Source organism: Miscanthus floridulus, chromosome 8 (genome assembly GCF_019320115.1).
Source record: "Miscanthus floridulus cultivar M001 chromosome 8, ASM1932011v1, whole genome shotgun sequence".
Taxonomy (NCBI): domain Eukaryota; kingdom Viridiplantae; phylum Streptophyta; class Magnoliopsida; order Poales; family Poaceae; genus Miscanthus; species Miscanthus floridulus.
The window spans coordinates 214923833-214993123 of NC_089587.1; the positions used below are offsets into that span (position 1 = coordinate 214923833).

Consider the following 69291-nt stretch of genomic DNA (forward strand, 5'->3'; position numbering starts at 1 on the left):
TCTATCATAGGCTCCATGAAGACACCCATATTACTCCCCGGGTGTCCAGGGATTATCAATGATAGGAACATGGTATGCTGTTGAAAGGAGACGACGGGGGGGGGGGGGGAGATTCAGGGGGATGACAAACATGAGCCAACATGTGTATGGTGCAGCCATCATGCCATATGGATTGAACCCATCTATTGTCAGCGCGACACGTACATTACGAGCCTCCTCTGCTTTGAGAAGATGCCGCAAATTGAAGTACTTCCATGCATCAGCATCGGATGGATGTACCATCTTCTCAGGATTGTACCGTGTGCCGTTTTTGTGCCATGTCATCTGTTTCGCGGATTCCTCGATCATGAATAACCATTGGAGCCTCGATAGGAATGGAAGGTGTCGTAGGACTCTCATGGGGATCTTAAGCTGCCTCTTCTAGCCATCGCCTAAGTCTACCTCCATGTACCTGGAGGATTTACACTTTGGGCAGTACTTTGCATCCGCGTGTTCTTTCCTAAATAGGATGCACCCCTTCGAACACACATGTATCTTGTCATACGGCATCTTAAGTGCAAGAAGGAGCTTCTCTGACTCATACAAGTTCTTCAGCATAATGTGCGTCTTCGGTAGCATATCGCTCCACACGGCCACCATCTTGTCGAAGCCTTCTCGACTTAGGTTTAACTCGGCCTTCAACCCCATTACGCGACTAATGGCATCTAGCTGAGAAACATTAGCATGATCATGAAGGGGTCTCTATGCCGAGTCCAACATCAGGTAGAAGGCATCTGTGGTAGCCTCCATCTCCTCATCACGTCCTTCAGCGAACTGAGCTTGGTGCGTGTCATCCAGCATGTCTGCTACCTCGGCATCATCATCGAAAGTCTCGAGCTGTGGTCTCACCACCTCCTCCCTGATACGATCAGCTTCACCATGGTGGATCCACCGGTGGTAGCCCGGAGTAAATCCAAACTTCACAATATATTTACCCATGGTTAACCTATCTTTCCTTCTTCTATTGTCACAACCGCTGCACGGACAAACTACTAGAGAACGGCCTCTAGCACTCTCGCCAAATGCATGTTGTATGAATTCTTTGACCTTGACTATAAATAGCAAGTCATAATCGTGCTCGTCTCTCTGGAGCGTGTACATCCACTCATGGTCCTCCATCCTTTAACAGACGTATCAGCACATATGAGTCACCATCAATTGCATCTACGCGGTGTCCCTACTCTCTAATAGGTGAGGATAGGTCCTAATCTCACCCGCGGATCGGTAGATGAGGTTAGTTTCCATGCTCCGCTCCTATCCGAGACGGAATTTTGGCAGCACCTCCCCGTTGTTCTCCCGATACACGTCCTACAAGGGAGAGTGTGTATCCGAAAAACAACAGGGGGTGATGCCAAAACACCATCTCAGACCGGAGCGGACCATGGAAACTAACCCATCTACGCATCCGCGGGCTGTCCAAAAAACATGGACAATCCAAAACAGAAACGCTCGCAGATATACAAAGACCTGCATAACTCCAACCATATCTCTTTCGAACGGGAGACGCCTAACTAGGATCAGCGACCTAAGACCATGATATGGATAGAGGGGTTATACCTAGGGTGCCGGTGAGGTTAGGCTAGCGGGGCTATGGCGAGTCGGTGCAGTGGCGCCGCGACGCGGTGCAGGCAGACCCGCAACGCTGGCAAAGACAATCGGGGTCACCGAGGTCCCTCCGCCGGGGCCTCCTCCTGCATAAAAAGGCAATACATTAGTGACAATTGAAAATTTTGGCAGAACCTCCCCTGCACGGGGAGGTTTCAAAAACCTACAAAAAAGATCGGCACGAAGGCCAACATCCACAAACAACGGCTCGATGGCCGAAAACCACATACAACAACTATTACTACTAACAAGGGCTCGATGGCCGACATCCATTGCACGATTTGAATAGAAAGGGAAGGGCGAACCTAGTGTGCTCGTCGACGGTGGGCGGAGTCAGGAGCGGGGCACCGAGGGCACGGCACCGCCGTTAACGAGGCGTGGACAGCGGCCGGGGCTCCTCTTCCCTTCTCCTCTCCACCTCCCTTCTCCTTCTTCCTCCTCCCTTCTCCTCTCCTCCCTCCCTTCTTCCTTCTTCCTTCTTCCTTCTTCCTCCTCCCTTCTCCCTTCTTCCTCCTCTTCTCCGCTTCCCTTCTCTCCCTCCTCCCCTGCTCCTCCTACCTCCCCTGCTCCTACGGGCGGCGCGGCCAGGGAAGGGACGGCAGGGACACAGCCGCCACTGCCAGAAATGGCCGGCCGAGGCGAGGGGGGTCGGGCCACGGGGAGCTGCCGGGGCGGGGCGCGGCCGGCGGAGGGCGCGGGCGCGGCCGGCAGCAGGCGCACGTGGGCGTGAGGGCGGGGCTCGCCGGCGGCGGCGCGACAGCGGCTGGGGTGGGCGCGGCGGCGGCTGGGGTGGGCGCGGGGGAGCGGGCGGGTGGCTGGGGGCGTGAGTTAGGGTTGGGCCGCGCGGGGGTTGGGCCGGTGGGCATTTAGTGCCCAGTTTTTTTTTATTTTTTTATTTCAACTTTGCCGAGTGCCCCCTGGGCCGGCACTCGGCAAAGCCCCCATTGCCGAGTGCCCCCATGGCACTCGGCAAAATATATTTTTTTATTTTGGGCCCAAATTTTTTCTAGGGCCTTGTGATAGTATTTCAAACTCCATTTTAAAATTTAGGGCAATTTTTATTTTTTTGATATATTTCATTAGTTTATTTCGTTTCGTCGAATTTTTCGGGATATTTCAAATTTGAACTGCAGGTACATGGAATAATGGACTTTGGTCATTCAAAAATTGATACTCATGATATTTAGGGTATGTTTAGGCCGTATCCAGGTACTCACATGAAATCTTGAGCATCTCGTTGACGTAACATGTCGAGGTACTTGCCGGAAATGTGATTTTAAATTATATAAAATGCAAACGAAGTCCGAAAATCACGAAACTTGTCGAGGCGTCGTGTTATCGCATGTGGAGGCTATGGTAAAAAATTGAGAAGGTTTCGAGCAAGTTGTGACATCGGATGCCAAAAACCCAGACATCTCCACATGTGATCAAATGTTCTTACTGGCTTACACAGCCAAGCTAAGAAAATTGCGAGAGACCAAGTCACAAGTCATGGAGTACCAGCCAACACAATTAGTACGCCACTCAAAATTCAGCTAGAACCATCAAGCCCACTGTACCTTGACAACAGACCTGGAGCATTGACTAGGAGGTACACAATTTTCTTTGAACTGATATATATGACCAAGTTGATATTTGAATCAACATTTTTGTTTATCTTTACTTTTTTTTCTTCTTAACAGCCGAGCAAGAAAACTAGCAATGGAGGAAGCCGAGGTGCTTGGTACAGTGGCGCTGGAGCAACTCATGCAGCCCTGATGTGTGTGCTAGTAATTCGGAGGAAGGCTTTTGACATGTCAAATCAATGTAAATTTGCAACATGTTAAGTTGCTGGTCCCTGTTATGCTAATTAGGTTGCTGTGTGACATGCTCGTCACCCATGGAAGAATTTCGAGAGAATTCCTTATTTGACACCAGACAAATGACTCGTTCCTTTCTTGGCCCTCAAAAAATTTTCGTTCCCTATTTGACATCGAGTTCAACTTTCATTCCTTATACGACACTCCGTCGGGTTTGCCATCCGTGAACCGTTAACTGACATGTGGGCCCCACCACCCTTCTCCCCTTCTCCTCCCCTTCTCGGCCGGGGGACGCCCGCCTGCCCGAGGGCTGCGAGAGGATGGACATGCTCCGGTCTCAGGACGAGGTGCCTCGCTACTTCGTGGCCAACAGAGCGTTAAACGAGGCAGTGGCGCTGTACTGCCTCGGCGAGGCGCCACGCCGCCGTCCGAGCTGCATCATCACCGGGATGTGCCAGACGTGGGTGCTAGGCCTGGCGCGCGAACTCGGCGTGCCCTACTACGTCTTCCACGGCTTCGCCGCCTTCGCTTTGCTTTGCATCAAGTACCTGTACAAGCACAGGCCGCACGAGGCTGTCGCATCGGATGACGAGCTGTTCGACGTCCCGGCGTTGCCGCCTTTCCAGCTGAGGCTGTCGCGTAGGCAGCTCCCGCCGCATTTCATGCCAGTCACTTCCGTCGGTGGGAAGGCGCTGCAGGGGATCCGAGATTTCGACGTGGCCGCGGACGGCATCGTGGTGAACACCTTCAACGAGCTGGAGAGCGGCTCGGCGACGCTTCTCGCAGAGGCAATGGGCAAAAAGGTGGTCGCCGTCGGGTCCATCTCGCTGTGCCGCTCACCGAGTCTCGACCCTCAGTCCATGTCGAGTGACGCGAGGCGATGCATGGCGTGGCTGGACGCCAAGGAGGCCAAGTCCGTGGTGTACGTGAGCTTCGGCAGTGCCGGGCGCATGTCGCCCGCTCAGCTCATGCAGCTCGGCATGGCTCTTGTCTCATGCCCTTGCCAGTGCTCTGGCTCATCAAGGGCGCCGACTCCCTGCCCGACAACGTCAAGGATTGGCTACGCGAGAACACCGACGCAGACGGCGTCGCGGGCAGCAAGTGCCTGGTGGTGCGCGGGTGGGCGCCCCAGGTGGCCATCATGGCCCATCCAGCCATTGGCGGCTTCATGATGCACTGTGGATGGGACTCCACTCTAGAGGCCATTGCAGCCGGTGTGCCCATGGCAATATGGCCCTTTTTCGCCGAGCAATTTATCAACGAGCAGCTCATCGTCAGGAAGCGATATTCGTTCACGTCATAACCGGTATATGACTTCACCCTTAACTTGAAGCCGTTTGCAACCTGTCTCAACTCGTCACTCATGGACGCATTGGTTTACGCCTGCAAGCTCAAGCATGATACATCGTTATACTATTGGAACGTACGAGCTACTAAGGAATATCAACGAACGTATGACCTTTTGTTTGAACCAAGAAATGAAATCAGGCCTCCTAGCTCCCGCACCCTCTGAAAGAAGGGTATCATGTTCATGCGGGGTAGGATCCCTTGATTGATGCCAGTCTTGACGAACAAATTCCCTGTACCAAAGAGAATCAATGGGGTTCAATATAGAATAGTGACGTCGTATTGAAACAAGTTCGTTGAGAACTTACTTAATGAATGGCGTAACCTCGACAAGGTTGGTGAACACATATAGCATGATTCTATGCCACTCTTCTAGATCCAATCTCTTGGGGGTCGATCCACTTGCGCTGCCTAGTTGGCATTTGAAAAGGCTAAGGGTCGATTCAACTTCACCAGCATTGTAACGAGGGGGTGGATTATGCTTGCTAGGAAGGTTCGGCTTGTAGTAGGATGTCGTGAAGTTTGCAACCTCCTCCCAAATGCTTGCCTCTGCAATCGAAGCCTCAATTCTGGCTTTATTTGTACATTTCTTGTGAAGAGTCTTTAGACATCGCTCGATTGGATAGCACCAACGGGCCTATATGAGCCCCCCCAACCGTGCCTCGGTCGGGAGGTGCACAATCAGATGCTGCATCAACAAGAAGAAGCTGGGTGGAAAGATCTTCTTAAGCTCATAGACCAACTCAGGTGCCATAGTTTCCAATTCTTTAATGACGGTCGAAGATAGCTCCTTGGCACAAAGCTAGCAAAAGAAGTAGCTCAACTTTGGCAGCACTAGCTAGACATGCTCAGGGACATAGCCTCGAACCATCGACGGAAGTATCCGCTCAATCCATATGTGGTAGTCATGACTCTTCATCCTGTTGACTCGCAGAGTCTCTAAGTTCACTCCCTGCTCAGATTCGTTGCATACCCATTAGGGTACATTAAATTCTTGATCCATCAAAGTACTTCCCTTCTTTGATCAATTTTTCAAGACATAGGGGGGCCTAGGCCTTCTCCACTGCTTTCCTGTTGTAGGAGGCCGCATCTCTAGGTTTGGCCTATTGCACAACGTCGCTAGGTCCACTCTAGCCTTAGGGTTGTCCTTAGACTTGTTAGTGTCCATGAGCGTTGCCCAAAGTGCCTCGGCGATATTCTTTTTAGTGTGCATGACATCAATATTATGGGGCAGTAGGAGGTCATCGAAATAGGGGAGCCTCGTCAAGCCGGACTTATGAGTCCACATATGTTGCTCACCATATCCCACGAAATCACCATCTTCATTGGGCACGAGAGCATCTATCTGAGCACGAACCTTCGCCCTAGTCCTCAAGTGTGGTCTAGGGTCCATCACTTTGACACCTTTCGTAAAGCTCTTGACGTCTTCTCTGAATGGATGATCAAGAGGGAGGAATTGATGATGTTTGTCAAACGACAAATACTTTCCACCCTTCTTCAACCATATGAACCTCACAGCTTCCTTGCATATTGGGCATGGGAACTTCCCCTGAACACACCAGGCGCACATTAACCCGTACGCCAGGAAGTCGTGCATGGAGTAGTGGTACCAGACGTGCATTTTGAAGCTAGTCTTCGTAGCTCGGTCGTATGTCCACACCCCTTTGACCCAAGCATCGATCAACTCATCTATCATAGGCTCCATGAAGACACCCATATTACTCCCCGGGTGTCCAGGGATTATCAATGATAGGAACATGGTATGCTGTTGAAAGGAGACGACGGGGGGGGGGGGGGAGATTCAGGGGGATGACAAACATGAGCCAACATGTGTATGGTGCAGCCATCATGCCATATGGATTGAACCCATCTATTGTCAGCGCGACACGTACATTACGAGCCTCCTCTGCTTTGAGAAGATGCCGCAAATTGAAGTACTTCCATGCATCAGCATCGGATGGATGTACCATCTTCTCAGGATTGTACCGTGTGCCGTTTTTGTGCCATGTCATCTGTTTCGCGGATTCCTCGATCATGAATAACCATTGGAGCCTCGATAGGAATGGAAGGTGTCGTAGGACTCTCATGGGGATCTTAAGCTGCCTCTTCTAGCCATCGCCTAAGTCTACCTCCATGTACCTGGAGGATTTACACTTTGGGCAGTACTTTGCATCCGCGTGTTCTTTCCTAAATAGGATGCACCCCTTCGAACACACATGTATCTTGTCATACGGCATCTTAAGTGCAAGAAGGAGCTTCTCTGACTCATACAAGTTCTTCAGCATAATGTGCGTCTTCGGTAGCATATCGCTCCACACGGCCACCATCTTGTCGAAGCCTTCTCGACTTAGGTTTAACTCGGCCTTCAACCCCATTACGCGACTAATGGCATCTAGCTGAGAAACATTAGCATGATCATGAAGGGGTCTCTATGCCGAGTCCAACATCAGGTAGAAGGCATCTGTGGTAGCCTCCATCTCCTCATCACGTCCTTCAGCGAACTGAGCTTGGTGCGTGTCATCCAGCATGTCTGCTACCTCGGCATCATCATCGAAAGTCTCGAGCTGTGGTCTCACCACCTCCTCCCTGATACGATCAGCTTCACCATGGTGGATCCACCGGTGGTAGCCCGGAGTAAATCCAAACTTCACAATATATTTACCCATGGTTAACCTATCTTTCCTTCTTCTATTGTCACAACCGCTGCACGGACAAACTACTAGAGAACGGCCTCTAGCACTCTCGCCAAATGCATGTTGTATGAATTCTTTGACCTTGACTATAAATAGCAAGTCATAATCGTGCTCGTCTCTCTGGAGCGTGTACATCCACTCATGGTCCTCCATCCTTTAACAGACGTATCAGCACATATGAGTCACCATCAATTGCATCTACGCGGTGTCCCTACTCTCTAATAGGTGAGGATAGGTCCTAATCTCACCCGCGGATCGGTAGATGAGGTTAGTTTCCATGCTCCGCTCCTATCCGAGACGGAATTTTGGCAGCACCTCCCCGTTGTTCTCCCGATACACGTCCTACAAGGGAGAGTGTGTATCCGAAAAACAACAGGGGGTGATGCCAAAACACCATCTCAGACCGGAGCGGACCATGGAAACTAACCCATCTACGCATCCGCGGGCTGTCCAAAAAACATGGACAATCCAAAACAGAAACGCTCGCAGATATACAAAGACCTGCATAACTCCAACCATATCTCTTTCGAACGGGAGACGCCTAACTAGGATCAGCGACCTAAGACCATGATATGGATAGAGGGGTTATACCTAGGGTGCCGGTGAGGTTAGGCTAGCGGGGCTATGGCGAGTCGGTGCAGTGGCGCCGCGACGCGGTGCAGGCAGACCCGCAACGCTGGCAAAGACAATCGGGGTCACCGAGGTCCCTCCGCCGGGGCCTCCTCCTGCATAAAAAGGCAATACATTAGTGACAATTGAAAATTTTGGCAGAACCTCCCCTGCACGGGGAGGTTTCAAAAACCTACAAAAAAGATCGGCACGAAGGCCAACATCCACAAACAACGGCTCGATGGCCGAAAACCACATACAACAACTATTACTACTAACAAGGGCTCGATGGCCGACATCCATTGCACGATTTGAATAGAAAGGGAAGGGCGAACCTAGTGTGCTCGTCGACGGTGGGCGGAGTCAGGAGCGGGGCACCGAGGGCACGGCACCGCCGTTAACGAGGCGTGGACAGCGGCCGGGGCTCCTCTTCCCTTCTCCTCTCCACCTCCCTTCTCCTTCTTCCTCCTCCCTTCTCCTCTCCTCCCTCCCTTCTTCCTTCTTCCTTCTTCCTTCTTCCTCCTCCCTTCTCCCTTCTTCCTCCTCTTCTCCGCTTCCCTTCTCTCCCTCCTCCCCTGCTCCTCCTACCTCCCCTGCTCCTACGGGCGGCGCGGCCAGGGAAGGGACGGCAGGGACACAGCCGCCACTGCCAGAAATGGCCGGCCGAGGCGAGGGGGGTCGGGCCACGGGGAGCTGCCGGGGCGGGGCGCGGCCGGCGGAGGGCGCGGGCGCGGCCGGCAGCAGGCGCACGTGGGCGTGAGGGCGGGGCTCGCCGGCGGCGGCGCGACAGCGGCTGGGGTGGGCGCGGCGGCGGCTGGGGTGGGCGCGGGGGAGCGGGCGGGTGGCTGGGGGCGTGAGTTAGGGTTGGGCCGCGCGGGGGTTGGGCCGGTGGGCATTTAGTGCCCAGTTTTTTTTTATTTTTTTATTTCAACTTTGCCGAGTGCCCCCTGGGCCGGCACTCGGCAAAGCCCCCATTGCCGAGTGCCCCCATGGCACTCGGCAAAATATATTTTTTTATTTTGGGCCCAAATTTTTTCTAGGGCCTTGTGATAGTATTTCAAACTCCATTTTAAAATTTAGGGCAATTTTTATTTTTTTGATATATTTCATTAGTTTATTTCGTTTCGTCGAATTTTTCGGGATATTTCAAATTTGAACTGCAGGTACATGGAATAATGGACTTTGGTCATTCAAAAATTGATACTCATGATATTTAGGGTATGTTTAGGCCGTATCCAGGTACTCACATGAAATCTTGAGCATCTCGTTGACGTAACATGTCGAGGTACTTGCCGGAAATGTGATTTTAAATTATATAAAATGCAAACGAAGTCCGAAAATCACGAAACTTGTCGAGGCGTCGTGTTATCGCATGTGGAGGCTATGGTAAAAAATTGAGAAGGTTTCGAGCAAGTTGTGACATCGGATGCCAAAAACCCAGACATCTCCACATGTGATCAAATGTTCTTACTGGCTTACACAGCCAAGCTAAGAAAATTGCGAGAGACCAAGTCACAAGTCATGGAGTACCAGCCAACACAATTAGTACGCCACTCAAAATTCAGCTAGAACCATCAAGCCCACTGTACCTTGACAACAGACCTGGAGCATTGACTAGGAGGTACACAATTTTCTTTGAACTGATATATATGACCAAGTTGATATTTGAATCAACATTTTTGTTTATCTTTACTTTTTTTTCTTCTTAACAGCCGAGCAAGAAAACTAGCAATGGAGGAAGCCGAGGTGCTTGGTACAGTGGCGCTGGAGCAACTCATGCAGCCCTGATGTGTGTGCTAGTAATTCGGAGGAAGGCTTTTGACATGTCAAATCAATGTAAATTTGCAACATGTTAAGTTGCTGGTCCCTGTTATGCTAATTAGGTTGCTGTGTGACATGCTCGTCACCCATGGAAGAATTTCGAGAGAATTCCTTATTTGACACCAGACAAATGACTCGTTCCTTTCTTGGCCCTCAAAAAATTTTCGTTCCCTATTTGACATCGAGTTCAACTTTCATTCCTTATACGACACTCCGTCGGGTTTGCCATCCGTGAACCGTTAACTGACATGTGGGCCCCACCACCCTTCTCCCCTTCTCCTCCCCTTCTCGGCCGGGGGACGCCCGCCTGCCCGAGGGCTGCGAGAGGATGGACATGCTCCGGTCTCAGGACGAGGTGCCTCGCTACTTCGTGGCCAACAGAGCGTTAAACGAGGCAGTGGCGCTGTACTGCCTCGGCGAGGCGCCACGCCGCCGTCCGAGCTGCATCATCACCGGGATGTGCCAGACGTGGGTGCTAGGCCTGGCGCGCGAACTCGGCGTGCCCTACTACGTCTTCCACGGCTTCGCCGCCTTCGCTTTGCTTTGCATCAAGTACCTGTACAAGCACAGGCCGCACGAGGCTGTCGCATCGGATGACGAGCTGTTCGACGTCCCGGCGTTGCCGCCTTTCCAGCTGAGGCTGTCGCGTAGGCAGCTCCCGCCGCATTTCATGCCAGTCACTTCCGTCGGTGGGAAGGCGCTGCAGGGGATCCGAGATTTCGACGTGGCCGCGGACGGCATCGTGGTGAACACCTTCAACGAGCTGGAGAGCGGCTCGGCGACGCTTCTCGCAGAGGCAATGGGCAAAAAGGTGGTCGCCGTCGGGTCCATCTCGCTGTGCCGCTCACCGAGTCTCGACCCTCAGTCCATGTCGAGTGACGCGAGGCGATGCATGGCGTGGCTGGACGCCAAGGAGGCCAAGTCCGTGGTGTACGTGAGCTTCGGCAGTGCCGGGCGCATGTCGCCCGCTCAGCTCATGCAGCTCGGCATGGCTCTTGTCTCATGCCCTTGCCAGTGCTCTGGCTCATCAAGGGCGCCGACTCCCTGCCCGACAACGTCAAGGATTGGCTACGCGAGAACACCGACGCAGACGGCGTCGCGGGCAGCAAGTGCCTGGTGGTGCGCGGGTGGGCGCCCCAGGTGGCCATCATGGCCCATCCAGCCATTGGCGGCTTCATGATGCACTGTGGATGGGACTCCACTCTAGAGGCCATTGCAGCCGGTGTGCCCATGGCAATATGGCCCTTTTTCGCCGAGCAATTTATCAACGAGCAGCTCATCGTCATGAAGCCGCTCATCGGAGGAGATGGACGTTCGGTCGGTCAGTGCTCATGGCCGCGCGACGGGACGCGCCCCTGGCCGCGCGAGCATGCCTGCGCCGCCACCTCCACGCGCGGATGCGCCCTGTCCAAGCGCCACCGTCGCGGGGCCACTCCCCGGTCGAGAAGGGGAGGAGAAGGGGGGAAGGGTGGTGGGGCCCACATGTCAGTTAACGGTTCACGAATGGCAAACCCGACGGAGTGTCGTATAAGGAACGAAAGTTGAACTCGGTGTCAAATAGGGAACGGAAATTTTTTGAGGGCCAAGAAAGAAACGGGTCATTTGTCTGGTGTCGGGTCATTTATCTGGTGTCAAATAAGGAATTCTCTCAAAAACTTCTGTAAGCCCAAACCAATATTTTGTGCGCGAACAAACGCAGTATCCAAATATAGTTTGGAAAAAGTCTACTTAACCCCCCACCTATTAACCATGGTCTACTTCACACCCCAAACTATGAAACCGTCTATTTTACCCCCTGAACTTTTTAAAACCGTCTATTTTACCCCCTGGCGGTTTTCGACGGGGGTTTGCTACAGTAACAGTGGTTTTGCTATAGTGATGGTGGTTTTGTCTTTTTCTTTTTTATTTATTTCTGGTGAATCTTTAAAAAATCATAGTAAATCACAGAAAAATTATAAAATAGAAAATCTAATTTTGTTGGACTCCACATAAGTAGATCTACACAATGAACATATAATATGATATGCTTTAGTACAAAATTTTTGCTATAGTTTTAGATTAATTGGAAAATCCAATTTTGTCTGTAATTAATTGGAACAATTCATAGCTGCAGCTTCTGTGGTCCAATTATGGTGAAATTTTTATGGTAGACTAATTATTGTATGCTTGAACTATAGTAAAAATTTCGTACTCATTGGACCATGTATAACTTAGTTATAGATAAATTCCAATTAATTACAGACAAAATTAGATTTTTCAATTAATCTAAAGTTACAGCAAAACCTTTGTACTAAAGCATACCACATTATATGTTAACTATGTAGATCTACTCATGTGGAGTCCAATAAAATTGGATTTTTTATTTTATGATTTTTCTATGATTTACTATGATTTTTCAAAGATTCAGCGAAAATAAATAAAAAAAGAAAAAGGTGAAACCACAGGTAGCGTAGCAAACCACCGTTACTGTAGTAAAACCACCGTCGAAAACCGCCGGGGAGGTTAAAATAGACGGTTTTGAAAAGTTCAGGGGGTAAAATAGACGGTTTTATAGTTTGAGGGGTGAAGTAGACCATGGTTGATAGGTGGGGGTTAAGTAGACTTTTTCCAATATAGTTTAATTATGCCAGCGACTTGTTAATGTAAGCTGACAATTTATTAGTCTGCATATGCGTGCTGTGTGAGAAATGGCTTGATTCTAGTTGCAAGGGCATAATGGCCTGTTTACCCAGGCCTCACTCTCCTCCCAGGCTGCACAATCTTCTTTTATTTGATGCGGTGTGTGATACACTAAAACTCCGTCTTCATAATGTCCAACAGTAAAAAAATTATGAGTGCGGTGTGTGCTACACAAAACCAAACTTTCTGGATGTCCCTCAGACAAAAAGCCCATCCATGAATGATATAATATAAGCAATAACCTATATTACTTGCCTGCTGCAACAACTACTACTACTAGTAGAGTATTAGTCCGTACTAATACACAGTAAAAAGACTGACGCTTGGAGTGAGTAACAGCAGAGATCGGCTCCCAGGGAACATGGGCAATGGTGCTATCCATTTCCAGATGAGATGACAGAAGTACGCTGCACCCAAGAGACATACCAGACCTCTGAAAAGCATATATCGGATCGTGCTTCCTGCATTCAGCAATCTCAGAAGTAGCACTGCTATAGAACCATTGACTATGCCTGTAGAGCAAAGGAGCTGTGTTAGTTAGTTGGATAAAAAAAAACCCTGCAAGTTGAACATCTCTGCTGTACTAGTAACTAAAGAGATTGTTCGTTTGGCAGTAGTACTCCAGTAAGTACTAGTACCGTAATCTCTATAGCCAACACAATTACACCGGTGCCTGGGCAGCAGAGATGTTACAGAGCAAACATCAATGAAAACCCCAGCCTGGGCAGCAGCAGCACCTTTGTTGGCAGCACAAGAACCTTCTGTTTTGGCACTTGGCATCATCATCCAACCATCCCTCTCCCTCCCCTTCCCGGCGCAGACGGTCGGTCCCCAATCCCCATGCAACGGGATGGGGGTCGGTGCGAACGCAACGGACGCGGGTGTCGTGGTCAGGCAAGGACAGTGACAGTGGCGCACAGGGCCACAGGCACAGTGAAAGCGGCACAACAGATCGGCGTGGGCGGGTGAAAGCGGAGCGCATGGACGGGTCCTGACAGTTGTTCCGGCGGTTTGTTCTTTTCCGGACCTATCCTCTCCTCTCCCTCCCGTGCCGGATCGCTCTCTCGCTTGTACGTACGTACGTATGGCGCCATCCTATGACCGACAAACGCTGCTTGCCGTTTTCTGACGGTCCAAATTACTGACATCGATCGATCTCAACAGGCTCCAGATCTACTGAGCAGAGTGCAGAGGCTCAATCCATCGATGCATGGGAAGAACACAGGGACGAACTGCTGCCGTGCAGGCGAGGCGACAGGCGACAGCCCAGGTCCATGCACGCGTGCGTGCGACCCCTGTTACTCCCAGTCCCAGCTAGGGCACGTGGTAGTAAATTCTGGTCCTGTTACTTTCGGCTTCTTTTTTCAGCCGGAATAGTATTTTTCTCTCGCAACAATTCAGCCAGAACAGTGTTTTTCAGTCAGTTTCAGCCAAGTTTTAGACCAGCGAACGGAGCCTCTAATGCGGTTAGTTGTTAGTTACTGGGACCAGTCACCAGTGTAGGAGTATGAGTATGCGTATCTCCGTACTACGACCGTCGTTGTACGGCACCGCCATGAATTTGCGCGTGGGACGGAACGGAAGGCGTGATCCCGTTGCCGTCGCGCACGGGACGGCCGGGCCCCCCTCGTGATCTGTTTACGGCGACTATTTATGTGAGCCGGCGTGACCGTGGTTCATCACACGGACACGGAGACGGCGGAGGCAGGGCATGCATGCGAGCAATGCAAGCCGCCATGCCACTCCGGCATTCATGTCCATCATGAGCACGGGCGCTTTGGCCGGTGGCGGCGGTGGACGACGCGGCGTTGGGTTCCAAGCGTAAATGGCCTCACGAGCCGTGGAATCGTCGGACCGGGCCGTGCGCACCGATGATCGCCTTTGAGGCTTTGACGGCCGGGCGGCACCGAGGATCTTTTTTCCCAGGCTGAATTTGCGTCATCATTACGATACTAACAAAAGTTACTCCCGCTTTTACCGACCATCACGTTCCTCGTTTTTTTCCCTTTTAATTTTCGGCACGGCGTAGGCTAAAAAGGTCTGGCGATTTTGTGCAGACGGCTTTTCCATTAGTTGCGCTATCATACGCTACCTTGTCTCGACCATTTACAAAAAAAGTTTAGGTGACTAAAGTTTAGTTTAGTGTTGGTTAGATACATGGACTAAAAGCAAGTATGATACTTTCTTAGACGAAGACTCACATAGACCTTTTAGTTTATATTAATTCACATTTCTCGACTAATGAAATTAGTAGTTACATGAAAATAAAAAATAAATTACCTTTAGTTCACCTATATATTCAAATATTTTGAACAAAAGTTTAGGTGACTAAAGTTTAATTTATGGGTATCTGACCGGCCTGTTCGCTGTTTGGTTTCTGGGCTGGTTTGGGCTGGCTGGTGCTGGTTTGTTGTGAGAGAAAAACACTGTTGGTTGACTGGTTTGGGCTGATTGAAACCAACAAGCGAACAGGGTGAACATGTACATAGTGATAATATGCATGCATGGATGGATGGCGAGATGACTGCTAAGACCAGTAGCTACAGCTTTTGTGATGATGATGAGAGAGAGACGGGTAAAAAGGAGGAAAAGGTGCTCAAAGAGAGTTTGATTAGTGGGGAGATGATGGATCGCGCAAAAGTGCCATACCTTGATTTCCTCCATGATAGGGGTGGATGAGTAGAAACGAAATATTCCCTCCTTTTTCGCCCCGGTGATAAGAAAAAGCTACATGTGTCCGAAATAAAGATGAGTGACCGGCCGGATAAAAGCAACCACCTTTTCACAATTAGTGTAAAAGATGCTGTGAATAATAATTGACATTTGTTACTAGCAACTTCCCCTGTGCAAATTGTAACGGTAACACTTTCCCCTGTGCAAAGTGTGTGTGCAACAAAAAGAGAAAGTTCCTTGAGCAGAAGGGTACGAGGTAGCACGTGACGTGAAGCAATACGGTCTTGGATAATAATGGCAGGCAGGCTTGAGAGAAGGCTTTTCTGGAAGAAAACTAGACTGGGTCGCAATCTAGCCCATGAAGACCCATCAGCCCATCAGGGATTCAGGGCAAGCCGGAATCCAGCTCAATCTTGGCCCTCACAAATCGGTCCTAGTTGGGTGAAAAGCCCAAAGCCGGAGCCCACTTAACTGTTCGCGCCTTTCCCCAAACCGCCGCTCGGATCACCTCCCCTCTCCCTCCCGGCGGCGCCGCCACTTCGCCGCTGCCCGTATCTTCGAACCAGTCCGAAGCTCCCGTCTCAGTTCGACGTAGCACGACCAAGACCACCTCAGCATCCAGCCGCGTAGCACGACCAATCGCCTGCGCCGTAGCGCGCACATCTACGTGTCGAGCTATCTTCATCCCTCCGATCGGAAATCAACGGTGCGTTTGATTGTCTCCTCCGGAAGGTTCTCGCAGGCGCGGCGACCTCGGTTTCAACCCTACTCCATGGACGGCCCCGCCGCTGACGGCGCGAGGCCGCCGCCGCCTAGGGCGGGGAGTCGCCTCTGCGTGAGGTGCGGCGAGAGGAAGGCCGCGCTGAAGCGGCCCAAAACCCTAGAACAGGTGCGCCTGCCCTCGCCATCTTCACGCTTCCGTTGTAATTTGTTGTGATGTTATAGTGAATTTCAATTTACTCGGGGTAGCTTAATTGTAATAATTTAAGGTTAGGTCACCGGTTTCTGCTGTAGTTCTGCAAAGTGGGGGTGAAGAAATGGTGTCCTTTTGGTGTAATTGTTATGAGTTTTTTGTGAAGATTTTTGTTTATATGATGTTTTATTTACACAGCTTGTGTGATTACTGCATATTTGTGTTCCTTTGAACGTGTACATTCTATCCTTATGGTGACATCTCGTTTGTGGATGTTAGTGAATACAGTGACGAGCTTAGATTTCTTTAAAGGGGTGCTTATGTGGATGCCATGGATGTCCTTATGATTACATAATTATGTTTATTTAAAACATTGCTTAGATTCTTTCTTTTAGATCTGTAGGGAATGCTTCTATATCGTCTTTGAGGACGAAATTCATCAAACTATTGTCGAGAATTCTTTGTTTAAAGCTGGTGAGCGGGTGGCAATCGGAGCTTCTGGTGGAAAAGGTAAGTCCAGATTTGTACATGCCATCAGTTGGTAAAGAAGTAGCAGATAGTACTATTTATAGCAATGCACATCTTACTTTTCACTTCTGTACATTTTAAATTCTTAAATATATACATATGTTTCATAATACATGTCTAATCTCTTCTGGAAATAACTACTAAACTACATAGCAATATGGAAGGTGGTTACCGTCTTCTTTGGAGCCTTATGGGCTTATGGCTGTGTCTTTGATCTATTCAGTATAAGGTTTCATAGGTTAAGTGCCATTCTATCATGATTCATGAGCATTATTAAACCATCCATAGTAGTTATTACTGTGCCATTTGAGTTTAGCCACAGTACAAAGGAGAGTTTTTCTAATGCATTTTTAGTTAAATACCACATGTCCACATGCTTCTTGTTTAAATATGCTTGATCTCCCTGCAGATTCCAAAATTTCTTTTATTTCTGTAATGCAGATTCAACCGTGCTTGCATATGTGTTATCGGAGTTAAACCGTCATCACAACTATGGTCTTGATCTGTTTCTTTTATCCGTCGATGAAGGAATCACAGGATATAGAGACGACTCACTAGAAACTGTTAAAAGGAATGAAATACAGGTCCGCCGCTCACAGAAACACTCGCTCAGTTTTCTGGTACCTTTGACTGTCAATATTTTACTGTGTTCTATTTAAATTCAGTGAGTTCTACTATTACCTTGTTACAGTATGGCTTGCCACTGAAGATTGTTTCCTATAAAGATTTGTATGGCTGGACAATGGATGATATTGTGAAAGCAATTGGTCTAAAAAACAATTGTACTTTCTGTGGAGTTTTTCGACGTCAGGTAGTCTTTACCTGCAAACCTTTCGCATCTATCTTTAGTTCTTTACTCCATCTTCACAGACAATCCTTTTCTCTGTAGGCATTAGATCGAGGTGCTGCTCTCCTGAAAGCTGATAAGATTGTAACTGGGCATAATGCAGATGACATTGCAGAAACTGTCTTGCTGAACATTCTGCGTGGTGATATTGCAAGGTATATGTTGGTTGTAGGACATGCTGTTTCCTGAGTTTAGTTTTTGTACTTTTGGTTGATTTTGTGATGATGTGTTGCTTTTTTATAGGTTAAGTAGATGTACCTTTATAACTACTGGTGAAGATGGGCCAATACCAAGATGCAAGCCTTTCAAATACACCTATGAAAAGGAGATTGTCATATATCCTGTCTATGAAATATCTTATGTTTTCGTTTTTTTTACTACACTGACTTTATTCAAGTATATTTTAAATCCTTAACTGTATGACACGTATGCATACTTCAAAAAGCTGGATTACTTTTCCACAGAATGTAATGTCTGGTTCCTTTTCTGTTCAATTCTTTTATTTTTTTTCCACATTGAAGGAGATCACTTTATTCCAATATCAGAAGATGCTAGGATGGTAGTTAAATCAAAATATAGGTCAATCATCACTGTCTGCTCTAGCATCTATACGTTATGCTGTGTTTTTCTTACACGAATACCATACGCTTAAGTACACTTCTGCTCAACTTCATTCTCCAAACTTGATGTAACATATACCACAAATCTATTAATTTTATTGACCTGTGCCACGATTCTGTTAGAATTGAGAATGGGTTAATTTGGTTATATCATGATCCAGGCATCTATTCACCAAATGCATACCGTGGTTTTGCTCGTGAATTTATTAAAGATTTAGAAAGAATGAGGTAAATAAAGAAATTTCTCCATATATTCAATTGATGTCTGCATGTTCTTTCAGTAGCCTTGGCTCAGTAGACAATCAATGTTGCAGGCCTAGAGCTATACTAGACATCATAAAATCTGGCGAAAATTTCAGAATCTCCACAACAACAAGGATGCCCGAGCAAGGAACATGTGAACGATGTGGCTACATTTCTAGTCAGGTATTGTCATGAAATCAATAGAATTCTTTTTATGCATATGGAACATGAATAGCCAAACACTCTGCTTCTGCTAAGGTACTTCATAAGCAATTAGTATATTTGAAGAACAGCCCACACAGTGAAGACTAATTCCATTGAAATAGCTTACACATGCATTAATGCTTCAAGACGCCTTGTTTACTCCCTAACCTATTCGAAACACGACAATGTGCCATGGGTCCTTAGCTTTGTATGCACGGCATTTACTAATTGTTTACCCAATAATTCGAACTGCGTGATTTTGCCCTTGTTATATATCTTACAAATCCTTAACATTTTCTGTGGAAGTAACTGAATTTGATGAACTTCTGTTGGGTCAGAAATTATGCAAAGCATGCGTCTTGCTGGATGGATTGAATCGAGGCTTGCCGAAACTAGGCATTGGAAGGACCAAAGCAGGTGCTGGAGCTGATAGTGATGGTAAGCAGCGCATCAAACGTTCAGAGAGGAATGCATCGAGTCTACAAGGGAAACATGGGAACTTCGATTTCTAGATCTCTACTGCTATTCTGCTCCAAAATTGTAATAAATTTTGATAGTCATTGGTCATTAATCGGATTTTCTTCTAGTCATTGTTTTATCTGACTTCAATCTGCAGTCGTGAACCAAAAGAATTTGTCTGGCCACAATTTTGACGCCATCTTTAGTTTGCTTTAATCCCGAAAACTGCCATGCTTTGGGAAATACATAAGCTCGGTCACAAGACAACACTTCCATTTTGATGGCAGTGGGTTTTCTAAAGTTTTCCAGACGATGGCTACTAGAACAGATTATTGACCATTACTGGATGGCATTTAGATGTCTTTTGGGCGGTTCACAAATAGGAAGCACTTTTTAGATATTGGTTTCAATTCATAGAATCTAAACAGGCCTTTATTTGTTTCATTTCAAAGTTTTAATTTTGGAAGATTAGTAAGGAAAAAATGCTAAAGAAAGGCACCTTCAGCATTACACCAGCTTAGATGCAGTTTAGTTTCCTCGTATTTTGATCCATTTCAAAAAAAAAAAAAAAATCCAGAGTTAAAGGAGCAAATAAAAATGGAGTGTGGCCTCATCCCAGATGCGCATGCTGCAACAGTTAGCAACGGTATAACAATTAAAAATCCCTGAACAATTAATATTCCCAATCCCTGAACACCACGATTTGAAACCTGCGGATGTAAGTGGACAATAAAAAACAGAGATTCATGGTATAACAATTAGAAAAACATTTAGCATTCTATTTTGCTAGCAATAATAAACTGAGATATACAAAACAAAAGTTTGCTATAAACATTCCCCTATGATCTCATACAATACTACATTGCATTTTGGATTCTCTGTTAAAGAGTACATGAATCGGTGTTTAAACTTCAAGGGAGTACAACAACAAAAAAGGAAAACAAAATCTTTGGCCCATTGTGATCAAGCTTCAGAGTCCCTCTACCGCACTAGTCACTACAGTCCCAACCGGCATAGTGGGTTGCTCTTGATGAGGTTGAAATCAACCTGGAGAGAACAAAACATGGGTTAGGCTCATTAACAGGAAATATTTCGTCACAACAGTATAGCACAGGTACCTTTGGTCCAAACAGGTCCCTTATGTTGTCGATACCATAAAGGATCATCGTTGGCCTGGATTCAGAAATAGAATATTGTGAGTACATATTTGCAATAGAGTAAAATACATGAGCGGTTCTTGAACTTGTCAAGGGGTTTAGGTACAACTCTCAAAATGCATTTTTAGGTTCCTAAACTTGTTCTTAAGTGTCATCTAGGTCTCAAACTCTTAAAATGCAATCCAGATCCAAATGGGCCCTGACCTGCTCCGCACTATGACAGTTTTGGAACTGGATGACACCCGAGGACAAGTTTGGGGACCTAAAAATGCATTTTGAGAGTTCAGAGCCCTCGATGATACCCCAGGACAAGTTTAGGGACCATCCATACATTTTACTCTTTGCAATAATTATATAATTTACGATCTCCGGAGAAAAGGGACAAAAAAAAACATATTATGTCCAAGACTTCAAAAGAAGCATGGCATTGCACAAAATAAATCAAACTATAGATTCTGCTTAGTTCATCAACAATATTGCAAAGCAATTTAATCTGACAAATCACAACCTGAAAGTGAGAAAGCACTGTTCTACCTTTCAAGTGAAAGACCCCATGCAATAACATTAACACCTTCTGGCAGTCCCATGGGAAGCAACATCTCTGGCCTGAACATGCCTGAATTACCAACCTCCACCCATTTCTTCAAACCATCATGGTAACTGAAAAAAGTGCAAAATGAGTCTAGTTTGATCATAAAATGAAACTACCAGCAGAGCAAGAGTTGTATCTGACCTGAAAATTTCCATGCTGGGTTCAGTATATGGATTGTAGGCAGGCTTGAAACGCAGCTTGGACATGCCTAAGAACAAGAAAAGGGATGACAACAATTAGGGTATAATCTTTGCATGATATATTATGAATTGTGATAAAACAGACTAATTATCACCTAGACTCGAGAAGAAATCCTCCAATACACCAATCAGATCACCAAGCGTCAAACCATAATCACAGATAAGTCCTTAAAAAAAGAAGCATTGCATGGCAAAATGGTTACATAATACAAAATAGAGGAAATATCAGGCGCACAAGAGTATATTGGTGAAGATATGCACAAACTCAATCTCCTATCCAATCTTAATGGCCCAAGTAAAAGGTGGAATCACCTCATCCCCTTCGTCCACCTTTTAATTGGACTAAATCCAATTGTGCTTATGTCAGCTTAAGAGGGATGAGTTAATTCCCACCTCCCACATGGGCCATGGTTCGATTCAAGGGACGAGATTGAGTTTGTGCATATGTTCACCAATATAATTTTGTGCACCTACAAGATATATGAGAAATGGAAAATTAGCTACATTCAATGAAAGAAAAATTTACTCCTTTTGCGTTGGGATAACAAATACACTACTACATATAAGCAAGGAAACAGAAAACTACCCTCTATCTGGTGGAATTCAGCAAGATGAGTCCGGTCAACAGCTTCATTGCGGAAAACCCGATCAATGGAGTAATATCTCTTTGGAGCAAAAGGTTTCTGATCAATGGCAACCATAATAAAAAGATAAATATCATGAACCATTCAATAGGAAATGAAAAAAAAGTAATGCCATTGCCAATAAGTTGGACAAACTAAGATCACCAAAGTTCCAATTACAGTAAACAACATTGACTGAATTACCTCCTGAGCAAGCTTGTATAACATTCTTGTGGAAACAGCAGTTGTATGAGTACGGAGAAGATTCTTCTCCGCTTCATCCCGTTTCCAGTCATAAACATATCTGCAGACAACAATCTTATATAACCAAAATTTTTTTAAGCTAATAATGTGCCTAAATAATATCTGTCGTACCCTTTGGAGCCATAACCACCAGACTGATGAACTTGCTTTACTTTCTCAAGATAGTCCTCAGGCAACTGTTGTGTACTTGCTGGGGCTGCAAAATTTGATGTACAACTAAGATCTACATCCAACTTTGATTATGAGATTGTATAGTATCTCAAACATACCTTTCAGGAAAAATGTATCATGTGAATCCCGAGCAGGATGCTGTTGAGGCTGAAACAGTGCATCAAAATTCCAGAAGCTGGCAAAGCAGCAAAAACATGCAAAATTAGGAATATAGGGACCCTTAAACCAGCAAGCTATAATATAATCTATATGTTATATTGGCCCAGAAATTCATGCCGATATGTCAAATAGAAGTTTGTTGAAAAAGATAACAAGTATTAGTAATACTTATAAAATGTGGCACGTAGAAAGCTGCATTTCTTGTCTTATCTTAAAACAAGCACATTGCCATCTTATCTTAAAGCAGCACATTGTCATCATATGCTGTGCTATATGTATATGGTTGTTTTCTTTGAATGTTAGAAGAACACACCTGCTTTCAACAAAATTGTTGGTTGGCATCTCAGTGAATCTGCACTGACAATGCATGAATTAATAATTTTTTAAACACTTTGCTGAATACAAATATGACAAACAAATTGTTTTTTATTTACCCCATCATAATAAAGATGTTCTCAATTGCCTCACGAACCTGAAAGTAAATCACAAGTAATATTATGGAATTTCTCAATTTATCAGAAAAGTGGTATGGAAAATTGCAGAAACTGTAGGAGATACCTCCATCAAAGGCTGCACATAACCTTTTGCTATAGGTTGCCCTTGAGCTCCATAATTATAGTCTTTGAATTCAAGGTCCTTCCAGTCACCACTAAAAGGCAGAAAGTCGTTCCGAAATAAAAAATTTAAATATCACAACTTCCCCAGATAATGAAGCAGACATTCCAGATCCAAATAAAAACATTCAGAAGCAGATCACGTGGTATTGCAATGATTTGCAAAAATGCACATTGAAAATAACAAATTAACATGATGAACAGATAATACCAGGCAGGCAAACTAAAGTGCAACCTGAAATGTTTAATTTTATATGTAGATACATCAAACTAGTAATTTGATCAAACAGTCACCAAACTAACTTGGAAAAAATGGTATAAAATTACCTCCTAAGGTGTTCTGTTGTCACATCAGTAGCCAAAGTTTTTCTCTTTAAAACAAACTCAGGCCCCTTCTTTAGAGAGTGCCAAATTGATTTCCTGTTAAGCATCAAGGTATATGAACAAATCTGTACTACCACATTAGTACATAGTACAAAAAGGAACCCATCTCCTCAGACCCAATGTACTTACTCTTTCGTAATAAGTTTCCTTCTCTTCAAATCATCGATCACTTTATCAGGAACAGCCTACATCAAAATGCTTTTCCTTTTTATAAGGGGAAAAACGCAGAGCAAAATGAAGGGACAAAATAGCAAAAAGTATTTTTAGTATAATATCTATTTTTTAAGGAATACTTTTAGTATAATATAAACTGCATTTGTACACAATACTTGGAAGTAAATGCCGATGCTCCAATGTGCTAAAAAGGATCACACAGTGAGTTGTATAACAAATAATTGCGCGGTGGCCAAACAGTTAATGAAATGATTCCTATTGACAATGCAGCTGAGAGGGTGGGGATAGGGGGTCAAATGATGAGCCAAGAGTACACAAACCTCCCCATTCTCTAGTCTTCTAAGCTGCTCTTGCAACTCATCCATTATGCTCTCAACCTGAATAAAAAAATGAAGCACAAGTGCCGCATGTGAAATCTTATCTTAAGATAGAAGCTTAACCACAGATAAAAGCACAACACACAGGGACAAGCCAACTTGAGCCAATATACTTAGGACCTGTTGGATGAGCTCGGGCTAGTTACTAGTTGGGCTAAAAATTAGCTCAAATTAGCTAAGGTTGGCTAGCTAGTTGGCTAACAATTAGTTAAAGACTTAGCTAAAAAAATAGCCAGCCTATTAGCCCTCCTGTTTAGATGTATTAGAGCTAACTTTAGCTAGCTAGCAATTAGCACTTTGTCGGTGTTTTCGGACCGCCGACGAGTAAATTTGTATTTGCGCGTCTGGCTCAGATGGTGTGCTCGGAGGACACAAGGGTTTATACTGGTTCGGGCGGAGCGTCCCTACGTCCAGTTTGCTGCTGCTCGTGTTACCGGCACTTGGTTTGCAGTAGGGGTTACAAACAGACAAGAGAGGGAAAGGATCCCAAGTCTCTGGTGGAAGGAGCGAACGGGTGCTGAGAGCTCGATCGCTGCTCAGCCGTGTGTTCGTGTCGTGCTCTTGTGTTTTTATCTCGTGGTTCGGTTTCGTGCGGCTCTGGATGGATCGGGTCCCCCTTATGGGGCGCCCTGCTTCCCCTTTTATAGGCAAAGGGAAAGTGCGGGTTACAGTGGAGGAAAAGGAGAAGAAACGAGAGAGAGGAGGACTTCCAGGATAGCCGGATCCTTCTCCTCCTTCATGAGGGTCCCGCCGATCCTGTAGATGTCAACAGGGACAGCTCCACGTTGCGGCCCTGTTCGTCACTGGCGCCATGCGCAGGCGTCATCTGCCGGTCATGACGTCCCATTCCGTCCCGGCGGGCGTCGTGGTGAACTGACGCGCCTGTCAGCGTTTGTACGAGGGTTAGGCAGAATAGCACCGGCACGCCCGACGCTGTTCTTGATGTGAATCCTCAGATATGGCCCGTCATGGCCATGGGTTACATCGGGGCGTGCCGGTCTCTTCCTTGGTGTCAGAGTTTTGACCCAGACCCATACGCTTGGATCTGGAGTGGTTGTCGGCGGTATGGATCCCCGTCGGGCGAGACGGAGCCCGCACCCAAGGGGTCGGGCGAGACGAAGCACAAACCCAAGGATCGGGCGAGGCGGAGCCCGCGGCCTAGAGGTCGGGCGAGGCGTAGCCCGCGCACCTGGGGGTCGGTTGGAGCTGTAGTCGCGCTCTTGACTGCTCGGATGAATCAATGTTGATGACCATTAGCTCCTCCTCTTCAGGTACCCCAGTATTGGTCCCCGACACACTTGTATCAAGCAAGCCCTTATTATGTGCAGTAAAATTTAGGGTTTGTTTGTAAGCCTGGGCAAAATACCCGATACCCATTACCCGTACCCGAATTACCCGAACCCGGACCCGAATTACCCGAACCCGAGGTACCCGATACCAAATTCGGATAGCGATTTTGATTACCCGAAATTAGTTTGGGTAATTCGGGTAATATCCCGCGGTACCCAAACTACCCGAACTACCCAAAGATTTATTTTTATCTTTGTATTTATCATGTGTTGTTAGCTGAACCATTTAACTTATCACTTTATTAGAATATAATTCTCTCTATTTGAATGAGTGACTGTAATATATTATTCACTACAAATTGCTATTGAAATTCTATACAAATTGCTGCTGAAATTATGTATAGATTGCTACTGAAATTTAGTGTAGTTTGTTGTTTTCTGTAAATTTGGGTATATCGGGTAATACCCGAACCCGAACCCGAATTATCGGGTACCCGAATTTGCGGGTAGTGTTTTTTTTAGGGTAATATTGGATAGCAATTTTCATTACCCGAATTTTAAATTACCCGAATTACCCGACCCGAAAAAATCGGGTAACCCGAACGGCCAGGCTTATTTGTTTGATACATGAGCTAATTGCTAGCTAGCTAAAAATTAGCTCTAGTGCATTCAAACAGAAGAGCTAATAGGTGGACTAATTCTATAGCCAAGTCTTCAACTAGTTGTTAGCCAACTAGATAGCCAACCATATCTAATTTGGGCTAATTGTTAGCCCCAACTAGTAACTAGCCATGTGTCCAAACATGCCCTTATAGTACAACAATATTTCAATCGTTTGGGTATTAGATATGGACAGAAATTCGAGAAAAATCACTACGGCAAACAATGTATCTTATAAAGTTGCTTGCTGCAGCTGTCTACATACCCACATTGCACATTCACAACAAATTCAAATCCATACCTTCCTAAGGACTAAGTCCTTGTTCCCCTTCTCGAACCCTATCCACTTGTTCCTAGCAGCTGCCTTCATGCCAACATCGAAAGCATCTCCCAATTTTGCCTAAGCACATCAAATCTACACATCAGTACCCGGCAAAAGCAAAACACTCCAGTGAAGTCTAAGTGTCTAACAACAAATCCCTTGAAACAAAAACCTCACCTTGAGAGCGTCCTTGGAGGTGCCCTCAGGTGGGATTGCGGCGACGAGCTGTGCCTCGGGGGAGCCCTTGGCGACGTAGCCCTTGGCCTCTTCGGTGAGCACCCATGCCTCCTTGATGATGTCCTGCGGGAAGGCAAGCAAGAGCCCCGCTGTCAAGTCTCGGAGTTTGATAGTTGGCTACAAAGCCTGGTGTCCGACAGTGGAAAGGGCGGGAGGAGAGTACTTTGCTTTCGACGATGCGGAAAGCTGAGAGGCTCTTGATGACGCCCACGAGCTCGAGGTGGGAGACGCCGAGGGAGGAGGCGAAGGAGCGGGAGTCGGGGACCTCACCCGCGGAGTTGAGGTGGGCGAGGAGACCGGCCTCCACGTCGGCCGCCGGCGACTTCTCCGCCATGGCGCAAGGAGGTGGTAGCGGCGGCGGCGGCGGCCGAGGCTCCGATAGTCAGATGACAAAAGGGAAAGGGGTCGTCTCGGCAAGTCGCAGGTTTGGGCCCCCGAATCAATTTAAATGTGGGCTTACTTGGCTTCCACGTTTTAGTATCGGAAAAAAAACTTGGCCCGACTCAGCCCACGGCCTACTACGCTAGTGAGACCGCCGCGCCCTAGAGGCAGGCAGGCCGCAGGCCGGCGCGGCAGCCCGCCAGGCGCTTCGCCGCCTCACCCCGCCCCAAACCACACAAGCCGCACGCCACAAACAGGGAGCAGCTCTCGCTTTGCTTTCCGCCCCGCCGCCCATGGCGAGCCTGTCGTCGCCGCGTCTCCTGTCCTCCTTCCTCGGCGACCGCCTCGCGCTCTCCGGCAGGCCGCTCCTCCTCCGCTCCGCTGTCCCAGGTACCTGCCCGCCCCCATCTACCGCACTGCCACTCCGCGGCTGTGCCCCTGGTTTCATCGCGTTGGCCCAGAGCAGAAGTTCGCTGAGACGGCTCTTGCTTGCAGGCAGCAGGCGGGTGACGTATCAAGCGACGAGAACGCTATGCAAATTGGTGGATATCCTATTTAACAGGAGGTGAGCTTTAGTTTCCCGCACACGCGTCATATTTCTGCTACTGGTTTGTTGCATAACTAGTACAGCATCTAAGCTGCTCTGAAGTGTAGCTCCTGGGCATATGAAATCAATAATTTTCTCCTAGTTTTACTTATCACTCAAATTACATGAACTCTGGTTTATGGAATTATTTTGCAGCTGAAGGCTGAACAGGTCTAGTCATGCCTCACTGATTAATGTGACTGGCTGACTTTCTTTCTACAAATATCTTTGTGTTGTTTTCAGTTTACACTTGGAGTGATTTAATGCTTACACAGTTGATAGAATTAGATACACAGTACTTCCAGAGATTGAGATTAATTTAGCACTATGAAATTTCAAAAAGCTACTGACCTTATGGAATGTGGACCATGTCTTAAATCTGCTGCAAAAATTATGCGTACATTATGGCCTAAGTGTCATTTATGTTTGAATTGCACATGTGGGTCCACAATTAAATGTATTACTGTGACATAACTTTCACAGATTTCGGGACGATGCACCGGAAAACAACCCTAGACGCCTGCGTCCTGGGAAAGTATCTCCACGCCTAGTGTTCCCAATCATATACAACGGCCTCCATATGTCAATTCTCGTCAACAAAGACCTGGTATGAATAATGGACCTGAAATACATGATGAGAAAGGGATCGAGTGCGTGAGAGCTTCTGGAAAGCTTGCTGCACAGGTTTTGAAGTTTTCTGGGACTCTTGTAAAGGTAATGTCATGTTGCTACAAAAGCTTGATCTTATCAATCAGTAAACTATTGTTTCCACTAGATAAACCTCATTCATTCTACAGTTTTTAAAGTAGTTTACTGTTTGATGTTTCCTCCGTAGTGTTAAGGCTTTGAACAGAACGAAATTATGAACAATAACTCTCGTTTTTTTCTTCTAAATTATCACTCTCATCTTCTCTAGTATGGGCAATAATTAAGTCTTGTTGTGTCATTTGTTTCTTAGTGTCGTTTATATCTGGAAATATTGAAATAGGTAGCACTATAGGAAGGAAGCAAGACAGTTGGTTTTCTTTCCATCAGATGTATGATTCTTTGCTATTCTTCAACTTAGTATATACTTGGAGATCTAAGATTAAATACCAGAGAATGATTTTATCTTATTGACAGCCAGGCATAACGACTGATGAGATTGATAAAGCAGTGCACCAAATGATAATTGATAATGGAGCATATCCTTCACCTCTTGGTTATTGTGGATACCCAAAGAATGTCCGCACTTCAGTGAATGACTGCATCTGTCATGGGATACCAGATTCTCGTCCCCTTGAGGTAAGCAATCCAAAATCCAGAGATGACAACTTCGAGTAAATAGAGAAACTTACAATTAATCTTCATGGCAGGATGGAGATATCATCAATATTGATGTTACTGTCTACCTCAATGTAAGTCACTCAAAACTTATGTCTACAAACTGAAACGATTGTTTTTTTTCTTTGAAACTTCTTTGCTTCCATCAAACAACAAATCAACAACAACAACAAAACCAGCAAATCCTTAGGGCCTGTTTGCTTTAAAGCCTGGCAATCAATGGCGCAGGCATCCATCCCATCCCAGACATCGGATTTTAGACGCCTATGGTTGGATGGACCTGCCTGCCCCAGAGCCCCAGACCAGGGCTTGAAAGTAAACAGCCCTTAGTCCCAAGCAAGTTGGGGTCGGCTAAACTTTTGTGCTTCCATCACAAGAAAAAAAGAAAGAAAGAAATATCTGTGCTTACTTGACTGTCATCAATACAACAACAAAGCCTTTTAAGCAAGTTGGGGTAGGCTAGAGTTGAAACCCAACATGAGCCCCCAGTCACGGTTCAGGCACACTTGACTGTCATCAATGCTTTAGATTTTTTTTTCTGGACAACCTTTGTAATGACTTCCTTAAGAGATATATTGTTCTTCTGATTCATTGTACAGTCATGCATATGCCTCCATTTTCACGGCACACAAAATTTTCACATATGTTCATATCAGTTCAGTCCCATCTGTTTATTGATATGGATTGCTGCAAGTTTGTTCTTTTAATGCATATGCACTTATGGCTGGTGCATTTGTGAAATGCTCCATTGCAATTTTATAATATTTATGTTCAACATTCCAGGGCTACCATGGCGATACATCTGCTACATTTCTTTGTGGTGATGTTGATGATGAAGCTAGGAAATTAGTTAAGGTGATCTCAATGGTGTCTGGTGATCAATTTGTAATCAAGTACCATCGAATTGAGAATACTGATTGTGAAGAATGTGAATCTAAATTTAAGAGATCTAATTGAGATAGAATGTTTGACCAAGGCAATTCTTGCAGAAGGTTCTCTTAGCAAAAAAAAAAAATGTTTGCTATGATGATTCATTCTAAGTTTTATGTATTTTTTCTCAATCAGGTGACAAGAGAATGTCTTGACAAGGCTATATCAATTTGTGCACCTGGGGTGGAGATCAAACAAATTGGTAGAACTATACAGTATGTAAATGAGAAGCTGTATCACTGGATTTACATATGTGCTTGTTTCTTTTCATCATTACTTTTCTACGGTGCTGATTCTTGAATTATTTTATTAGATTCTGAATAAGTTTTTCAAACTTTCTGCAAATAAAATCTACATGTTGCCACAGTTTTGGTTATGGTGCATCAATCGCAGAACATAACTTGAATTTTGACAATAATGGACAGCAGCAGCAACAATAAAACCTTTTAGGCCTAAGCAAGTGGGTTAGGCTAGAGATTATTTCTGAATAACCAATGCTCTTTAACAGATGCACGGAATACTTCTATTATCTTTATCTTAAAAAACAATATACAGTGTATCGATAAGTTGTATTGTCTTAAATTGTATGCGTAACAGATCTGATAATAAAAATGAACTCTTATTCCTTCTGTAGACTTGTGTCATCGATTCATTGACATGTTTTTTTGCCATGATTTCAAACTGACAACTACCATACTTAGACACTTAATCTTTGAAGGGATCATGCAGACAAGTTCAAGTTTGGTGTAGTTCGACAGTTTGTCGGCCATGGGGTTGGCAAAGTTTTTCATGCTGAGCCTGTTGTGCTTCATTTCAGTGAGTTCCCCACTTTAACAAAACATCTTTTTACTAATTGTTGTCTCGTCTCCCGACTATCTCAAGGTTCTAGTTGCATTCTGCACCATATTAGGATGTGATATCTGTGCCAATGACTTCGAAATTTGCAGGAAACAATGAATGGGGCCGTATGATGTTGAATCAAACATTTACTATAGGTACACCTTTCCACAGCTTGCCTGTGTTCTATTGACCTGTGATTAAAATTGCTGCCCTTGTTCTATCGACCTGTGATTAAAATTTCACACACTGTGTAACCTAGAGATAACATTTTTTTAAAAAAAAAGTCAGGTACATTATTTTGCAGTTCTTTCAGCCCTGATCTAAGATCATTGCATTTTGTCACTGCCATCTTTCTGCACATAGGTACTAGCTTTTTTTAGTCTTGAGCATATTTTTTACACTACTGCCATGTGATGGGTTTTTTTGGCTAGTAAACATATAATAGTAGAATAGAACTCTTAGTTTAACTGATATTCACTAAGCAAGGTAAAGCATATGAAGCTAACTCACTCCATCGCCCTTTTCTATCGTTCTATGTCATCAGAGCCCATGCTAACCATAGGGAGCATAAACCCTGTCATGTGGTCCGATGACTGGACCGCAGTGACAGAAGACGGCAGCTTGTCAGCACAGTTCGAGCTCACGATACTCATTACTGAAGATGGCCCGGAAATATTGACCCAGTGTTAATGGAAGGCCAAATAACAATGAACAACTGATAGTCTGGCTGGCGAGATCCTGCATTTTTTCGGGGACTAATTGGTCCAACCTAAACTCTGATGCATAATGGCAAACTCACATTGTAATCTCGGTTCATCGTTACAATGACATATGTATAGAAATTGTACTATTTTTGGCGTTAAATCTGAGTGTACGTTGGTGTTTGGTTGAGATGTCATCAAGCGGCCGAGTGGTTGCAAGTAGGCCTGACAGTTCTGATTTGAGTTGGTTGGTCGCTGGGATTGCCGACAGGCATATCTCGCCGCATTGGTTAGGCCAAGCACAGGACCTTTGCTTGGCTTACACTTTTCCGCGAGTGATTGATCAGGTCAGGCGCTCAAAATGACAGAGATCAGAAGTCTGTTCGTTTCGGCTGAAACGATCGTGAATTATTACTGCTGGCTGGTTTGGTGTAAGAGAAAAATATTATTCTGGCTTATAATCCACGATCATTTATGATCAAACGAACAGGCTACAGGTTGGTTTGTGATGTTGCTTGTACAACCCTAGTAGTATTAGCTTTATTCCGTATTACTGTGTGACGAGCCTGTATCTGAGATTCTGTTACTTTCTGACATATGCGGTAGGTTAACTGAAGCTTTGTATATTCGGCCTACTCGCTGGTTGGTTTCTGGACTGATAAGTTCGACTAGTATTGGTTTGTTGTGAGAGAAAAACACTGTTGACTGGCTGATAAGCCCTGGCTGAAACCAACAAACGAACAGGCTGATTAAACACAAGGCACCAATTTGCAATAGAGAATGCACCCTCACTAATCACGGTTGCTAATGATTGCACAAAAGTACTTACCCTCGTAATCAAATACAGTGAAATCCCTTCGCTGCATTCCTCCTGTCACTCTGTGCTTCGGCCACAGTCCTGTACACCACAGAAAAACCTATTCTGACAAGTGGGCCACAATGCTAGCATCAACAGAGCCCCCACGTGACAGAGGCAGCCTGAAAGCCCCAACAAAGGGATTTGCTTCATATTCCTAGTAGTTTCCCCCCTTCATCGTTTGCGGAAACGAGAGCGCCCAAACGAATTGCGAAGTCGGAGGCGCCGTCCGATTCCAGAAGTTTCCATCGGCGTGACGATCGTGTCTAGCCTGCGCATTGGTCTGGTCGTCGGCGTCGGTCGAGTCGTGGGGTGCGCGGTCGTGCGAGATCGAGGCGGGGAGCTCGCGAATCGGAGGCCGCGGGGCGCAATGCCGCGTCGGTAGGGATGGCGGAGGCGGCGCCATGGCGAGGGGCATAGCGCGGGCGGCGTCGTTCGGGGGCCGCGCCACCACGGGGTGGTGCTCCTACCGGCGCGTCACCGTGGCCGTCTGCCTCGGCAACCTCGTCGCCGCGCTGCTCGTGCTCCGCTCCCTCACCGCCCCCGCTTCCTTCGCACCCACCGTTCCCAACCGTGAGTGGAATCCCTCGCCATGTTTACACCTTCGGTTTACCCCTACTTTCTTTGATCTGACTAGGTGTTATTTGATCTTTTCTTCAGGAGGGGAAGTGGTGCAGTATACGGAGGAGCAGATTAGGAGGGTGGAGGAGTCGATCCGGATTCGCCGCGAGTTGGAGCCCGTTGAGCTTGTTCGGGCGGTACTTCCAATGGACAACTCTTTTAAAAAATTTCGTATGTTCTTTGTGTTGATAGATTAGTACCTAATAGTACTTACGATCTAGTCCACTGAAATTCTGAATGCAAAGGTAAAGAAGCTGCGGAAGAAATTCGCCCAGGAGTTGAAGCGGCGGGAGGAGCTGCCTCAGGTGCTGAAGCAGAAGGTTTCTTATGATATTGTGCGGCGGCTGCACGACTTGGGAGATAACAGTAGCCTTACGCAACAAAGAGGTATTCTATGTAGGGCTGCTGTTTTATGTACAATGAGATTGCGCTCTTTTTTTATATCACCTGTGCATAACTCGGCCCTCTATGTTTATCTTATCTCATTATCGGATGCCCACTTGGCATGCATTTGTGCTATGGACCTATTTTGACACATCCACTGGAGACCTGAAGAGAAGTGTTTTTAAATTTCTCAGTGCTTATCAGTTCAAGTTGCACTTATGACCCGTGCTAAATGCTGTTGCCTGAGTGGTTCTTTGAGCATAATGAAAGTATGAATTAATCTGTAAAGAAAAATGATGAGATAGGAAGCCCAATGAGCTAATGGTCTTAGTCGTTTGGCACGAGCGTTCCTTCAGTCTCTGCTTAGTCTGTTTCCACTATGTTCTCCGTCACTTCAAAAATTTACTCTAAACGTGATCCTTCTGGCTTTGTGCTATGCATGCTTCCTTCTTGCTTTTGCAGCATGCAAGATCTAGATTGATTTATTACCAAACCAGTCTTCTATTATTATACAGAGCTTGAAGTATATCTCTCTCTTTTATTAATATATATGGGCATATGGCAGAAGTGGTGGAATCATGGCGTGTTGAGAAGTTAAAAGACATCAAAGTTGCATCCACTCGGAATCAATCAAATTTGGACCTATCTAGTGAGGAAACCAGTATGTGACCATAACTTTCTGTTTTGGTACCTTTGGTGCTTCTATATATTTTGTTTCCTCAACTGTAAAACTTGAGTTTGGTCTTACCCTGTAGGAATGTTAAAACGAGCCCTGGAGTTCAACTGGCATATGCTTATGGAGGATATTGGCCTTTGGATACCAGACGAAGTCACACATACTGTACATGATGATAAACCTGAAAATGAACCAGAAGGTTTGTTCTTATATGGTGATGCAATGTGTTTGTGTTGATTTATGATGTTTAGAGCACTTGGTGTCAAGTTGGATCCTTTGTGTACTTACTTGATGAGTTAATTTATGATTTCCAATGTTCTCTACTGTTGCAGAAGAAGAGATAGTAGCAGGTCCACCCTTGTCCCCACAATGTAATGCTGAGCTACGTACAGATTATGATGGTGCCGCTGTTAGATGGGGTTTAACACACCACAAAGAATCTGCTGCTGATTGTTGTCAAGCTTGTCTTGATCAAGCTAAGAATGCCAAGCCAGGGGAATTGAAGTGCAATATATGGGTTTATTGCCCATCGGAATTTGGATGCTTCTCACCAGACAAATATGAGCATAAACATCAGGAGTGCTGGTTGAAACAGGTAGCGCATGTCTGTTCTATATGTGTTTTGGCAACCAGTGCAGCCCTTTGATTTTTGGATAATTGTCGGCAATGCCTGATTCTTCATGATTCCTAACTAAAGACCTCAGTGTTTTATGCATTTTGTGTGTATCACACAGGTTAATTGTTATTAATAGTATGGAAATGAGGTGATATTGTATATTATTTCCAAGTTCAAAACCACTGTAGTTTCCTTTAAGTCTCTAACTTGCTGTAGGGATTTGTATAGTAGAAGCAAGATAAAAACATGGTGCTGTTGCACATTTACTGTACCATACTTTCATATAGCCATTACAGTTGTTTTTGGCTATGATTGCAAAGTAATCTTATTTTTCGCAAGTTTGCAACTTGTTGAAGCTTGTGGATGAAGTGGAGTTTATCTCATTGTTAGCTGAGATATGCATTTTGTAGCAATTTTTACCTAATCTGAATAATGAGTTAGGATGGTGCATGGACAAGTTAGTGGTATATTGGTTTACATTCTTAGATTTATTTAAGCTTGTATTCTTTGTAAAAAAAATCATTAGTCCTGGTAACAAACTATCAATTTTCTTATTATAGTGGATGTAGCGGTCTCCTCGCATTGCACAGGCGAGGGTAAGGCTCGCCACTGACACCCTTCCCCAGACCCCGCACAGAGCGGGAGCTCTCTGCACTGGGTACGCCCTTTTTTTTAGTGGATGTAAATGTGTCTGTTATTGCATAAGTCTGGTTTATGATGGCATGATGATAATTGGGCAAGCTGATTTGTCTTGCTACATTACTAATAAATAGTTAGACAAAGCTGAAGGTTCCTTCATGTTAGGTTTTTGTCTATAATACAAGACTATTATTTGTTCAAACCTCTGGTCACTTGTTTTTGAATTTGTCATGTGGGAGTACATGCAAAAGGCATTTCCATTTCCCTCGCAAATATATCTCACTTATGATGGTTTTTGCTGATACCTGCAGGCTGACCACCCCAAACTGAACTTCAAAGACAAGTATTCGGAGCCTTACAGAGATGCTCATCCCACTGCTCCTGTTGTGGTGCCGTGGATGTCTGGTGTCATCAGTGCATGAGCTACCAGTCCCCCAGCAGCTCAGTTGAGACTCAGTCCTGATCCAACTTCAACAGACAACCATACAGTTTTTCTTTTCCTTTCGTGACTATACTCTTTTCCTTTTCTTCTTTCTGCCCTGGTATATACGATGTAAAAGTAAAACTTAGCTTAGTCGACCTGGCAGCGAAAGTTTTTGAGCGATGCTTGTTGGGGTAAACACAATTGGATTTGGTGGTGGTTAATTGAATTCAGTGATTCACCTATTGGTGATCTTCCAATTTTCCTCTGATTAATATGATGTAATCAGTTTGCGGCGATGCTCCTGAAGAAGCTCCATAGTCCATACGCCCCTGAGTTCCGACGCCTGTGTGGTCGGTTTGTCATTTGTGTGGTCCCCACTTCCCAAATCCCAACAGCTCCTCTCGCGTGGTTCCTCATCGCTTACGCTAGTCGCGATCCACCGAACCATGTCGAGCGGGGTCGGCGGCGGCGGACGGCGAGGGTGGAGCCCGTTCGACGCGATCCGCAGCTTCCCATCTACACCCGAGTCGCTCATGTCGCAGATCGACGCGGCCATCGCTTCCACCGAGTACGCACGCGCCTGCGCCCTCCTCGACCCCGCCCCAGCCTCAGCCTCCTCACAGCCGCCGGCGCAGACGGAGACGGGGCCCGAGGGTCAGGGGGACCGGGGAGCCGCCCCTCCTGCCTGCTACGACGCGAGGGTCGCGGACGAGGCGTACCGCGCGGCGTGCGCGGCGCTGGGGGCGGGACGGCCCGACGCCGCCGTGCGGTCGCTGCGGGCGGCGCTGGCGAGCTGCCCGCCGGACAAGACCGCGGCCGTGGCCAAGGTGAGGTCCATGCTGGCCATCGCGTCAGCGCAGCTGCACAAGCAGCAGCACCAGGCCCAGCAGCAGAGCAGGAAGTGAGCCAGTGAGGTCGTCCTACTTCGTCATAGCTGCAACCTGTTGATGTAATTGGTGACTGCGATATCTTATTCGGCCATGATCAGATGCACTAATCGTTCAGGTTAATGCATCCTGTTCCATTTGCAGCCATGTATGTGGCCCAATATCATGGAAAGGGTATTATGTGTATTGCCACTGCCATCTGCCCATCTAATAAACAATTCGCTAGCATTAGTTGCACAGGATGTACTTGATCATCTTAGCAAAATCTCATCATCTCTTCAGTATATTCTGTCAGAATTACATGAATCGTCTGAGCACTGAATCTACAAGGGGAACACAGCATCGGTAGCAATCTTGCATACAGTGACACTCTGCTTAGCTGGCCACACACAGTTCTTGCCCCCAATGTTGCATGGTGAAAGAGAAACCATGGACACGGCAACCATACCGCATGAGCAAACTCCTTAAAATCCTTCAGACTGCCACATCAAAACCAACATTATTAATGTATCTCTTCAGAAAACATCCAGGGTGGACAATCCCTTAAGCAACTCGTCAGGAAAAGGAGAGCAGTATCAAGCAGAATTGCAGAAATATACCAAAGTTCAGCTAACTTACAGGGGTTAAAGCTCAATCTCGGCAGTTTGTCCTATGTAGCATGTGCTAGGAAAACCCTGGTCATGTTCGCCTACCTTCCCAACGTGATGCAAAGGATGATCAGAATTCAGACATAGCGATGCAAAGGACGATCCACCCACGTTCCCGCTGAAGACGCCCTTCTCAGCAGCGTGCACAACACAAAGCGAGGGCCGCCAGTCGCAGACGTAGCGTACTGAGCAGCGTGGGACGGTGGGAGGCGCGATCCGTGGCCGTGGCCATGGCTTCTCCGCTCAGCAGCACAGCGCACCACCAGCAGAGCAGGAAGCCACTTCATGATCAACCAGATGCTCTGTTTGGACAAGTTTATCAAATAACAGTACTGTAGATGTATAACAAGATGCATTTCCATTTACATGATTATAGACTCGAAAAAAATCATCCTTTGTCCGGCTTCGCAAGGACAAGAGTAAACATAGATACTAGCAAATTCGTTGGAAAAGTGTGACCCAATCCAAAAAGTGTTTTCTAAACAGTCTGTTATCCTTGCACGGGGTGTATTCAATATGGAAATCCTGAACAATTTGTGGAAATCTCATCATCTGTTTCTATTTTGTCTGAATCATTGTGTACATCCGACTTTGAACTCTGAGGGGAGTTAACATGGGAAGACGCTAGCAATCTAGCATACATCTATGTGCTTCGCTCCTACCTCTGAACCAATTATTGACTCCCAAAATTGCATGGGAAAAGAGAAGCCAAGATTCGGCTATAACAATGATCGTAGAGATGGTGCTCTCGCAATATGTTACATACATTGTCAGACTTGGCATTCACTGGTGTCGGGTGAAGGCCTGTCGAAAAAACACCTCCCTACTAAAATCCTTATTAAGGAGCGGTGGACCTCACAGGCACTTCTTTACTTCAGGGAATACCAGGTTTTCCTTATTGGCAGCTTCAACATCATCTGGTGACGCAACGGCAACCACGACCCCGTTGTCCTTGATGGTTTCAACAGCATCAGCAAACTCCTTGAAATCCTTCGGACTGTCACATGAAGAAAAAAAAGCAATACAGTTTAAATCCAGTGTGACAATCCAATATGCTGGAAAATAAAAAGGTATGCTGATTGGATCATGGATTTGCCTACCTTGTTGATAGTATCTCTGCACGTCTTTGCTGGCGTTCCTCATCCGTGATGCCCAGCAAATATCTCATTAGGCTGAAAAAAAAGCCATCATGCATGTTTAGCACAGCTACATAATATTTATGTGCTATGACCCCACACTAAAGAAAGAGCTAGTCGTCATTGGGAATGTGGTACGGTGCCACGTTCCTCGTCCCGGGAACGCCATTCCCGTTCCGGAAACAATCTGGTCCCCGCAGTGGGAAAACCTTTCTTAAGAAAACTTTGCGACTATGGAACTAGTTCATGCATGTTTGATCATCGTATTTTCATAAAACAGCCAATCTATAACAAAATGTATCAGAACAAATGTTGCTGTATCTACTAAGATGATAACTTCCGACCCAACCAATATCACAACCAGCAGCAAGATGTGTTCAGCGATCAGGGCGCACAAGCCGCAGGACCCATTTCCCCAAAACAAATTACCAATTTACTAAACTTTAGTTATTCTAATAATCATTTTAAAGCTTTGGCCTACTGCACTGTCCATGAACAGGCCTACGAGTGACAAGATGCCAGTTTACAGTACATCACTGTCAGCTCTGATCAGAGTAGATGTTTCTGTTGGCTGCCAGAGGGCAGCTTGGCCAACAGGCCGCTTGGATTGTATTGCAAAAATGACTTAGAGATACAAAGATGCTAACCACTGCATATATAGGCAAGTGGTGTACCTACTCCTTAGCATATTCTAACTGCATAAAGCAGATGCTATGATTCCTACTTGGTTGCCAAGGCACCATGATCAACTTGGTTGCCAAGGAAACACATTACAGTGAATAGTAAATATCTATAGCAGGTAACATGAAAAACAAGAACACTAGGCTAACTACTGACAATTCTCCCCTTTAGCCTTGTGGTCCTTGGAAGTGATATGCTTGAGCCCAATTCTTCCCCTCATCTCTTCAAATTTTGATCTTCCAAGAGACTTGGTTAGAATGTCAGCCAGCTGATTAGTGGTGGATATGTGATCAGCCTTGATACTTCCATCTTCCAAGCAGTTTCTAATGAAATGGTACTTGATTCTGATGTGTTTACTGCGCTCATGAAAGACTGGATTCTTGGCTAGAGCAAGTGCAGACTTACTGTCAACCTTCAGTTCGACCACTTCCACATTCCTTCCAAGGAGATCTGCTAGCAACCTGGATAGCCAAATAGCTTGTTTTGCAGCTGTGGTAGTGGCAATGTACTCAGCTTCACAACTAGATAGAGCTACCACCTTCTGCTTCACAGACTGCCAGCATACAAGATTGCTTCCCAGGAAGAACAGAGTGCCGCTAGTGCTTTTGCTGGTATCAATGTCCCCAGCCAAGTCACTGTCGCAGTATCCAACAAACCTTGCTCTCCCTGGAGCTTTAGTGTAGTGAAGTCCGAATTCCAGAGTACCAGCCACATATCTCAGGATGCGCTTGATGGCAGCTTGGTGCTCTGCTGTTGGTCTCTCCATGAATCGACTGACAAAGCCAACTGAGAAGGCTAAGTCAGGTCTTGTGTGGACCAAGTATCGCAGGCTACCCACCAATCTTCTGTATTGGGTAGGATCAACTTCTTCAGCCGTGCTCTGCCTGCTCAACCTCAGCCGCTCCTCCATTGGTGTATGGGCAGGGTTGCAGGCATCCATGCCTCCTAGCTCAAGGATCCTCTTGGCATAATGGGTCTGCCTCAGAGTGATCCCAGCTGAATCTTGATGTACTTCGACTCCCAGGTAGAAAGACAGAAGGCCGAGGTCGCTCATGTCGAAGACCTTCTTCATCTGAGCCTTGAAACCTTCTATGGCTTGAGTGCTGGCACTGGTGATGATCAAATCATCAACATAGACACCGATCAGCAGCAGCTCCTCCCCTGTTCCTCGCCTGTACATCGCAGCTTCATGGTCGCTTTGCTGGAAACCCATCTCCTTGAGGGTGGCATCCAGCTTGGCGTTCCAAGCTCGAGGAGCCTGCCGTAGGCCATACAGAGCCTTGCGCAGACGGTACACCATCTTCTCCTTCCCGGCGACTGTGAAGCCAGACGGCTGCTTCACATACACCTCCTCCTTGAGGTCGCCGTTGAGGAAAGCAGATTTGACGTCCATGTGGTGGACGCGCCATCCTTCTTGGGCTGCCAGCGCGAGGAGAACTCGGACGGATTCCATGCGCGCCACGGGAGCAAACGCGTCGTCGAAGTCGATCCCTTCCTGCTGGACGAAGCCCCGCGCCACCAAACGCGCCTTGTACTTGGTCACCGCGCCCCGCTCGTCCTTCTTGAGCTTGTAGACCCACTTCAGAGTGATGGGCCGATGACCGGGAGGAAGCTCCACAAGTTCCCAAGTGCAGTTCTGCTCAACTGCCTTGATCTCCTGCTCCATGGCGGCCTGCCAGGCAGGATCGCCTTCAGCCTCCGTGAAGTTGGCCGGCTCGCCGGCGTGCGTGAGATGAAGCTCGGCGAAGAGACGTGAAGCCGGCAGCGGTGTGGGTGCGTCCCCGATGATGTTGGGCATGGTACGGTACCGCAGCTGCTCGCCACCGTAGGAGGCATCAAGGCGATCGTCGTCGTCCTCGAGCGGTGACGCGAACTCAACTGGGTCCGCCTGCTCGGTTTCTGCTGCTGGTGAAGCAGAGGAAGCCGGTGAAGCAGAGGAAGCTTGTGGATCATGCTCCCCTGGAGCTGGTGACGGCGTGTGCGGCGGAGCTCCGTCTGTGTCAACTCCCCAGAACTCGATGTCGAAGTCACTGGAGGCGGAAGCAGACGTCCCGGCGGCCGAATTGGACCAATCCCAGCCGCGCCCTTCATCAAACACCACGTCGCGGCTCACCTTCACGCGTCCCGTCGCCGGATCGAGGACCCGATAGGCCTTGGCGCCCTCGGCGTAGCCGATGAAGACCCCAGCCTTGCCGCGGTCGTCGAGCTTGCGCAGGTGCCCGAGCTCCCTTGTGTAGGCGACGCAGCCGAATGTACGCAGGTAGCTCACCGCCGGTGCTCGTCCGTGCCAGGCTTCATGGGGGGTCTTGCCTTGCAAGCTTCTTGTCAGCGCGCGGTTGAGCAGATGCACCGCCGTCATTACCGCCTCCCCCCAGAATTTGGCCGGCATGGACCTCTGCTTCAGAAGCGCGCGCGCGGTCGCCACGACCGTCTGATTGCGCCGTTCCACAACACCGTTCTGCTGCGGTGAGTGTGGTGCAGAGTAGTGCCGCTTGACTCCTTCGGCGGCGAAGTACTGCGCCAGCTCGCCGACGGTGAACTCTCCTCCATTGTCGGTCCGCAGTACCTTGAGCTCACGGCCGGTCTCCTTCTCTGCTTCGGCCTTCACCCGCTTCACGGCATCCGCAGCAGCATCCTTGGTCGGCAGAAGCACCGCCCACATGAAGCGGGTGGCGTCGTCCACCATCAGCAAGAAGTAGCGGCGCCCTCCTGGCGTCGCCGGCGTCACCGGCCCACATAGGTCGCCGTGGACGAGGTCCAAGGGCGCCTGCGCGCGGTACTGCGCCTGCTGCGGAAATGGCTTGCGGCGGAGCTTGGTAGTGACGCAGGTGTCGCAGACTTGCTCCGCATGCTTGATCACCGGCATCCCCCTCACCATCTCCTTCTTGCCGAGCTGGTGCAGCGCCTCGAAGCTGAGATGCCCGTAGCGCTCATGCCACCTCCATGACTCGTCCTCTTTCGTAGCGGCAAGACATACCGGCCGCGCGGCCTCCAAGTGCAGGACGTACAGCCGACTGGGCCCGCGATGTACCTTGGCGAGAAGACGACTACGCCGGTCCCAGATGCGGAGCACTCCATGATCAATCTCCACCCTGGAGCCTCCTTCGTCGAGCTGCCCCAAACTCATGATCGAGTTCCGGAGCGCTGGGATGTAGAAGACGCCGTGGAGGACGCGCTGATCTCCGTTTTTGGCCTGGAAGACGATGGAGCCGGTCCCCTTGATTTCCACTCGAGACGAGTCGCCGAAACGCACCGTGCCGCGCGCCGTGGTGTCGAGCTCGGCGAAGAGCTCCCGGCGGCCGGTCATGTGATGCGTGGCCCCGCTGTCGAGGTACCATCCGTCGAGCGCCTCCTCGTTGGCGCTGGTGTTGAGGAAGACACGCGCGCGCGGCTCGTTGATGTCGAGGGAGACCGTGGCCTTGGAGCAGACGGCTTCGTCCTTCTCGTCAAGCTTGAGGAAGCCGTGGGCGAAAAACAGAGCACCATCATCGTCCTCTGCTTCTGCGACGTGAGCAGCACCGCCACGCCCTCCACCGCGCCTTCCACCTCGATCACCTCCAACACGGTTGCCTCCTCCGCGTTGGTTGCCACCGCCGCCACCGCGGTCACCACCACCACGGCGCGGCTGGCGGCAGTCGCGCGCCCAGTGGCCGCGATCACCACAGTTGAGGCAGGTGTCGTCGTTTACCCCGCGATCGTCGCCACCGCGATTTCCCTTCCCGCGCTGCTTCTTGCCGCCGCGTGGACGACGTCGTGGTTCCTTGCCCGACGCGGAATCGGCAGCCTCCTCCTTCTCCTTGGCACGCCACTGCTCCCTTGTCAGCAGCAGTCCACCGATGGCGGCCGGTTCCGCGTCCAACGCCTCCATGTCGTCTACCGTCTTCAAGCGTCCAGACACCTCCTCGATGGTGAGGTCCTGGAAGTCCAGAAGCGTCTCGATGGCGATCCGGAGCTGAGCGTACTTTGGCGGCACGGCGCGCAGGAGTCTCTCCACCGCGCGCTCTTCATCGATGTCGTTGTCGCCGTGGAGAAGAAGCTGCTGCTTCAGGGCCATCAAGCGAAGGGTGAAGTCCTCGATCTGCTCTCCTGGACGAAAGGCGAGCTTCTCCCAGTCGCTGCGGAGTCGCTGGAGCGTGGCGCGGCGCACTCGATCGACTCCGATCCGCGCGGCGGCGATGGAGTCCCAGGCCTCCTTGGCCGATCCCTTCTCGGACAGCGGCATCTGCATCTCCTGTGGCACGGCGGCGATGATCGCCTCCACCGTGCGCCTGTCCTCATGGTATGGCAGGTCCTGGTACTCGATCGCATCCCAGAGTTGCCGCGCCTGGAGCTTCAGCTTCATGATCGAGGCCCACTCATGGTAATTTGTCTTGTTGAGCATCGGCCAGGTGGAACTTGCGCCAGAGTCCTTGTACACGGTCTGGATCACCGGCGAGCGGCCCCTGGCCCGTCCGCGGCGGCGATCCTGATCCCGATCGGGCGACCGCGTCTGCCTGCGCTCGCGCTCCGGACTCCTCCGCGGAAACGGGCGGCGATCACGCTGCGGATCCTCCTCCACCAACTCTCGACGCAGAGCCGCGGCCGTGGCGGCTGCGTTCCGAGCTGCTGCTGCTGCGGCCTCCGCGGCCTGCTGCGCCTGCGCGGCTGCGGCCTCTGCCGCGGCCAGACGCTGCGCCCGGTGCTCGGCGGCGGCGGCTGCTGCTGCTGCTCTCTCTGCGGAGGTGGCCATACTATTCCCTATCTCTCAACCGGCTCTAGATACCAATTGTTGGCTGCCAGAGGGCAGCTTGGCCAACAGGCCGCTTGGATTGTATTGCAAAAATGACTTAGAGATACAAAGATGCTAACCACTGCATATATAGGCAAGTGGTGTACCTACTCCTTAGCATATTCTAACTGCATAAAGCAGATGCTATGATTCCTACTTGGTTGCCAAGGCACCATGATCAACTTGGTTGCCAAGGAAACACATTACAGTGAATAGTAAATATCTATAGCAGGTAACATGAAAAACAAGAACACTAGGCTAACTACTGACAGTTTCGATCAAAACCACCAATGATAAGGCATATCATCAATTGTTGGTTAATTGGTATCATCAATTGTTGGTTAATTTGTATCATCAATTGTTGGTTGATTTGTGCTGGACAAGAGTATGCATCATAAATAGAGGCTTGCATACCTGCTGTAACCTTTAGCATCTGGTAGCTGGTAGGCGTCAACATCGCCTATGGTTCCAATAATAGCTTTTGTGAGTGCATCATCATCCATTTCTAGCTCTCTGAGGAATCTTGCTGTCTCGTCATAGACCTCTAGTGTTTTCAGTAAGTTTGGATCACGATATGATAAATATGAGAACACTCCTGAAACAGTAAACAATATTTAGCACTGTGTGAATAGTTACCATGCAGAAAGCGTAACACATAACTATAATAATAAATATGAATGGGCAACGGAACATTTTTCTTATTGTTTTACTAGTTATATAGAAAATGTTGAAATAACAAATCATCAAACAGAGCTAGAATAGAACCTGAATGGGTGTCAAAATCACAAAATCCTCCATATGCACCACCGCTAACTCGAACACGATCCCATAGCCATGTATTGCTTATGTGCTTTGAGATGACATAGGCGCTTCCATTGAGCTGGTATCCACTTTGGTAAAGGTTTCCAGCTTTTCCAACATAATTAACCTTCAACAACGGATAAAATGATATTGAAAATTTTCAATATGCCAAATTGCCAATGAGTAATAATCTCTCCGTGATTGCTGAAAGCATTCAGACAACTAGCCATTACCTGAGTTGGGACAACAATGGCTTCATTCACAGAAGGTAGCCGAGAAAGCCATGGATCACTTCCAAGGGATGGGCTACTTGGGAGTGAATCAAGAAATTTGGCAATATGTTGGCTTGATTTTTCAAGATTTTTCCAGTCACTTGTTAGGTTGATCAAGCAACCATTCTTGGAAAAGAGTGATTTTCTCATTTCCTCGAGTGAAGATGATATGCTGACCCAGTCTTGATCAATCTTAGTTTCCAGGTCCCGCAGATACTCAAGATAACTGCCAACAGCAACATATAGATAAACGAATATCTCACATGGCAGCATGTTGATAAGAATTATGGCTACTTGAAGACAACTGCACTTCTTATAAATGGCTTCTCAAAGCACTGAAAGCAAAATCCATCACACAAAAGAAAGAAAAAAGAAGAATAAACCAAGAAACTAAATCATAGATGTAAGCTACAGTAGTCTAGCACAGAGCACTCCGGGTATATGCATACAGGGTGGTAATGATAAATTCCATTCTGGGAACCAGCCGACCTGACAATCCACATATGTGCATATAACACAAAGAATCTTACCTAACACCACCCATTTGTTCAGAAATCCATCCAGCTGCATTTAACTTAGCATCCATTCTAGCAGCTGCTATGCCATGGCCACTGCCCCTCAATCGATTCTGTATTGGACAAAGTATTAAATAACCAGATCAAAACCATGCTTATGACATTATATAGCACAAAGATGCCAGTTTATTACCTCCATTCTTGCTTTACTTTGAGAAACAAACTGCTTGAACCTCTGCTGTTCTGTGAATTGAACATCTTGAAGAATGATGTACATCTGAAATAACAGAAAAGTCATTTATTTTCATTATGTAAATATGATAGCAGCAATTGTCTGACAAGATCAGTTCTCATGCAAGTCAACAAATTAACCAGCAAGCATGTCTTCTACACCTGGCATTCCCTTTGCCAATATGGTCCACATACAACATTATCAAACACATACCAGATTAAACAAATCTTCTACTCGTGGCGCCATTGCCTTTCCCCGAACGATGATGCGAGTAAGAGGATCTTCTTTTCCCCTAACCGATGACGTGAATGGGTAAACTGATATGCCTCCAGTTTTTCTACCAATTAATTGATTAAGTTGCACAAAGTCCATGTCTTTTGTGCCCATCTCCAGTAAGGATTGGCTGGTACACATGCTCATAATTAGTTCAAAAGCCATATAATATGCAGGAATATCTTCATGATAGATCAACAGCAGTGCATCAGTCAACCAGCTCACCAGAACAATGGCAACAATTGCAGATGTTCTTTCTTCATTGAACCCATATCAAATACAACCTCAGAGTAGACGACATCATTGGTGAAGAGATCATGTTGCAAAACCTTGACACCGTTTATCTCTCCAACCTACATGTGTTTGTCATTTACCATCAATTTGTAGTCTACATATAAAACAGCAAAATGAAGAAGATAAAGAAATATAACCTACCCAGGAAAAGAAAGGTAACACTACTCATTATCTTAAAATTTTAAAAGTTTATAATTCGAAGATTATCAACTGCCCAATACATATCCTGAGAAAAATATTTATGATATACTCGATTGGTAACTTTTGCTGATAGATAGAGAAGCATTCAGCCTGCACCAATAAGTGGCACAGAATTTCTTACTGTGCAGGGTAAGGAGGCATATGGTACACAGAAGTTAGATTGTCTTAGAAATTTTGTGCTATCCGCTAAAAAGACTTTTAAGTTCACCAATGTCACATTAACTCTTTATTTAGGTGAAAGTTTCAGAAAATAGGGAATCTGAAAAATCTACATCAAACACATATTGGCTTCTAAATAATTTTCCTCGTTACCAAGTTGTAGTAATAACTTCTGGCCAGCAGCCCAATACATGTAACTCCCATCAAGGCTAGATTTTTCATAACAAGTTTATATTTAGCTTAGCACTAAGCTGGGCAGACTGCTGATTTCTTCATAAACTACTTGGAAAACTAAGAACTAGGAACAATTCAAATAGAACACTAGGCTAGATTTCATGATTTATTTATTTTTTTTATAAAAAAAATGCAGAACATTGGCCAAATATGTCACAATTGCGAGCCAAAGAACTACCTCAATTGGTACATGAGTAGGCTTTTTTGGGATATCTTGCAATGACAGACTAGGAACAGCCTTGAGAGCTTCTGGAGGATCTGGTGTTTCTTGTTTTTCCTTTAGCTCCTTTGTAGCACGTGCCAACTCCGCAAGATCTTCCTGAGTCATGCTAGCTTTCACTTGTTTTAGGATTTCTTTCTCAGCTGCTTCATCACGTGATGCTTTCTCTGGATCAGGCTGCACATTGAAGGTTTAAATTTGAAGTATATCTGAGCCATAAAAAAGCTAGTTCGGTGTACACAATATGAAGGGAGAAGTTCTCTACTGACCTGCATTTCAACTGTGACACGATGTGAATTCTTCAAAATAAATTTCTCAATGAGCGGTGAGAACACAGCTTTTGATCCCTCCTCTGCAATTCGTGCTTTTAATTGCTGCAGTGGCTGTTCATATTTTAGAGGCTCAAAAGGGTCCATATCATATATCCATTTCCCCTGCATTTTTTTTTGTGAAGACAGTACATGAATATCTTCAAACATATGGATTTTCTTAAAATGAAAATCATGAGATAGTTATTCATACAATTGAACGAAGCATCAGTGACAAGCCTCGAGGGAATGACCCTGTGTTGTTCTCCCTAAGAGAAAATTCGATCGTGTTCATGGAAGCCTCCACCGCTTCTGTTGCAAATCCTTCCTCTGCCAAATTCTTCAAAGTTTGCATAACCAACTCTTCAACTTTTTGAATATTATCCTCTGATACACCTTTCAGGCCTATGCTAAATTGTGGTTGAAGGAGCTCATCCTCAACACCACCTCCCACAATAGCTTCTCCTAGACCACTTTCAAGAAGAATCCTTCTAAGTGGTGAAGCTGGAGTCCCCAGCAATAGATGATCCAGGAAACCAAGTGCAAGCTCAGTTTCTACATCTAATGGCTCCTCTGACAAAAGCCAATTGATGCACACCATATATTTCTTTGTCAAATCACCTTCTTGACCAGCAGGATACTTCTCTATGATCCTCACAGGTTCTTTGAATAGCCTCTGTGGCCAAACCTTTGATTCATTAGGAGCAGGGCTGGCTTCAAACTGGTCAAGGTATTCTACAGAAGAAAGGGGAAAGAAAAGGATAGACATTTTACAAGGGATAAGAAACAGGAAACTTGGAGGATCATGAAAAAGGTGGTTAAAAAAACAGCAGCCATGCGAGTACAATCAGTATTTGCTTTTAGATTTGCAACTTACCACTTAGAACGCGTAGACGCTCTTTTGGGTCATCATCACCATAGAACCAGATCCTAGCATTGCTTGGATGATAATACTTACTATGGAACTCCTGCAGACGAGCAAGACATACAAGTAATTAACAGCTAACTAAGCAACCAATATTAGCTTAGTGATACTCCAAAAGATAAAGATAATTTTTGTTGGTGCTAGAATGAAATCTGGTGAGGTGATCTAGCACTTGTTTTTTTATACATCACAATGAAAACCACCAATTATTAAAATTAACTCTAAAGAGTAAAGGGCCCAAGCAATAGCTAACAGCTCAAAGGAAACTACATCATGAAGCACTGCATTGCTGGTACAAAGTATATACAAGCAAATGACATGGTAAGTACCAATAAGTGAGGATCCAAAATTTGGATTTAGATTGATAACAAACCTTGAATTCTTCAAAAGTAAGCTTTGGGATTTCATTTGGGTCCCCACCACTATCAACACCATATGTGTTATCAGGGGAAAGTGCCTGCAGAATGTTCTGAAAAGTTAGTCCTTGTACTTGTAACAACTGGAAAAATAAGATCATGAAAAGAGAGGCCATAAAAAATGCCTACGAACAGAAAAAAAGAAGCACCCAGGTCTATTAGCACAAACAGATAAAATGGAAAAGAATCTATCAAGGAAGCATATACTAATAAAGTTACTGCAACCTACTGTACTAAAGCTTAGAATAAAACTAGTATAAACTTTAAACAAGAAAGCAGAATGAATACAGGTGAAATGCAACATCTCTGGACCCAGGTTCATTGTAATGCTTAGTCAAGCAACTCATCAGAAAAAAAGAGCAATATACCAACCTATAGGCCTGGACCTGGTCTCATCTGGTAATGATAGTACATAAACTAACCAAAATTCAACTAATTATATGGTCAAACCATCAAAGTTCAATCTCAGCAATAGATTAAGGTAGTAGAAGGGCCTGATCATGTTATGCCCTTTGACAAGGAGATATCAGGGCAATATCGTGTAAAGGATAATAAGATATGCAATCGCATTGCATTCTCCTAAAGGCTAGTAAAATCGAACAAGATGCCAAGAAATTTAACACCTGAAACAGAACACTAATTTACCTGTTGGGATACACGTCCCATTATGTTATCAGGTTGAGAGTAAACTCCTTTCATCTCATTGAAGACGACACCTAAAATTGTTAAAGGTTTATATTCGAATGCATTTTGAATGACAAGTAATATCACATGTAAATTTGCTTGCTCTATTAAGTTAGATTGAGCAAACAAACCTTTGTATGTTATCTCTTCTTCAGGGTTGTCAAGCTCATAGTGCCAACCTTCTTGTTGAAATGTTTGGAAGTCGTCAACACATTTAGGGAAAAAGACTGCATCAAGGTATACGTCTACCAAGTTGTAAAAATCCTGGAAAGCAACCAAGTGTACGATGATAATGTTAAACAAAGAGTTGCTGAACAAATGATGCAAGCACATTTGTGGTCATTAGGTCTTACCTTAGTGTTTGTTGATGCAACCGGATAACATGTCCGATCTGGATATGTGAATGCATTCAGGAATGTATGCAGACTACCCTTTAGGAGCTCCACAAATGGTTCTTTTAAAGGGTATTTTCTTGATCCACAGAGAACACTATGTTCAAGGATGTGGGGTATGCCAGTCGAATTTTTCCTGGTCACAAAAATAATCTTCTTTAAAACACGAAAATAAGCTTACATGCGATGATTCATTCTTTCACTATATGTGCCTCCTCATTTTTTTGTACAGCAAATCCTATGTGTAATGAACATCGGAATACTAATTTACCATAGACAAAACAAAGAAGCAAGGATTAACTGCACTTACGGAGGGGTACGGAAAACAATGCCAAACACTTTATTCTCATCATCATTTGACACAGACATCACTTCAGCCCCCGTCTTCTTGTGCTTGTAAAGAACAGCAGTTGATTTGCACTCATCTATAGTCTGTTCAGAGACCTTTTCAAATCCAAGCTTTGCGGCATACTCATGTACGTCATCTGTATCTGCTTATGTCAGAAGAAAGAGATCACACATTTGATGAACATATGGCCTTAATTTTTTCAAATAACAAAAGGATGCAGGCTGAATGATGGCTTCTTTTCAAGTAGCATATAAATTGGCCTTCCCCAACGCTGCTTTTTTACTAGTAGCCCCAAGAGCCATGTAGGATCGGATAAAAAAAGTATGTGCTCTGCACTTGTCATAGTGGCTTGCAAAAGCTACGTATGCTTGGGGAGAGAGAAGGTGGTCCATGCTAAAAAAGAAGAGGGAGAGGAAATAAAGGTAAGCATGATCAAAGGAAAAGTTTCTTTGCAAACCACAAGTAGTGATAGTTTGCATTGTGTAAATAGTAGTCTCAACATTTCCTAGTCTATGTGGATCACTTTATTCGTACTAGAACCACTAAGAGTGTTAGCCTCCATTGGTGGTGCCCTATCAGCTCCAGCAGCCTCATGTCAACACTATGAGCAAAAATCACAGGGCAAATGCATGATTTATGTGCCAAAGAAATGAAGAATCAATCATGAGACCTAAAACAGTACACAAAGGGAAACCCCACCATACACTAGCCATCATTTTCATTCCAAACCAACTATACAGTTCGCAGCGATTCAACACATTGCCTCCTTTTGCTTCGGCAATTGCAAGTAAAATAGCACACCTCACAACCCCTTGTTCCGCTACAGATCGTTCCAAACAGAAGCAGTTCTGTTCTCACCATAGGGCACAGGAGAGGGCGAGGTAGATACAGCGGGGGCGGACAGCCTCCGCGCGAGCTGGGGCGCAGCGACCGGCCAGTATCGGCCGGAGCAGTGCAGCGGCGCCGCCGCGGCCAGGAATCGCGCGCCGCCGCGGGGCAGAGCCGAGTAGCCGCGCGCCGGGAGTGAGAACGAGGACGCCCGGCGTGCCAAGGATGAGGCCGCGGCGGCGGGCACGACGACGGACCTGCCCCTGCGGCAGCGGTGTAGGAGGCGGCGGCCTGAAGTGCGGAGCAACGCCACCCGCTCCATGCCGCCGGTGTCCAGCTTGCCGGTCTGCCTCTGGACTCTGGAGTTCTGGATTGGAGTTACGGGCGGCGTAGGTTGTTGCTGGGAGTGGGACTGCGATTAGGCTTTCGGTTCGTTTCCTGGGCTGTCCCGGTGGCGAGGTTTTTGCTTGGGCTTAAAGAAGCTGACGAGGAGAGGAGAAAAATCTTGAGTTTTTTTCTGGTGGATTTTTTTATGGCTGGGATTGATCTATGGAATTTCGTTTGGCTGATGGTGAGTTGGTGTGAATTGTGGTACACGCAAAGTGTTTGGGAATTTTGGCGTCTTTTGGACGTGTCTTCAGCGTGGACATTGAAGGGACGTAGAGTTTTGCAAGTTTGTCTTCGGTGTTTTGAATTCTACTGTACCTTTTTCCGAATAAAAGGACCTTTTATAGAATTCCAATTACCATTTTTATTTTTATTTCATTTCATTGGCATGGCTACAATTTTGGCTCTCTTCGAAGCATATTTTTTCTAAAAAAAATAAAACTCAAGTTGGGCCTTCCAGCCTCGGTACACCGCCAAATCCATAGTGTAGGCCCATGGGCAGGCAAATGCCCTTCCGCCTGTTTAACTGAAACCGCATAAATTTGCTATGAGGTGGAACCCCCCAACCCAAGAAGGCAACACTTGCTCGTTTACATTAGTCTACGCCACGTTTGTATCCACCTCTTGCGCCTTTCTTTTCCGCCTCAAAACCTCCTCGCTCCTCGCCGCGACGTGCATCTCCGTAGACCATACCCAACGCGATGGAGATCATGTCACCGCGGCCAACGCAGGAGTTCCTGCTCGACAACGCGGCCGCCGGCGCCTACACCCCAAAGTCCGCGATCATGAACCCGTTCGCCTCCACCGACGACGTGGCGGCGGGCAACCCCTTCCTGGCCACCACGGCGGTGACGGCGCCCCCGTCGCCCAACCCGTTCGAGCAACTCCCTCCCGGCGCCGACCCCTTCGACCTCTTCCAGCACTTCACCAGCGCTCCCACCAGCCCGGCGCGGGCCGCCGCCATATACGCGCAGTTCGACAGCGTCAACGGCGGCGGCGAAAAGGACGACGACGACGACGTGGGTTTCCAGCCCCGCGTGTCTTACTCTATGTCTAAGCCAATGGTCACCTCCACCGTGCCATTCGACTGGGAAGAGAAGCCAGGGAAGCCGAAGGCCGAGTTCGCCAGCGTGGCCGCGACGACTGTGGAAGCGGGCGAGATGGACGACGCGGACTTCGACTTCGGCGTCCTCCTCGACAAGGCCTCCGCGCAGGCGCAAGAACTGACGACGGCGGACGAGCTCTTCGACGAGGGCAAGATCCGACCTCTGAAGCCTCCGCCGCGTTTACTCGAAAGCGGAAGTGTGGGGTCCTCGCCACGATCGGCGAGGTCCGTGATGTGGTCTCCCCGGCTCCGGGCCCGCCTGACAGGGCCTGGCAGTGCCAATGCCAACTTCGACCCGTTCGCCGCCGCGCTGGCCAAGGCGGCCAATGCCCCCTCCCCTCCTGGCGCCGGCGCCAAACACGACGCGGGCGGCGTCGACTCAGCCTCTTCTCCCATGGATCCCGACGCTGCCACGCCCCCGCCCTCCACTCCTCCGGCCACCAGTAATGGCGGCGGCAGGAAGAAGTGGCGGCTCAGAGACCTGCTCCTCTTCCGGAGGGCAACCAAAGGCCGGACCGCCGGCAACATTAGCAAGGACCCGGTATTCAAGTACGCACCGGTGCAAGTGCAACAGCCGGTGAAGGCGGCGAGCGCAGGACCCTCGGCTGCCGATGGCCACGCCTCGGCCGGCAAGAACAAGAAGGCGGCGGCAGCAGAGGGCGGCATGCCGATGCCGCAGCGGCAGAACCTAATGGGTTGCGTCCGGCTGCACCCGGGCCTTCACCGGCTGGCCAAAGGGTTCCACGGCCACCTGGAGCACCTCGGCGGCCGCGGCGCCGCCAGGTCGGCGACGTGAAAGGGTAAACGTTTCTTGGAACAACGATAACCATTATTCGTTGTGGCATTGCGCCATTTGCTACCCAGTGTACCGTGTACAATTCGGTTAGTTTTTTTTCAGTGTTCTGTTTGGGCTTCGGTTTACTCTCTACCGGGATGTATTATTAAACGACAATGATAGAAGAGATTATGCAATACTACTACAACTATCACTTGGATTGCTTGAGACGTGCTTCATTTTATGGAGAAAACCAGCGCCGGCCCCTGCTGAGTCCGGCAGTCCGTGTCCGGTGTCTTCCTGCAGCGAGAGCTGTGAGCAAGCCTGGTGCAGAAATCACCGGGCGGAGGTGAGCTCGTCGGTAATGGTGGCCCCGTCCGCCACTCCACGACATAATTGTTGTCAGGTGACTCGATTGACGACGTGGTTTGAACACGCTGACATGCCAACCGGTTGTTCTTACCGACAGTAGTCGAGCAATTTTGTGTCGTCGTGCAATGAATCAGGGATCTAAGGGCGCGTTTACATGCAAAGTTTTTTGAATTTTGGCTACTGTAGCACTTTCGTTTGTATTTAGCAATTAGTGTCTAATTATAAACTAATTAGGTTTGAAAGTTTCGTCTCGCGATTTCTCACCCAACTGTGCAATTAGTTTTTTTTTTTTTTGTCTACATTTAGTACTCCATGCATGTGCCGCAAGATTCGATGTGATAGGTACTGCACAAATTTTTTTGGAAACTAAACCTGCCCTAATCTGTTAACTATACACACACACGTAACTTTCATTAGGTGTAAACATCGCTGTAAAGTCAATTTGATCGTTAGTGCTATTCGCTGATAAATCATGTTGTGATCTTTGGTCATCCTACGTGTACGGCAATTATCTTCAAGCCGACCACAATAAGCCATACGAGACTTGTTGAGGAAAGTGCTGGTCATGTTCTGAACCTGTGCACGTCTGCATCACCACACAGATAATTAACATGCAGATCACTTCACAGACACAGATCACACGTCTTAACCGCTAATGATGCGGCAGTGTGACCACCTGAATCGGATTACATTCGCAGAATTATTTGACTGCCTGCCCTGACATTCCATTCCTCTCGCCCGGGTCAAACACAACGTGCCGATGTCACCCCAATCCAAGCCACGAACAGATGTTTCCCTGCCCGGGCAACCACCGCGCCCCTTTTTTTAGTGAAACGTGCAATGCATCTTCTTGAACAAGTCGGCGCAGCACGTACATACACATGAGGGTTTGGACGATTTGGTTGGGATGAATCTTGCACGATGCAACGTTGCGGGTCACGACTCACAAGAAGGCACGTATGTTTTGGACGACAAGCAGTGCTTGTTATAAAACATGTTGCCATTAGAATCTTTTTCTCTCCGTCTCTCATGATCAACATAGTAGATAAAAATAGAACATATAGACATAAAAGATAGGAAGTTTATTCTTTATTTCTCTGAATATCAGTCATTACAACATAGAGCTCCCATATATATATAGTCCTGCCAAGGTTTAAGAGTTTGGTAAAAGCCCACATACAAACGGACTAGGATTAAGATTTCACCTTCTCATTTACTTCTATGATAGAGTCTGTATATTTTACAACACTCCCCCTTAGACGATTACTACGATATGCACATGCCTCATTAAAAACTTCATCCGAAAATTCAGTGGGAAAAAACGGTTCTTGGAGAAAAGAGTACATCGTATTCGTTAATTGCGTTGCATATGTTGTCTCATTAAAAAATTTATGTGAGAAACCTTCGAGTAAAAATTCACATAGGAAAAAGAGTACAACATTTAACCTTCTTGATCATGTATTCTTCAGGATATTCTATTCTTCATGAATAGATATTTATCTTCAAGATCTATGCATAAACTTCAATATTTTAGCAAATATGATGTACTTGATATTTGTAATTTTAGTGGTTTACCTTTAAGGTAGATTTAATCAGATATGCTCCCCCTCATAAAGCCATAGTTTGAACTTCATTATTCAAATATCACTTTTTATAATTGTGTGGTTAACTAATGGTATGCAGTACCATAATACTATATCTTTCAAAAGATGGCTCCTAATTCTTCTATGAATTATAATACAAGTATAAACAAGAGCAATATGCTTCATGCATAATGACCACTTATTAGTTGTGCAAAATAAATAAAATTTATCCTTTAGGGTAAAATCCTTTCAAAGGATTATAGGGGTAAATAAGTTACAATATTCAATATCTTCTAGATAGTGTATCAAACTTATACTAGAGTTTGAATACTTATAATTCTTTCCTTAGTGGATTTTTAAATTATATGTTCTTCAAATCTTCAGGATTTTAATTGTACCACTAAATAATAAATTCAGTCTTACATTTGGCATTTAGAGGATAATTCAATTACCAAGATCACCACTATTCTTATACCTTCTATGGTGTTTAGAGGATATCAACACTTCATTTGCTAGCTTTTGATATGCATTTTCTGAGTGTTTATATGACACCTTCATGATGTTTAAGATTCCTCATTTTCTTTCTCTCAGGTCTATATTCACTTCAGGGATCAATGGTGTTTATTCAAGAATCGATCGGTAAATCCATCATGGATTAGTTCCTTCAAGGATATTTTTATTTTTGGTGAATTACATTTCTCTTCCACGAGATATATTCTCTACTGCATGAGAGATTATTCTGAGATATACACAATGAGATAGTGTTATTCACTGTAAAGTCATTCGATGACTCTATTCCTTCTAAGACATGCTCTTCTTGAGACTTCAATATTCATATAGGAATATATATTCTACCTTAGACTTCTTAATACGTAGTATGAGATTTAATTTCCATATGTTGCTATTTCTATTCTTTAGGAACTATATGGATTTTCATAATCCACTTACTAACTGCATATTTCATATTCACTCATTTCATTTGCTAGAGACAAAGCAGAACTTGTATTTCTTCTTAGTAGGAGATTCAACCTCAATTGCTTTCTTCATTGACCCGATATAATCGCTACAAGAAACTTTGCCATGGACTTTATTTTCCGGATCTGGGTTTTTGTAAGAGAAACATTTACATTTATAGAGTTAGTGTTGTCGACAACTATTATTTTCTCCTAATATTCTCACAATATGAGATTATTCTATCTCTTTGTCATTTCCCAAACAGGAGATAATTTATTGTTCTGCGTACCCAACACTATGATGTGCGCACTTAGTGTATTGGATTTCATCTTCACGATGATCCTCTTCATGAGGTGCTTAACCTTCTTCATGAGGTGTTCTCTTCATGAGAATTGAGGAGTTTGTTCTTTATTTCATTTAACAAATATACACTAAACTAGAACCTATAGGCGTCCCCATAGATTTTAGCTTTAGTATATAACATTTAGTTTACTACTAGTAAACACAATTTCTGGTTTATAACTTCAAGTTACTCCTCTCATTTTTGAAAATATCTGGCATATGCTCCGCTTCATGCTTCACAAGAGCATTAGTCAAGCTATTGTTTGATTTAGTGCATGATAATATTCCCGCTTCAACCTTCAAGGAATATTTTTCTCTTAAGATCATTTTTCTTCTATGGAAATAATATTTGACATTCAAAATAGACTTTCTCTCCTCTAATACTAATATTAGATCTTTAATAGCATACTTCAAAAGATATCCCATATCATGAGCTTAAAATAGTTAAAATTCATATATCTCCAACTACAAGTGGGTGCCCATTCATGTATGCTATGATGAGTTTTTATGGGAAATATTCATACATATATTTAAACACGAGGTTAATGTTCATTAAATGCAGCAAGCTAGAATATAATACATAAAATGCACTTAAGAATGTTCAGCATTCCTATAAACTCAGGGATGTTCTCTCCCTGATTTGCACATATCATAGTTTACAAAAACTATTTCATTGTCTAGCTTCATTATTGTTTAGCCCAAAATTTTGATCCAAGTACTCATAGATAAAAAATATGGACCATAACTTTAAATATATAAAATAAGCAACATTCAAACTCACATGATTTTTTTCTAGAATTTTCTAATTGACATTAATGCAAAATTTCCCAAATGCCTTTTCTTCAAAAAAATCACAAATCATCTAAGTGTGTTATCCACCATCTTAATTCCACAATTATTCACCCCATCAATTATGTCACTTCTCCATTTAGCTAATTTCAGATTAACCAACTTTCCCTGATCTTAGGCTACTTGGCCATAGACCAATGTATTGCTTATGCATGCAACGCATTGAAAACAAAATATTTCTTAGTTCAACGAGAACTAGCGTGCTAGCTAGCCAATTTAATTATGAGGGGAAAAGATAGTAGCTACAAGCTACGAATATAGCTTCTATGCTAATACTCATGCAGGGGTGGAGAAGTTGCAACTCAAGGAGAGCACAACATAGTGATACACATTCATGTGTAATGTGAAATGTTGGTATTCAATCCAACGTAATAGATAACAACGAAATACAAAGCTACAAGCTTGCTTGCAATTCGTGCAATGTAGAGAAAGTTAACTCGACCGGAGAGGACGTGGCTAGGACTTCAAGTCCTGATACACGCACTTAAAGATAGATTTAGGAAGGCTATGCCTATTAAATATATATTACCCATATTTTCTTATGCATTTATCAAAAATTGCTCCTCCTTTTCATGCCATAATTACTTCAAGTAGTAATATGCTTCATGCACCATCTATGAATAATCATTCCTAATGTTTCAAAGAATTCAATCATACTTCTAGTATTTATTGATTATGGCATAAAATTCATATATATAGTGTACTATTTAGTGTACAACTTTATATTCAGGGTAGAACATAAACTTCTAGTTTTTGGGCTAACGTATTAAATACTTAGTTCTAGGATTATACTATTTCTTGGCTAAATCGATCTTTCCAAGATCAGTTAATATGCTAGTATAGTCCAATTGTTCATGTGCTTCTAGGAAATCTAGTTTTCCTTCTACATACATGGTAGTAGTGCACAAAGAACTATAACCTTCATGGTTAATTGAGGCTTCTTTGTGGATAAATCATTGCAAACTTATTTAGATGGGCAAAAATAGACAATTATTTATATGCAAAACATATAAAACTTATTTGTTCCATGCAAGATTGACACATATTATTACAAGTAAGAATTACAACTAAGAATATATAAATGCTTCATATTAGTCTTTAAACTAATAAAGTAATTATTAGCTCTTGTATGAGTTTACATATAGTCCACTTAATTCAACGGGAACTAAAACTTAAAGCACCATCACCACTACTACTAATACTTTAGGATAGTAACTTTAAAGATGTAACACTCTCGGTGTTACACCATAAATTATTTACTAAAGCATGTCATGAGCATCATATTTATGTGTTAATGCATGTAATAAAGTGTGTAGATTAATTTCTATAACTCAAAACGATCAACTAAAATGCAAAATGAAAGTTGATTCGATAGTCATGTTATATCACTTAGGGTTTAAAACCAATTTTATTAAGCAAAAATACTATAGAACATGTATGTGATACTTAAGTAAAGTTTGAAGTACAAACTTTGTAGATGACAATAAAATACTTGCGGTCAAAAAATGATATTACTAGCTAATTTTTCCACTAGCTTAGAAATCACAAATGGAAATCAAATTCAGCTCAAAAACTTAGAAATTTTCAAGTCTGCCAACAGCTAGATATTGCTATGTTTAGCAATTTATTGTGAGAGATTGGATTAAAGGGTGGTGTAGTGTTATAGCTCGATTTGGTAGTGTCATGTGCCATCTTGAGCATGGTGAGGATGGTTTAGGTTATAAAGCAATCATTTGGTCATGTTGGACGCTTTAAAATTCATGTGTGTCATTGTCTCGGGTTGGTTGGCGTCGGGTACGCGGTCACCACGTGGCCTTTTCATGCCACGCACATGGCTGCGTCCCGTGCGGTCAACCGTGCTACTGCGCTTGGCTGGTCAGGCCACTTGGGCATGGCTGAGGCTGGCCGCAGCGAGCCACTAGCCCCACGCCTTGCTGCTCTGCCTCACGCTGTCGTTTTGGGTGTTGCCGCGGCCATGTTGCGTTGTCGTCGCGTCCGCACTACCGATGCTCCTCGCGTCGTGATGCTACCGCTGCCGTCGCATTATCCGTCGCATCATCGTCGCATCCACGCCGGTCCACTGCACCTCCGCGTTGTTGCTGCCCCTGTGCGTGTTGCCTCTGCCGTGCACACATGGGCAAGCCATCGTCACCATGGCATTTATGGCACTATGGCGCGTGGGCCATGCCGGTCGGACGCGCACACACGTTGTCCATAGCGCTAGTGCGTGGACCTCTCGTGCTTGCCGCTCGCGTCTCGCCAAGGCATTTACGAGCCAAGCCCACCTGCCGCTCCGTCTCTCTCTTTCCCTCTTTCTCCCTCTATTTTTTGTTGCCATCATGTTGCGTCATGGTGAAGCTAGAGAGCGAGCACCTCTCATCAATTTCTCATGCTCGCGTCTTCACCTTCATGCCCTCTCTCTAGCTAACCCCACCCCGCCTTTATTGCGGCTTGGCCGAGCTCCAATTTTGGAGCTTTGCCCGCCATCGTGCCGTTAAGGCCCCTCATCGCCGCACCGTGGCCACCCTCAACCACTTCACCCCACGCTAATTCCTCTACATCACTAGCTCGCCTTGGCTCCCTCTTCATCGTGCGCATACTAGTCGTAGCTCTAGTGCCACCTCGCCGCTGCCATGGCCGTGCCTTTATGGTCCGCCGTTCACCTCGCAGTGCGCATGTGGCTAGCCTTGCTTGGGTCATCTCCGGCCGAGCCGGCTTCTCGGTAAGGTCACTGGTGAGTTGTCATTGCTCACCCGCTACCCCTACTGCCTTGTTGTTGCTGTGGCTCACCTAAACTCCATTGCCATTGCTGTAGGGTGCCTATAGTCGTGGAGATTTCCTTCTATGATGCCTCAGCTTGTGCAACCGCCGCCCATCATCTCGCGTCGAACCCTAGGTGAGCGTCGACCTCGTAGATAGGTCAGTGTGGGTCCCATGTGGCTGGCACAAGTGCCAATGCCACCACTCACCGTGTCGGAGCACGCAGGGGGATGGTCAGGGGCCTTGCTGTTGTAAAGATGAGAAATATCCGAGGGTTCCATTGCAAAGTCGTTGTCTATAGAAATAGTAACATAGACTACGGGTTGTTTTGCTCATAGTTTAGGAGTATTTTTTCTAATGTACCAGCACACGCGGGATCCCTCCCACCATGGGCAGCCTCACACTATAGGCTAGCCTCGCATGGGCCACGCCTGTGGGCCACCACGCGTGGGGCCTGGCCTGAGTTGAGCTACTCAGCTTCACAGTCGAAACAAGTTATCCGGCCAGCTAAGTGATAGTCATGCGTTCAATCTTGTTAGAAGCACCAATAATGGTACGGTCCTTAACCGACACAGACAGAATCACATGAGTCAACCTACACATAGACTCTGTTCAGCCTTGATTTACATCATCCCATGGTTCTTTTCCATGATAGCAAATATAGCCAACCGTGCTTCGGTATCCACCTATATCACGCAGGTGACAGGAAATCACTTGACTTCTACTGATCTAAGCATGGCTAAGCATATATTCGATCCTGGACCTATACAGGGTTAACAGTATATTTTTGGACAAGGAATTGATATACATCAAGTGATTTCAATCAACTCTTATAACCTAATGCATCAATCATAAAGGACTCAAGTAATATTTTGTAAAATACTGGGAGACTTAGAATGCTCCAGGGCTTGCTTTCAGAAAGGAAGTGGGGCAGTGGTTAGGGCACTCCAGAAGCTCTTTCTAGGGTCTGCTCCTCACCTTCAGAAGCTGTGGCTTGAGGAATCTCCTGTAGGTCCCCTTCCTCTCCTTCGTTGAACTCCAGCAACATTATCTCCTCTGTCGATCCTATATGCATGAATATGGCATAAGATATTGCGAATGCATACATGTTGGCAAGTATAGTATGATGATACATGATAAATGGATTCTTGTAAGCATTCTTAATAGCATGGTGTTAAAGAAATAACAAGTGCATCACATTTTACTAAGTATGTGCATATTTCTTCTTGATCACTTAATCAAACACTTCAACAATTCCTTTACTACACCACAAAACAATAGCTACTTGTTTTACTCATAACTGAAGTTCTAGTTATCTAAATGCTGTGATCTTGAACTTTCTAGAAAGATTATAAAATTATCTATAACTTTCTTTTAATACTCTTACTATGATTCAAGAGCTATATAGGGCAAACAAATCATTCAATCAAATCTGTCCAGAAAGTAAACCTTTCAGACAACAAACTTATAATAGCTAGAACTCAAAAACCCTAAGTCATATGACTGTGAAAATTTAACACAAGGTAGATTAGTAAGTTATCTACAACTTTGTTATTAATAAGTTTTACAGCAGAGACCATTATCCGTATGAAACCATCCACACAATCAAAACTATACATGCAGCCTTGTATTTGAATGATAAAGCGATAATTAGTTATTTGTATATAATCAATGGCTTCTAAGCCTTACCATTGACATCAACAGTTACTATGCATCATAAGAACCATAGAAAACATCATGCTTAATCACAATCTAATTATTTAAATGCCCTTATTAATTTAATTAAATAATTAGGGTAAATAATAAACATATACTAAATGTACATCATAAATTCTTGGAAATTTACAGTGGCTTACTAGTGCTACCAATAGACTACTATAAAAGTTTCATGCCATTTTACTAAGTAAAACATCCTATGCAAAAATGACAAGGCATAAAGGCTTAAAATAGCATAAATAGGAAACCCTGGTGAAAAGTGTTAAGCAATAGATTTATATTTTTCTTAGCATCCATATGGTACTAGGACAACCTCCAATAAATTTCATGAGTATTGGATTCATAAATAATTTATAAAATTCATACAAGGATCACCTAATTATAAAAGAAAAATCTATAACTAAAAATCTATTCATGCTCTTGCCCTCAAATTTTTACCAGAGCTTATACTTATCAAGAACAGCTCACCATATAAGTTTCATAATTTTAGAGCACAGGAACTCTAGATATAAATTAAATAAGTTTACATACATTGAAAAACACATTTCAAGTTTCATTTAAATTCTTCCAGAAATTCTACTACAAAAGCTAATATTATATTTTTCATAAATACTACACTTCCTAAAGAACACTATAAAATTTGGTTCATAATATTTGGATCTCTACAACTCCACTTCTCATTTTTCAAAGTTGCACATAAAATAGGAAATAAATGAACTATCCTAAAGCTCCATAGTCACTGTCAGCTAGGACCCGCTGGTCAGTGATCGCATGCGTCAGTGAAATGAAACAGGGCAGCGGCGCTGCTCAACACTTGCGTGGCTAGAGCTGATCGATGGCGAGCTTCCCCAGTGACGGCAAGTGGACCTACATGTTCCACAGAGCAATGCACGTCTAATGACCTAGGTGGTGGCAGTGAAGGTGTGGCAGAGCATGCTCGTCGTCGGCCATGGCGGCACGGCGGCGCTGCTCTACGGTGCGCTGGTCATCACCGGCCACGGCGAAGTCAGGCGAGGCGCGCTACAGCATCACGGTGACCGTGCGAACATATCTAGATGACCTAGGTGGCTTGAGGCGCTCCGGCCAAGCATGGCCACGGTGGTGGCCATGGCGGAGCTCTGGCAAGGACGTACCCACGGTGGCGCAATGCGGAAAGCAGCTTACCAAAGGCATGATGGTGGGCGCGGTAAGGTGGGAAAGGTAGATCAGAGTGAGGCGGAGCTATGAGTGCGACCGATTGGAGGCTAGGGCAGCGGTGAGCACGGGTGGACTCGGCGGAGTGGCTGCAACGGTGATGGCAAGCGCAGTGAGCAAAGGAGCGCAAGGAGGCGAGTGAGAGCGAATGGCCGACTTGGTGGTGACTTAAACGCGTCACTGGTGGCTTGTTGGCCGTCGATGCCTGACGAGCGAGCCCTACGTTGGCGTACGGCCTCCAGATGGTGCGCGCGGCCACCATTCTCCCCCACGTGGTGGCCAGCGCCTGTTGCCGGTCGGCCACGGTGGCCAGGCTGATTCAGTCATCAGCGCCCCAAAAAACTGCCTGACAGCGCGATTTCAAGCAGCAAAATCTCTTGGCCCGTAGCTTGTTAGTGCAAACAACCTAAACATAACTTGTAGACCTATGTACCAGCTCCAATTGCTCTTAAAGAATCATGTGCTAATTCTCAACCAATACCGAGTAATATCATCACCAATGTCGGGCTTGTCAAACTGTTAGTGCACATGACTTAAAAATTTTCTCTAAGTGTCGAAAACAGTGAATTGTTGAATCTTGTGAGCCTAATTCAAGTATGGTAGGAGCTAAATTAGTATATGACCCAAAAATAAAAGTTATTCCCCTTATCATATACTACAACTTTGCTTTAGTGACCACCTCCATGCAAGGTCTCTATCATATAGTTCAAACTTGGTCAAACACATTACATTCTAAAGATAGCTTATACATGAACTATGACTTAGTGACCAATTTAGCCCTAGCCATGAATACCAAAGTTGTTCATAATGATATTCTAAACATGTTTAAGCTATTTATAAGGTCACACAATCATTTCATACATTAGTTACACATAAAGCTTCCTAGTTCAACACACAGCATCACTTAAGTACTTGATTAGACAAAATGATCTTCATGAACATTATTCCACTAGTCATCATAAGTGTAGCTAATATATTTTAGTGACTCACATCAACCATTTATATGTATTCACTCATGATCATATGCATATATACAAAGAAATATAAAATAACAAGCATGTTTCATATGTTTCAATCACATATTTCAATTGTAAAAGCTTAATATGAATGCTTGATGCTCATGCTCATGCAATGCAAGTCAATTTATGCAAGGCTAACACCTAGGGTGTTACAAGGGAGGTAGAGCCAACCCTTAGGGGTCAAGCAAAGTGGAGCCTACGGCCTCGGTGTTGGGTGAGGCGGAGCCAACCCTCAGGGGTCGGGCGAGGCGGAGTTTGCGCACCTAGGGGTCGGTTGGAGTTGTAGTCGCACTCTTGACTGCTCAAATGAATCAATATTGATGGTTATTAGCTTCTCCTCTTCGAGTACCCTAGTATTGGTCCCTGATAGTAGCCCTCGAGCCTACGGAGGAGTAGAATACTCCTTCAGAGGTTTTTCCTAACGGGGGGACTCTGAGGGCCTTGGCCTTCTTCTGAGTTGAGATGCCAGTTGGCTGGCATCGCACCCATTTTAGGCAAGAGCAGTGCTAGTGTGACTACATCACCTGCCGATCTAGCACTGCCCATGCTAGCACTCGTGTCCTCGGTGGGATAGGTGGACATGGGGGCTCAAGGGACTCCTTCAGAGGTCATGGAATAGCCGGCAATGGCGGTGATATCGCTACCGATGATGGGGCGAATGGGGCTATCGACCATGGCAGGCACGGCGCAGCCGATTAGGACCCCACTGACATAGGCAGAGGTGGTAGTGGCTGTGACAGGCAGGTCATAACCAGGCACTATCATGATAGTGCTTGAGGAACCGGTGCGACCCATGCCATCGGCGGCCTAGGTGACAGCGTTTGGCGTGGGCTGGACTGAGGGGGCATAGCCAAGGGGTCCCTAGGGGTCATGGTGCTTGGAGAGGAGTTAGTGTCTGTACCATGGACCCCTTCCATCACTGGAGGGAGTGTCCCAATGGAGATGTCACAGGGAGAAGGGTCGGCGGCGATCGAAGCTAGCAAGGAGCCATCCCTGACCCTGACGTCGGTGGGCAGTGACTCACCTATGTGGGGTGAGCCCCTCCTTCGGTGGGCGAGTCTAGAGGATCTAACATGGATGCTCTTCACTCTCGATGATGACGCAGAGAGCATGGAGCTAGAAAGCCTTGACGTGGGGGTTGCATCCATGCTCAAAGCCCTAGCCACGCCCGAGGTGCCTTGCATGACGTTGTTGTTCCCTCCAGCTGGGTATTCACTTGACCCTGCTTCACGCCCTTTTCTTTCTCTATATATTTTTTATATTTTGACCATCGTCTCCTTTCAGTCCCTTATCGCTCATAGCCAAGGGAAGTCTCGGTTCCTTCGTGAGCAAAAGGAAACTTGGGACCGCCTCATCTAGGAGGCACAACTACATGGGGAGGTGACCGCTTAGCTTGTTGCCATGCCAGCAGAGGGTGGCCTAGCTAACTCCCCTCGCCGAGGAGGGGAACAATCTTTGATCATGGGTGGCTGAGGCCCGTTGACATGCTGATGAGGCTGAGAGGGTATTCGAGGCCCTATTGGCAAGATTGTGGAAGGACGAGGAGGAGGCCACTGAGGTTAGGAAGGAGTGGGATGAGTTGCTCCAAAAGGACACCGAGACCTGCTAGTGGATCCTCGATCTTCTGGCCAAGGTTGAGAAGGTAAGGGAGCTAAAGTTGGGAGCTGAGGAGAAGCTTGTGGCCCTAGAGAAGAGGATGAGTCTGGATGCCATGGCGGCCACCTGGCTACGGAGTGGGATGAGCTACTCCAAACCACAAAGAGGCTCCGCTTGGAGTGTGGCATAGCTCGTGAGGAGCACGACCGAGCCCTCTGAGAGCATGACCAGGCCTACCAAGAGCGTGATGGCGCATAGTAGAAGGTCATCTCCCTCTAGGTCGAGCTCAGAAACATGATGACCTAGAAGCTAGAGGCCAAGAGCGTCTTTGTTGGGCTAGCCATGGACCTCGCCAAGGTGATTAGGAATCTTTAGGCAAAGAGCGATGAGCTTGGTATCCTGAGCACCACCCTCAGAGTTGTTTGCGATGACCTTGAGGTGGTGTGGTCGGAGGGGACTAGCTCTCTCATGGCCCATGCCATTGAGATCACAGCTCAGGTGTGCCAGCTTGAGAGGAATGCGTTTTACACCAGGGTCAACCAATCCTTCATGACTACTCATTCTCATTATGGGGACAGCATTGACCTAGAGACGATGAGCCACGGCTTCGCGCTTGGCTATGAAGCCCACGAGCTAGAGAAGATGGAGACGGCGGTGGCTCCCCTTTCGCAAGACATGGCAGACATAATAGAGACCATAGTTCTCCCCTAGAGGGGTTAGTTAGCTAGATAGGTTGGGCAATCATTCATGTAACAAGCGAGCATGCTCTGACCCCTCTGTATTATCCAAACAAACTTATCATTTTGTTTCGTTTGAATGAATTTGTTTTTCCTCCCTTTTATTACTGAAAAGGGGTTCATGTGTTCCGACCCTTCCGTTTGTCAAGACCATAGGGCCCAAGGTGTAGGAGGGAAACTCTGATCACACTGCTAAGCATGAGTGCCATAGCCACTGGGGCATAGGTTTCTCGTAGTCTGACCAGCCTTACTCGGTCGTTCATTTTCGCAGACCTTGCCACTAGGTTTTTTAACATGAGGAAGGGGTCGAGTACGATGACTGTTTTTAGAAAGGGTGTATATATGCCCTTATCAGCCCCTGAGTGAGACTAGATCCCTTGTCGTTGCTAGGGTAGGGTGTCACTAAAGATCAAGGAGAGGATAGCGAAACTAGTAGGAGAAAGTGTCTCTTGTTTTTGCGTGTACCCCCTCCCTAGGATCTGAGCCATCACTCTATGACTGTGTGTTTGGTCTCCTTGCGAATCCAACTTTCCTTGAGCCCTCACATGTAGCAGGGGCATGGTCGAGTGTTAGCTCATCTTTATGATCATCGCCCCATCCATTGTTTTCAAAATCGGAGGGGTTGAGCTAACATCACTTGCCTCGATGGCTCGAGTGACACGCTAAGTGAGCTCACTAATGGGCATGTTTGAGTGGAATCTAGGTCTGTTGTTTGTGACGGGGTCGATATTCCACTGCTCCTTAACCTGCCTCCCGGCAGATGTGTGAGCCGTTCCAGAGGGTGACTTAGGTGGCTCGATGGCCTCCCCTCAATGGAGATTCTGTGGGTTCGGCTTGAGGTTAGGATTGAACGAGAAGGTTGAGATGACCCTGTCCACTTCTAAGCAGGTCGAGCGAAGGTCGCTAGGGCTCATCTATGTTTTCTCCCCTGGCTCTGTTCGACACGAGGCGGCCTTAGGCCCTTCGCGGGTCAGCCTTCGAACCTTGGTCAGTTGGGCTCCTGATTTAGGGTCAGGCAGCTCGAGCCCCTAAGCCCCATAGGGCTCGGTAGGGGTTGGCCATGTTTCTTACATCACCTTGTCCTTGGTTTTTGCAACCGAAGGGGCTAAGCCAATGACACTTGCCTCGATGGCTCGAGTGTCATGCTCGGTGAGCTCGCTAACAGGCATGTTCGAGTTGAATCTGGGTCTATCATCCGCTGACGGTGTCAGCATAGCCCTCGTGTGGCATTCCACTGCTCCTTAACCCACCTCCCGGTAGATGCCCATGTCACTCCGAAGAGTGACTCAGGTGGCCCGCTGGCCTCCCCTCGATGGAGATTCTATGGGCTTGGCTTGAGGTTAGGATTGAATAAGAAAGGTCGAGGTGTCCTTGTCCGCTTCTGAGCAAGGTCAGGCAAGGCCATTAGGGCTCATCTCAGTTTTTCTCCCCTTACTCTATTTGATGTGAGGTGGCCTCGAGCCCTTTGTGGGCTGGCCTTCGAACCCTAGTCGGCTGTCGCTCATATCGAATGAGATGACTACCGCTTCATGATGCAACACGAAGTGTTGTGATGTAGCAATTGTATATGCAATGCTTGGATGTATGGGATGAATGTATGGATGAATGAATGTATGAATGCATGCATGAGAATGGATGAATGAATGATCATGCCATGGAAAAGAAAAGTGGAGGTTGGTAAAGCTGCCTCGATGGCTCGAGTGACGGGTTTAAGGAGCTCTTACTGGATATGTCCATGTGGGGTCTAGGTCTGATATTCATGACGGAGCCAGCATAACATGCATGAGGCATCCCACTTCTCTGTACCCGTCTCTTGGTAGCGGCCCGAGCCATCCGACCGACCTAGGCGACCCGTCAGCCTCTCCTCGATGGAGATTCCACTGGTGGGTCCCTCTAAATCTTTCCAGGTAAGGTAGAGGCTAAAGCTTGAGGTGTGGGGACAAAAACTCTAATCACACTAGTGAGCGAAGATGCCATAGCCATCAGGGCGTAGGTTTCTCGCAGTCCGGCTAGCTTTACTCAGTGCTTATCTCTGCACACCTTGCCTCTAGTTTTTTAACATGAGAAGGGGTTAGGCATAGAGAATGTCTACCAAATAGACACTGTTGCAAGCTCCCGAGCGAGACCTGACCCCCTATTGTCACTAGGGTCAAAGGCTCGATAGCGAAATTAATAAGAGAAATCATGCGTAAATTAAGGGTCACCCATCTCTCAGCAATGGCTTTGAGCTGTTCGATCAACTTGGGCACACGAATTACCTCGATGGTATGAGTGATGGGTTCGGGGAGCTCTTACTAGATATGATTGAGTAGAATTCGGGTCTGTTGTTCATGATGGGGTCGGCATAACCTGTGTAGAGCATCCTGCTGCTCTCTACTCATTTCTCAGCAGCGACTAAGCCATCCGATCGACTTGTATTACCCACTAAGATAGAACTTCCCTGCGGAGATATAGGATGAGAACATCATGCCCAAAAGCTTAGTTAGGCAGATAAGCCAGGCGACAAACTTGTAATAAATGGACAAGCTCTTAAATTTTGTTGTAGCCAAATAGCTTTTTAGCCCTTCTTCCCTTTTTGTATAAAAAGGTTAGTGCATTCTAACCCTTTTCATCGTTAAGGTCGTAAAGCTCAGGGTGCGGGTGAGCAAATTTTGATCACACTGGTGAGCAAAGGTGCCATAGCCGCTGTGGCATAGGTTTCTCATAGTCTGACTAGTTATACTCAGAGCTTGTTCCTATAACCCTAGCTCCTAGGTCTTAATGTGAGAGGGGGTCAAGCACGAAGAATGTTCACTAGGCAGATAGACTCTTAAACACGTACCGACTCTTTCCGTGGCTAAGGCCAAAAAGCCTAGGGTATAGAAAAAAAACTCTGATCACGCTGGTGAGCAAAGGCACCATAGCCACCGAGGCATAGGTTTCTCATAGTCTGATCAGTTTTACTCAGTGTTTGTTTCCATAGACTTCGCTTCTGGGTCTTAATCATGAGAAAGGGTTGGACATAGAGACTGTCTACCAGATAGATATGCTCTTATTAGCCCCCGAATGAGGCCTGACCCTTTGTTGCCGCTGGGGTCAGGCATCACCTAAAGATTAGAGAGTTGATAATGAAACTGATAAGAGAGTGTGTGCATATATTAAGGGTAAAAGCGATGTAGCTGCCCGATGTTCTAGGCATTAATGAAGACTTTGTCGTCGACAATCTTGAGCTTGTAGGCACCTGGTCAGAGCACCTCTGCGATGACATACGGTACCTCCCATGGTAGAGAGAGCTTGTAGCAATCCTTATTGCTCTGGACGAGGTGAAGCACCAGGTCTCTAATGTTGAAGCCCCGATCTCGCACTCGACGGCTGTGATACCGATGCAACGCCTACTGGTACTTGGCCGAGTGGAGGAGGGC

The 69291-nt window shown here is 46.1% G+C and overlaps 6 protein-coding genes and 3 pseudogenes across 7 annotated transcripts; 7 read left to right on the forward strand and 2 right to left on the reverse strand.

Moving 5' to 3' along the window:
• The first annotated feature begins 3685 nt into the window (after nucleotides 1–3685).
• Nucleotides 3686–4746, forward strand: LOC136470618 (UDP-glycosyltransferase 73D1-like; annotated as a pseudogene).
• A 5417-nt stretch (nucleotides 4747–10163) lies between these two features.
• LOC136470619 (UDP-glycosyltransferase 73D1-like) lies at nucleotides 10164–11458 on the forward strand (annotated as a pseudogene).
• Nucleotides 11459–15737: 4279 nt separating this feature from the next.
• On the forward strand, nucleotides 15738–19265 carry LOC136474915 (cytoplasmic tRNA 2-thiolation protein 1). The gene is made up of 10 exons (XM_066472484.1): nucleotides 15738–16154; nucleotides 16574–16688; nucleotides 17148–17290; nucleotides 17398–17517; nucleotides 17596–17708; nucleotides 17797–17889; nucleotides 17980–18020; nucleotides 18335–18401; nucleotides 18488–18599; nucleotides 18959–19265. Exons 1-10 carry the CDS (start codon nucleotides 16038–16040, stop codon nucleotides 19130–19132), a joined length of 1095 nt encoding a protein of 364 aa, XP_066328581.1. The 5' UTR covers nucleotides 15738–16037; the 3' UTR covers nucleotides 19133–19265.
• Nucleotides 19266–19837: 572 nt separating this feature from the next.
• Nucleotides 19838–26727, reverse strand: LOC136478124 (phenylalanine--tRNA ligase alpha subunit, cytoplasmic-like). Its single transcript, XM_066476455.1, has 18 exons — nucleotides 26466–26727; nucleotides 26243–26365; nucleotides 26045–26143; nucleotides 23738–23794; nucleotides 23373–23428; nucleotides 23187–23279; nucleotides 22804–22894; nucleotides 22680–22717; nucleotides 22559–22597; nucleotides 22185–22261; nucleotides 22027–22111; nucleotides 21856–21955; nucleotides 21615–21711; nucleotides 21124–21195; nucleotides 20970–21036; nucleotides 20771–20896; nucleotides 20198–20252; nucleotides 19838–20126 (listed from the first exon to the last, which is right to left on the reverse strand). Exons 1-18 carry the CDS (start codon nucleotides 26634–26636, stop codon nucleotides 20076–20078), a joined length of 1497 nt encoding a protein of 498 aa, XP_066332552.1. The 5' UTR covers nucleotides 26637–26727; the 3' UTR covers nucleotides 19838–20075.
• An 84-nt stretch (nucleotides 26728–26811) lies between these two features.
• On the forward strand, nucleotides 26812–31512 carry LOC136478125 (methionine aminopeptidase 1D, chloroplastic/mitochondrial-like; annotated as a pseudogene).
• A 483-nt stretch (nucleotides 31513–31995) lies between these two features.
• Nucleotides 31996–35538, forward strand: LOC136478126 (uncharacterized). Of its 2 annotated transcripts, none has more exons than XM_066476456.1 (7): nucleotides 31996–32492; nucleotides 32580–32677; nucleotides 32762–32927; nucleotides 33490–33585; nucleotides 33680–33799; nucleotides 33933–34195; nucleotides 35167–35538. In XM_066476456.1, the coding sequence occupies exons 1-7, from the start codon at nucleotides 32324–32326 to the stop codon at nucleotides 35275–35277; spliced, it is 1023 nt and encodes a 340-aa protein (XP_066332553.1). In that variant the 5' UTR covers nucleotides 31996–32323; the 3' UTR covers nucleotides 35278–35538. The 2 variants fall into 2 exon arrangements, with proteins under 2 accessions (XP_066332553.1, XP_066332554.1); XM_066476457.1 differs by having other exon boundaries at nucleotides 32005–32492; nucleotides 32786–32927; nucleotides 35167–35532.
• A 52-nt stretch (nucleotides 35539–35590) lies between these two features.
• Nucleotides 35591–36352, forward strand: LOC136478127 (uncharacterized). The gene has a single exon (XM_066476458.1). It carries the CDS (start codon nucleotides 35726–35728, stop codon nucleotides 36182–36184), a length of 459 nt encoding a protein of 152 aa, XP_066332555.1. The 5' UTR covers nucleotides 35591–35725; the 3' UTR covers nucleotides 36185–36352.
• A 969-nt stretch (nucleotides 36353–37321) lies between these two features.
• LOC136478123 (presequence protease 1, chloroplastic/mitochondrial-like) lies at nucleotides 37322–50965 on the reverse strand. Its single transcript, XM_066476453.1, has 19 exons — nucleotides 50532–50965; nucleotides 49635–49815; nucleotides 49286–49460; nucleotides 49064–49196; nucleotides 48894–48964; nucleotides 48206–48289; nucleotides 47785–47875; nucleotides 47122–47642; nucleotides 46869–47033; nucleotides 46558–46776; nucleotides 45717–45844; nucleotides 45432–45621; nucleotides 45180–45263; nucleotides 45002–45099; nucleotides 44433–44697; nucleotides 44164–44326; nucleotides 43813–43993; nucleotides 37914–37985; nucleotides 37322–37810 (listed from the first exon to the last, which is right to left on the reverse strand). The coding sequence occupies exons 1-19, from the start codon at nucleotides 50821–50823 to the stop codon at nucleotides 37669–37671; spliced, it is 3255 nt and encodes a 1084-aa protein (XP_066332550.1). The 5' UTR covers nucleotides 50824–50965; the 3' UTR covers nucleotides 37322–37668.
• Nucleotides 50966–51547: 582 nt separating this feature from the next.
• On the forward strand, nucleotides 51548–52898 carry LOC136474916 (uncharacterized). Its single transcript, XM_066472485.1, has one exon. It carries the CDS (start codon nucleotides 51590–51592, stop codon nucleotides 52787–52789), a length of 1200 nt encoding a protein of 399 aa, XP_066328582.1. The 5' UTR covers nucleotides 51548–51589; the 3' UTR covers nucleotides 52790–52898.
• The last annotated feature ends 16393 nt before the right edge of the window (nucleotides 52899–69291 follow it).

What these genes read in the sequence shown, in the direction of transcription:
- LOC136474916 (XM_066472485.1), top strand. Translation starts at nt 51,590, where the DNA reads ATGGAGATCATGTCACCGCGGCCAACGCAGGAGTTCCTGCTCGACAAC.
- LOC136478127 (XM_066476458.1), top strand. Translation starts at nt 35,726, where the DNA reads ATGTCGAGCGGGGTCGGCGGCGGCGGACGGCGAGGGTGGAGCCCGTTC.
- LOC136474915 (XM_066472484.1), top strand. Translation starts at nt 16,038, where the DNA reads ATGGACGGCCCCGCCGCTGACGGCGCGAGGCCGCCGCCGCCTAGGGCG. An exon ending in GTGGAGTTTTTCGACGTCAG is followed by an intron (nt 17,518 to 17,595) that starts GTAGTCTTTACC and finishes TTTTCTCTGTAG; the next exon opens with GCATTAGATCGAGGTGCTGC. An exon ending in CTGCGTGGTGATATTGCAAG is followed by an intron (nt 17,709 to 17,796) that starts GTATATGTTGGT and finishes GCTTTTTTATAG; the next exon opens with GTTAAGTAGATGTACCTTTA.
- LOC136478124 (XM_066476455.1), bottom strand. Translation starts at nt 26,636, where the DNA reads ATGGCGGAGAAGTCGCCGGCGGCCGACGTGGAGGCCGGTCTCCTCGCC. An exon ending in GAAGACTAGAGAATGGGGAG is followed by an intron (nt 23,429 to 23,737) that starts GTTTGTGTACTC and finishes ATTTTGATGTAG; the next exon opens with GCTGTTCCTGATAAAGTGAT. An exon ending in GGGACCTGTTTGGACCAAAG is followed by an intron (nt 20,127 to 20,197) that starts GTACCTGTGCTA and finishes TGTTCTCTCCAG; the next exon opens with GTTGATTTCAACCTCATCAA.
- LOC136478123 (XM_066476453.1), bottom strand. Translation starts at nt 50,823, where the DNA reads ATGGAGCGGGTGGCGTTGCTCCGCACTTCAGGCCGCCGCCTCCTACAC. An exon ending in TGGGACGTGTATCCCAACAG is followed by an intron (nt 48,290 to 48,893) that starts GTAAATTAGTGT and finishes AACATTCTGCAG; the next exon opens with GCACTTTCCCCTGATAACAC. An exon ending in GCGTCTACGCGTTCTAAGTG is followed by an intron (nt 47,643 to 47,784) that starts GTAAGTTGCAAA and finishes TTTCTTCTGTAG; the next exon opens with AATACCTTGACCAGTTTGAA.
- LOC136478126 (XM_066476456.1), top strand. Translation starts at nt 32,324, where the DNA reads ATGGCGAGGGGCATAGCGCGGGCGGCGTCGTTCGGGGGCCGCGCCACC. An exon ending in CGCACCCACCGTTCCCAACC is followed by an intron (nt 32,493 to 32,579) that starts GTGAGTGGAATC and finishes TCTTTTCTTCAG; the next exon opens with GAGGGGAAGTGGTGCAGTAT. An exon ending in TAGCCTTACGCAACAAAGAG is followed by an intron (nt 32,928 to 33,489) that starts GTATTCTATGTA and finishes GGCATATGGCAG; the next exon opens with AAGTGGTGGAATCATGGCGT.